This window comes from Lygodium microphyllum, chromosome 1 (genome assembly GCF_053477565.2).
Source record: "Lygodium microphyllum isolate KBCC chromosome 1, Lygodium_microphyllum_v1.1.10, whole genome shotgun sequence".
Classification (NCBI taxonomy): Eukaryota; Viridiplantae; Streptophyta; class Polypodiopsida; order Schizaeales; family Lygodiaceae; genus Lygodium; species Lygodium microphyllum.
This window is the reverse complement of record NC_141135.1, coordinates 112,580,157-112,652,245: the sequence shown is the minus strand read 5'-3', so window position 1 is coordinate 112,652,245 and position 72,089 is coordinate 112,580,157. Positions and strand designations below refer to the sequence as shown.

Here is a 72,089-nt window from a genome sequence, read left to right as displayed (position 1 = left end):
CCCCTTTCACAATATCAAATGTCCTGATCTAGTTTCATCTCTTGACTATTCACACTAAAGAAGGATTGAATTGGATACTTCACCAACTATGTGTCAAGATTGTGGGAGAGAAGGAAGGAGTCTCACTTGTAGCTTTCTTGCTTGCACAATGGGGGAATACACACAAGGGTGGAGGCTGAAAACAGTTTTCCTCTTCTTAGTTGTGGAAGCCAAAAGAACTCTAGTACAAAGAAATAGAAGAACCCTAGATATGGGTCTCAAACCAAACTCAACTAACTAAGGTGGCATACTAACTGAGCCACGAACTAGAGTAGATAAGGATAGCTATCATGTAGCTATTATTCAGGGGTGGTGTACCAACCGCATCTGCAACTGACAAGTCGGTGACATAAATACACAACGGTCACCCTGGCGTATCACGAGTGGAGCTCGATATGTCAACACTCCCCCTCGAGCTCAATCCCAATTCCTGCACACCAAGCAGGTCTCTGAAACTTGCGCAGCTTCTCTGCGCCCAATGCCTTCGTGAATATGTCAGCTACTTGATCCTCTGTGCTGACATAAACTAGATCAATAAGACCTAGTAAAACCCTCTCTCACACATAGTGATAATGCACCTCAATGTGCTTTGTTCTAGTATGATAGACTGGGTTATTTGCCAAGTGTATACTACTCATGTTGTCACAATAAATGACAACTGGCCCATCTGTAGACTGATGCATATCATAAAGTAGCTTATGCAACCAAGCCACCTCACATGCAGCCATTGCTGCACCCCTGTACTCAGCCTCTGTGCTCGACAAGGCAACTGTAGGCTGTTTCTTGCTACTCCAAGTGACTGCAGCACTCCCAAAAGAGAACACATATCCACTGGTAGATCGTCTATCAGAAATACTACCAGCCCAATCAGCATCAGTGTATCCATGCAACTGTATCTGAACCCCAGTCTCATAAAATAGTCCATACTGCAATGTGGACTTCACATACCTGAGTATGCATCTAGCCGCATCCAAATGTGGTTTCCTTGGAGCCTGCATAAACTGACTTACCAATCCTACAGCATAGCTCAAATCTGGCCTGATAATAGTCATATAAATCAAACTTCCTACTATGCGTCTGTACATAGTAGGGTCTTCTAGAAGCTCACTTCCATCTGTGCTCAGCTTCACATTCTGCTCCAAAGGAACTGAAATAGGCTTACAGCCTGTCATCCCATATTTGGACAGCATGTCCAATCCATACTGCCTCTGCAAGAGCTGTATCTCACTTGGTGATCTAATCACCTCAATGCCCAAGAAATAACGCAGCTCTCCCAAATCCTTCATCTCAAACTTCTGCTTCAATAGCATTTTCACATGAAGGATATCTTCATCACTGTCACCTGTCATAATCAAATCATCAACATAAATGACAAGTAGCATAATACCTTTCTCTGTTTTTCTCACATAAAGTGAGAAATCTGCCTTGGAAATCTGAAAGCCAATAGTGACAAGATATTGTCCTATCTTGTCAGACCATGCTCTAGGTGCTTGCTTCAAGCCATACAAGGCTTTCTTCAACCTGCAAACAAACTCAGGATGAACAGCATGCACATAACCTGGTGGCTGCTCCATATAGACCTCTTCTTGCAAATCACCATGCAAGAAGGCATTCTTTAAATCCATCTGATGTAAAGACCATCCCTTTGATGCAGCAACCGGACTGAATGTTTCTTCATAGTCAATGCCATATGTTTGTGCATACCCCTTAACTACTAATCTTGCCTTGTATCTATTCACAGAACCATCTGCATTGTGCTTCACCTTATAAACCCACTTACAGCCAATTGCATTCTTACCTTTAGGCAAAGGTACTAACTCCCATGTAGCATTTGCTTCCAAGGCATCCATTTCTTCATCCATGGCTTTCTCCCATTTTTCTTTTCCCATGGCTTGCTCAAAAGAAGTGGGTTCTGGTTCCTGTATCACTTTGACTATATATGCATAGTGAATGGCTGTAAATCCATCATATTTCAGCCTATCCACAGGATATCTAGCTCTCGTAGACCTGCGCAAAGTAGGTTCACTCCCAGGTGCTCTCAAAACATCCCTGGTCTTCCTTACTCTAGGTGTAACAATAGAAGGAATACCCAACTCATCATCAATGCTCTGTTCTGAGCCACTGGATTCACCATCCACATAAGAGTGACCTGCATTCACATCAAACATGGGCTGATCAACCTTCTCTTTTCCTTTTCGTGATACCTGCATACCACTATCTGCATTACTTTGAGAAGATTCTCCTGATCTCAATCTGCCTGTCCATGGCGAAGAATGTGAACCACTGCTAGAGGACGCTCCAGGTCCACTAATATTTTGTGACTGTTGCTGTGAATTCTGTGCAGCATTACCATTTTGTACATCTACATCATCAATCACATTTACTGGTTTATACCAGCTACTCATCTCATCAAAAACAACATCTCTGCTCACTGTAAACTTACGAGTAGAAGGGTTATAGCATCTATACCCTTTTTGCTGCAGAGAGTAACCAATAAAGATGCACTTCTCAGCTTTTGGATCCAACTTGAATCTCAACTCATCTGGCACATGTACATAGGCAATGCAACCAAAAATTTTCAAATGAGAAATATCTGGTTTCCTACCAGTATACCTCTCCTCTGGAGTCATTCCATGCATTGCTGCAGTGGGAGTCCTGTTCATTATGTAGACTGCTGTAGCAACTGCTTCAGCCCAATAAAAATCTAGCAAGTCTTTTTCATTGAGCATGGCACGAGATACCTCTCCAATATGCCTGTTTTTCCTTTCTGCAATTCCATTTTGTTGTGGGGTATAACTGCATGAATATTGCTGCTTTATGCCATGCTCCTGCAAGAACTTTGCAAACTCATTTGAGAGGTACTCTCCCCCTCCATTTGACCTTAGGCATTTTATCTGCAGGCCTGTTTCTTTTTCAACCATAGCTTTAAGAGTTTTGAAATGCCCAAAAACTTCACTTTTCTTTTTCATAAAATACACCCAAACTTTTCTGCTATAGTCATCAATAAAAGTGACAAAATAATGACAGTCTCCAAGAGATGCAGCTTTAGTAGTCCACACATCAGAGTGGATTAATTCCAATGGCTTTTCACTCTCTTGAACATGTCTAGGAAATGGTTTCCTTGCCTGTTTTCCAAACTGACAGGCTTCACATACCTTATGCATTTCTGCAACCTTGAATTTTGGCAATCCTGCAACAATATTTTGGGCCTGCATTGATTTAAGTCGCTGTACATTAACATGACCAATGCGTTTATGCCAGATATCAATATCTGCAACTACGCCGGTCCCATGTGCAAACATTGCTGCACTCAATTCAGACATGTCTGCATCCAATGTAAACATTCTGCCCTTCTTCTTCCCTTTTGCTATCAAGCGACCTTTATTTTTCATATCCTCAACAAAGCATCCATGAGGATTAAATCTGACCTGCAAGCCCTGCTCAACCATTTGACCAACAGAAACCAGATTCTTGGTGATATTCGGGACATGAAATACATCGGACAGGTATTTCTTTTTCCCATCCTGCATAGACAAAGGAATTTTTCCAATCTGTACAATAGGATGTGCAGTATCATCACCAGTCTCCACAAATCCTGGTTTTTCCATTTTCCTTGCATCCTCCATCCATTCTGCATGACCTGTCATGTGGTTTGATGCACCTGAGTCAACATACCATACATCATTGCTTTCTTCTGCACTTGTCACAGAATTGTTCATGTGCTGCACCATGAACAAATGCTCATTTCTGTCATCACCCTGTCTACTAGAAGATGCATAATTCCCTTGTTGCAGTTTTCCATTCATAATGTCATTCTGCTTTTTATAGCAGTCTTTAGCCATATGACCCATTTTACCACAGTAGTAGCATTCAACATTACTGTTTGCATTTTGACCTCTTTGCCATCCACCACGACCTCTTTGGCTCCCCCTGCCTATAGAGTTACCACGTCCTCCTCCATAGGACTGGTTTTCTTGAGTTTGCTGCATATTCTGATTTCTACCACGGCCTCCAAATCGGCCTCCTCTACCTCTGCCTCTGCCTCTTCCAGCATTTGAGTAGAAGACAGCTTCTTTTGAAGTTCCTCCTGAAGAAGATGCACCACCATTTCTCTGCTCCTCAGAAATTAGAAGAGCAATCAACTCCTCAAAATCAGGAAATCTTTCACGGACGGAAATGGATGTCCGAAACTGCGCATAATCCTTTCCTAAACCATTCAAGGTCACAGAAACGAAATCATCATCTTCCACTGGTGACCCAATGGAAGCAACTGCATCTGCAATCTTCTTCACCTTCATGTGGTAGTCGTTGATGCTCATACTTTCTCTTTGCACATTGTGCAACTCTTGCTTAAGCTGCATTTTCCTGGCTTGCGTATTTGTGCTATACATTTTTGACAAAGTATCCCATGCCTCCTTTGGCATACTTGCATCCTGAATATGCACAATCATAGAGTCTGAAATGCTGATAGACAGCCAATACATAACTTTCCTGGCTCTCTCATGCCATGCTTTAAATGCCTGCATTTGCTATTGATGGGGAACATCAGGAAGAACTGGTTCTTCTTCATTTCCTGGAACAAATTTCCAATATCCTTTTCCCATAAGGAAATTCGTCATTCTAAACTTCCATGCTTAGAAGTTGTTCTTGTCAAGCTCTTCATTGACAATCTGTGAAATAGAATCAGATGCCATTACAGAAGACTACAAAAAATTCTGTCACTGCAAAAAACACAGCTTCACCCTCACAAGGGAAAATCTGTAAAACTGGCGAAAGTGGTATTTGACCACACAGTCACTTCCTAGTGACGATTTTGCATCAACAGGTAACAGGGATGATTCTGTAACTCCCAATGTCTCTGCGCACAAGCATACGATGCAATTTTTACAGTAACTATTCACCGACCTGTAGAACAGTGGCTGCACAGCATAAAACTGGGCCTTTTCCTGAGTGCGTGCAGAAAACTTCCGCCTCCAAAACAGGCCCCGAAATGGCCTCAAATCAAAAAAATAGGGTCGTCGAGGGCTAAAGCCTAATCCCGCAACATATACTGCCCTCTTGCTTCACCGCGAAGGGCGTCTCAACCTGAGACAATGCACTCCTGCAATTTCCGGCTGTGCTACCTGCAGAGATCTGCTCCCAAAACAGAAAATGAGAGCAACACTGCTCCTCTTACCAGAACACCGCGAGCTTGGCTTGCTTTCTTGAGCTCCTTACCACGAACAAGGCTCTGATACCATGTCAAGATTGTGGGAGAGAAGGAAGGAGTCTCACTTGTAGCTTTCTTGCTTGCACAATGGGGGAATACACACAAGGGTGGAGGCTGAAAACAGTTTTCCTCTTCTTAGTTGTGGAAGCCAAAAGAACTCTAGTACAAAGAAATAGAAGAACCCTAGATATGGGTCTCAAACCAAACTCAACTAACTAAGGTGGCATACTAACTGAGCCACGAACTAGAGTAGATAAGGATAGCTATCATGTAGCTATTATTCAAGGGTGGTGTACCAACCGCATCTGCAACTGACAAGTCGGTGACATAAATACACAACGGTCACCCTGGCGTATCACGAGTGGAGCTCGATATGTCAACACTATGTTCACACTGGCAAAGATTGAACTAGGAGTTTTGAAAATCGATTCAATGTTGGTCTATTCACATTGCATACAAGAGAACTAGCTATTTTAAAGCACAAATGGCAAGTTTCTATGTTAGTTTCGAGTGGTTGTTTGGAGCCCAAAATTTTGTCAAAATTTTCCCAAACATTTTTGGTAGTTTAACTTGGTTTGGACTTTATGTCTAGCACCAAAAAAATTAAAAATTGTAGGAAAATTGGTTAATTTTAGACTCATATTTTAATGCTTTTTGGGCCATACAAGCACTATTTGAGCCATGTTTTCAGTATTTCTTGCTTGACAGCCAATTTTTGACATATGGGCATGATGTATCGGTGCATATGATAGTAATTGGACACATGTATGATGGCCATTGCATTACAACTCAATTTGTATGTATTTTATTGGGCATCTTGAATGCTTTTTTGTCTCGATTTTGAGCAGTTTATGTTCAATCTTGTCCACATGCTTAGATATTGATCTGGCACATTAATACAACTAGTTTTATTGAATTTCTAGCCATAATAATGTCAAAAAATGCACAAATTACGCAAATTGTTGGTGACAAGTTGACTAAGGACAACTAGTGTATGGTCCTACCATATGGAGAATTTTTTGATGGGAGAAGTCTATGGGATCTCATTATAGGTGAAGATGCATGCTAAGAACTACTTGATGAGCCCATTAAAGAACCAAAAAAGACATCCAAAGATTGGATAGGTAAAAACAGGAAAGTCTTGCATTGGATATCTATATGTATCTTAGAGACATTGATTACGCACATTAAAAAGATAAGTACATGCAAAGATGCTTGGGAAATTATTGAGAACATGTACGATACTTGCACAGAGGCCAAGAAGATATAACTAAAGTAGAGATTGCATGGTGCATGGCGAGGAAATGGAAGAATCAATGACTATGTGGTAGAAATAAAATAGGTTGCAAAAGATGTTACTTCAATAAATGCACTAGTTGACGATGATGATGATTTGGTATCTATCACTCTAAATGGGCTTGGACCTACATATAACTCCCTTGATACCTCCATTTCTATGACAGGAAGCTCTATACCTATTTTTGAAGTGTTGATTGCTTTACTACTTACAGGAGAGATTAAATTGGGCTTCAATGCATCTAACAATGGAAAGAATACAAATCAAGATAGTGTGTTTTATCATTAGAGAGGCCATGGTAGCTCATCTAGAGCTAGAGGATCGTCTTATGGTCATGAAGATAGATTTGGACGTTGTGATTTTATGCCTAGAGTTAGGGGGAGGTCCTACTTTAGAGGTAGAGAATGCTTTAGTCCACAGAGAGATGGTACATGACATTATTATGGACAATTATATTGCTTTGAGAGAGTGTGCTTTCATAAGAAAAATGATATGTTTAAGGGTCAAGGAAGGAACTAGTTTGGGCATTATGCAAGTAGATATACTGGTGGTGGCTATGATTCTAGAGGTGGTTCATCACCACTTAGAGGTCGCCTCTTCACCACAGAGCATCTACTTGGTAGTTTGATGCATCCTCCTAGAGAGGATGATTGGTTTTTGGATTCACATGCTACAAACTATATGACACACCATGCAAAGTGGTTTGATGGAAAGTAAACCAAATGCAAACTGAAGAATATGTGGCTACATGAGATGACACATTGCATAAGATAACTCATATTGGGGGTATACCTTTGATGACTAGAGACTCAATAGAAAATAAGCTTTAGGATGTTCTATATATGCCTATTGTCACGAATCGTGTGGTGGAGGGACTTGTTTGAGCTATTCCATTAAATACACTTCATATACACAAGAGTAAGCTCCCTCAAGAACACAATAAGTGAGGTGGAGACCAAAACATTTCTTACTATTTTCTTCTTCTTCTTCTTCTTCTTTTCACACAACATAATGTACACAAAGTATAGATAAAATACAACATAAAGGAAAGTGGTCTACTAAGTTAAATTGTACATGAATGACTATACTAATCGACTGGTGCTATAACTATACCATCTATAGGTAGGTGCAACAACACAATAATAATAAGTGATAAGTCGGTAACCATGTGAGGATCATAATGACCACCAACATGCCAAGTGTAGATATGCAGTTGATCATCAATATCCACATATATTGAGCTTGTCATCTCAACACTCCCCCTCAAGCTCAACTATATATTTGTAACTCCAAGTAAGCTATTAAATTTTTCGAAGCTTCTCTATACCCAATGCCTTTGTAAAAATGTCACCTATCTAATCCTTTGTGCTGACATATTTCAAGTCAATCTCTTGCAAGTACCTTCTCTATCAAAAAGTAATAATGTACCCTAATGTGTTTCATCTTAGCATGGAACACTGGGTTCCTAGCTAACTATATGCTACTTGTGTTGTCCCAATGAATGACAATTAAACTATCTCCCTACATATCCAAATCACCCAATAACTTTGCAACCATACCATCTCACATGTTGCCATAGCAACACCTCTGTACTTAGCCTCTATACTTGATAAAGTAATTGTAAGTTGTTTTTTGCTACTCCACGTAACTGCTGCACTACTAAGGTAAAATATGAATCCACCAATTGATTTTTTGTCTAACATGCTACTAGCCCGATCTATATCTTTGTATCCAAACACATGTATATCCTTACTTGCCTCATTGAAAAGTCCATAATACAAAGTGGACTTTACATATCTCAATATGTATCTAATTGTATCCAAATGAACTATCCTCCTAAATATAATAGGATCTTCTATCTTATCTTTAATATTAACACTCAACTTCACATTTTGCCCCAATAGTACTGAAAGAAGCTTATATGTTGTCATACCATACTTGGACAACATATCCGAGCCATATTACCTTTGGAATAGCCATATACCATCATCATATCTGATCACCTTAGTACCAAGAAAGTATCTTAGCTCACCCAAATCCTTTATCTCAAATTTATTCTTCAAAATATCCTTAACTTCACAACAATCCCGCTATCGTTGTCACTTGTAATAATCAAGTAATCCACATAGATGACTATGATGACCAAACCTACACCTCCCTTTCTCATAAGTGAGTAATCAACATCAGAAACATAAAAAGCCAATATTGACAAGATGCTCTCTGATCTTGTTAAACCATGCTCTGAGTGCTTGCTTCAACCCATAGAGTGGCTTCTTTAACATGCACACATATGTGGGATGCTCTAAATTCTCATAACCTATTGGTTGCTCTATATATACATCTTCTTACAAGTCACTATGCAAGAAGGCCTTCTTTACATCCATTTGCTACAAACACCAATCTTTGGTTGTTGCCAAAGCAATTACACATTTAACAGTAACCATCCTAGCAACTGGGTTGAATATCTCTTCATAATATATGCCATATATTTGAGCATACCATTTTGCAACCATTATAGCCTTATACTTGCTAATAGAACCATCTATATTATGCTTCATTTTGTAAACCTACTTACAACTAAAAGCTTTCTTGCCCTTAAGCAATGGTATTAGATCCAAAGTCTTATTAACCTCTAATGTAGCCATCTCCTCATCCATTGCTACATCCCAATGAGCACGACCAACAGCATCCCAAAACAAGTGGGTCCAATACCCTGAACCATCTTTACCATATAAGCCTAATGGTGAATTGCATAACCTTCAAAACCAAATTATTAAATAGGGTATTTGACCCTGCTAGACTTATGTACCACTGCATCACTAAGTGAAGCCTTTACTTTACCATATGCTCTCTGTACACCTAGTGTCTTGATTGAAGGAATACCAAGCTCATCATCCAAACTCTCTAAACCATTGAAATCTACATTATACCCTAAATAACTAGCATACGTGTCATTACCATCTAACACTTTCTTCTTCTCTTTGTCTTTACCTATAACACTTGTAGATGCACCTGAAGATATGGGGATGCTCCTTAGTCTCCTAGACCAATGCCTAATTGTATTTGTAGTACCAAATGATGTTTTTGGTCCACTAAGGATATGTGATTCTTGATTTTCTTTCTACACATAACTATCATCATCATCATCATCATCATCACTATGCAATGCATCACTGCTAGATGCGTATCATCTCATCAAGAATAACATCTTTGCTCACTCTAAACTCACCTATAGTAGAGTTATAGCAGTGATACCCTTTCTGTTCTAAACAGTATCCAATGAAAATACATTTTTTAGCCATTGGATCAAGCTTCTTTCATAGTTATTTAGCACGTGAACATATGCAATACAACCAAACACTTTTAAGTCTGAATACATTAGGCTTATTACCTGCAAAGCATTCTTTGAAGGTTAGTTCATGAATTGCAAATGTGGGAGTTCTGTTCATAATATAGACAATAGTATGAATAGCTTCAGACAAAAAATATTTTAGCAATTTCTTTTCAACCCCATCACTACTTATGCAAGTTCTACAATATGCCTATTTTTTCCTTCTGTAATCCCACTTTGTTGTGGGATATATCTTTAAGCGAACTATCCCTTTATCCCATGAGACCTCAAAATTTTGCTAAACTCATTAGAGAGGTAGTCTTCCCCTTCATCTGACCTACACTTAGCTTTCAAGCCTATTTCTATTTCAACAACAGCCTTGAATGTTTTGAAGTGCTCGAATACATCACTCTTTTCCTTCATAAAACACACACATAGTTTTATTGAACAATCATTAATAGATATGACTATATATTTAGCACCACCAAGAGATATGTTTTGTGTAGACTTCCAAATATTTGTATACATAGCATCAAGTATACTCTTGCTCGTATCTCTATCATGCGAAAAAGATTGTCTTGCATGCTTACCAAACTAACATGCTTCACACACTTTATGAAATTTTGTAACTCTTAAAGTAAGCATACCTTGTAACTAACCCTTTGGACTGCACTAATTTCAATCTTTGCACATTTGCATGTCCAATACATTTGTATTATATTTCAATGTATGCGACCTTAGAACTTACAAATTCGAAATCTATAATTTGTACGTCCACTTTTGGTTAACACAATCAAAATCATAGTATACTTTGAAATTGTTGTCCATAACCTTGTGGGTCTAAAATGGGGCCCAAAACAATCCAAGATTGCCAAAAAAGCAACAAGATAGCCCTAAAGATCAAAATATACAATGCTTTGCTTGTACACCAAATCTCATAGCAACCTAAGATTTTTGCTATGCCTTGCTTCATGTGCCTCCCAAAGCACTATCCAAGAGAAAGAGTCGAAGAATGGAAGAGCTTCTTAACCATTGCTTACTTGCTCAAATCCTTGCTTCTTCTACTTCACTTCAGCTTTAAAACCAGTCTCTCTTAGTGGCACTGCTCTAATACCATGTCATGAATCATGTGTTGGGGGGACTTGCTTGAGCTGCTCTCCAAACACACATCGTACACATAAGAGGAAAGTCACTCAATAACACACAAAGAGAGATGGAGACCAATTTTTTTTATTGATGGTTTCTTCTTCTTTTCACACAATATAATGTACACAAAGTATAAATAATATATAATAGAAAGGAAAGTGGGCTATTAAGTCAAACAATATATAACTAATTGTACTAATCAACTGGCGCTATAACTATGCCAGGTGTAGGTAGGTGCAATAAACCAAATATAATAAGTGATAAGTCAATGGGTGGCCATGTAATAAGTGATTATAATGACCACTAACATGCTAAGTGTAGATGTGTAGACCCTTCTAACCAAGCAGTCCATCATCAATATCCACATGTATTGAGCTTGCCATCTCAATACCTACTATCACTAAAAATTTGGCTTCAATTGGTCAAATGGATGATCAAGGGTTACAAGTAAGGTTTAACAAGTATACTTGTTTCATTAAGGAGTTTAGGAATGGAAAAACTAGCAAGCTTATAGCATGTGGTGCAGGTTATTTGCTTTGGATGTAGGAACTCCCATCATATAGAGCTCTATGGATGTTGAGATAGGGCATAGACAAGATAAAGGTGTAAAACTATGGCATAATAGAATTAGACATGTGAATTTATAGAGGCTTAGACAAATGCAATCTAGATAGGTTATTCATGGGCTTCTGCAATTTGGATATGTGAATTATGACAATGTATGTGAAGCTTGTCAAATTGGCAAGTTGTCTAAGCTCCCATTCCAAAGAGGGGGAGAGCGAGCAGTTATCCTTTGGAAATGGTACATTCTAATATATGGGGTCCATATCAAAATGTCTCTTTAAGAGGGAAATGCAAGTTCTATATGACTTTCATTTATAACTTTAGCTGGATGACATGGGTGTACTTTTTGCAACATAAAAGTGAAGCATTTGAAAAGTTTTTCGAGTTTAAAGCCGTGGTGAAAAAATAGTTTTGGGGCTACATAAAATGCTTGAGATCAAATAATGATGGAGAATATATGTTCTCCTACTATTTGAGAGACCATGGGATCAAAAGATAGGTTATATGTAGGCATACACCACATCTGAATGGTGTGATAGAATAGGATCATTGCAAAAGTAGCAAGGACAATGATGAATCGGATGCACATGCCCTTGACTTACTGGGTTGAAGTAGTACATACTATAGCCCATATCATGAACATGACACCTACAACTTTGACTCATCACATGTCTCCATATGAGAAGATTTATGGAAGGACACCTACAGTTGTATACCTTTGGGTATTTGGTTGTGTGTGTTATGTATATATCCTTGATGATTTGAAGAAAAAGATGGAACCAATGGCTTTTAAATGCACATTTCTTAGGTATCCAAATAAGAAGAATGGATACAAATGTTATGATCATGTCACTAAAGAGGTTCACATAAGCATGGATATGAGATTTAGTGAGTATGAGTCTTAATATCAACTAAAAGCTACAATTGATATGGATGTTTATGAGAGTAGTGATGATGATGGGTATGCTAAGAAAATTATAGCAAATAATAGTCAAAGAAATCAACATGTTAAGGATATGTTTGGACCTCAAGGCTATGAAGATAGAAATGGTAGTTATAGTCCATGGAGTGGCAAGTTGAGGAGTGCTAAAAATAGGGCAAAAATTACATAAAGAATATGGGTGAAAGTTCTAAGGATGAGTCTATGGATGATGAGTTTGGCATACCACATGTAAGAGCTCCAAGGATAAGGAGTGCAGAAAAGTATATTCCACCACATGCAAGAACAATTGAGACACTGTCTAGTGCACCTTAATTGAGGAGATCATATATGGTGAGACATCCAATGGATAGATTGACATACAATGCCTTAATGAAGATGCATTATGCATACATGGTATGGTAAATCTAGCATGTTGAGCCTACTTGTTTTGAATAGAAAATTGGAAACAAAGATTCAAAAAATGCTATGGATGAGGAAATGGATGCATTGTCAAAGAATAAGACATGGGATCTAGTTGAGTTTCCTCATGGCAAGAAGGAAATTGGTTACAAGTGGGTGTATAAATTCAAGTGCAAATCAAATGGCACAGCGGAGAGATAAAAGGCAATGTTAGTTGCAAAAGGTTATGCTCGAACATATGGTTTGGATTATGGAGAGACATTTAGTCCAATGGTTAAGATGACCACACTTAGATTGGTGATTGCATTAGCTTCTATCTATGGCTAGAAATTATACAAAATGGATGTGAAGGATGCTTTCTTGAATGGTGCATTAGAAGAAGAGGTATATATGGATGAGCTTGAAGGGTATGTACATTCAAAATATCCACATTATGTGTGCAAGTTAAGGAATTCTATGGATTGAAGCAAGCACCAAGAGCTTGATGTGAGAGGATCAACAAGTTGTTATGTAGCATGGGATTTTAGCAAAGCATGGCTGATTGTTCACTTTATGTCAGACATACAGAATATGGTATGGTTGTTGTGGTCATCTATGTTGATGATCTCATCATTACATGTACTCTAGAGAGAGAGATTGCTAAAGTAAAGCATGGGTTGCATAAGGGGTTTAACATCAATGGCCTTGGTTTACCGAGATACTTTATTGGCATTGAGGTGATTGACACTCCATGTGGAGTTTGGTTAGTGCAAAGGCAATACTCGTTGGATATGCTAGAGAAGTATGGAAAGATAGCATGTAAGCTAGTGGATATACCATTGGATCAAAACGTTAAGATAGTGGATAATGGATAGTATGTGGAGGATGTTACTATGTTCAAAAAGATGGTTAGTAGCCTAATCTACCTAACCATAACTAGACTTGAGTTATTCAATGGAAGATGCAAAAACCATGCATGTCGCATCTACATGTAGTAAGAAGAGTCTTGAGATATGTGAAGAACACAGTTAGCTTTGGCTTGTTCTATGAGAAAGGGATCAAGCCTACATTATTTGGCTACATAGATGCACACTGGGCAAGAAATATCATGGATAGGAGATCCATCGATGGCTATGTATTTTCATTTGGTTCAACCACGGTGAGTTGGAGAAACAAGAAGCAACCCACAGTTGCTTGATCTAGTATAGAAGCAGAGTATAGAGGTATTGCATTGGTAGCATGTGAGTAAATATGGCAAATATTACTATTATGTGATATGGGGATAGAGATAAATGGTGGATTTATCGTGTATTGTGATAGCATTAGCGTCGTCGTGTTGGCAATGAACCCATCTACAATGCAAGGATAAAGCATATTGAAGTGCACTACCATTTCATTAGAGAAAAGGTTATGGATAGAGAGATAGACTTGATATGTGTCAAAACCAATGACTAAGTGGTGGTTGTTATTGAAGCCCTCGCCTCTCGTGCACTCCTCACTTTTTAGAGCCCCTTTGACTCTAATACCATGTAAAAATTTACACTATAGCAAGCATAACCTTAGCAAGAAATAAAGAGTATATAACAAATATGAGAAGAACAAAAACTTATTTGATTCCAAACAAACTAATACAAATATGCTTGTCCATCCATGCACTTTTACAAAGAAGCTTAGATAGTAATCTAGGGAAATGATGCAACCTCAAATCAATGTTGCCACCTTCGTCCGGATGAGATTGATGCTCTTTTCCCCATCATTGTAAAGGTGGCTAATCATGCCTCAAAAGCAATGGGGAGAGAGAGAGAGAGAGAGAGGTAGGATTATAATTATATATATATGAGAAAAGAAAGAAAGAAAGTTATATTAACGTCTTCTAAAGACCAAAACTGGCCTATGAGACAAACTGTGATACAACTAATGAGGTCCAGCTATCCAAAATAAAAGTGCTGAATGAAAAGCTAAAAACTGGAAATTGAAAATACGGTGCTGTGAGTGTGATAAGTGTCATGTATGTGTATGTGCGTATGTAGCTCTGGTACTCCAGATAATGGCTACAAAAGGGGAACAAATGTCGGCTGTGATAGGGGAACAATTGTCGGCTGTGATAAAGTGGTGCGATGTGTATATGTAACAGATGCAGGGAGATATACTATCCTGGGATATAGTAGCAGTCGTCGAAGTCGCTAATAGCAGGTGATCCCTCCTGGATGCAGGATGTGGTACATCGGCAGTGGAGAAAGAGCAAACTGGAGATCTGAGATCCAATGTGTCGAGTGTCGTCGGATCTCAGTCTGCTGTCGATGTAGATCAAGAATCCTCCGGATCTCCTGTCGGTGTGGCTGTGGGGTCCGAAACCCACGGATCCTCGTGCGGCATCGGGTACGCTGGTCCTCAGCCTGCTGTAGTGTGAGCCCGGAGGTCTGGCTGGAGGCTGGTACAATAGCTCTCACTCTGTCTGTCTGAACGAACTATGTAATAGTCGTCTGGGTGGGCCCCTCTCTGACTGGGACCCGCTGTGTGCTCTGCTCTCTGATGTGCCATGCCTCTCCCAGAAAATGGCCAAATGATCTCTGATCCATATCAGTCATACATCCCTGAAGTGAGCTGCTCAATGTGTATCTAGATCTCAACTCTGAGTATGCCGGGCATCTGAGAACAAAATGCTCCTCACTCTCCACCTCTGATCTGCAAAGGGGGCATATCCTCTCCTCCCGTGGGATGCCATTGGCACTGCCACTCTCAATCATAAGCTGATGTGATGATACCCTGAGCTATCCAATAAGAACTCTCAATCGATGTGGCATATAGATCTGCATATATCTCGGAATCTCTATGAATCCCTGCTCTGATATGCTCAAGAACTATGTATAATAATGTGCCATCTTTGATGGCAGTGGCTGTGCAGGGCTGACCCATGTCCTCTGTATATAAATATGCCATATCTCCTGTTTGATGACTCTGTTCCTCTCAGAGAGAGAGAGGGTGTAAGTGGGAGCCTGAGTATCATATAGAAGAGGTGGGAGTCTATCAATGTCCAGCCCATGTCTGTCAAACCAAGCTCTAGTCTGTGCATACCATGATGTGGTATCCCCCGCTCGAGCCATCTCCTGAGATGCCATATATGCTCTGTATGCAATGCGATCTCTGTCCATATCCTGAAATCTGTGTAGGAAGCAGACTGTCTGAAATAATGCCTCGGCTAGCATGGGCGGTGTGGCAAGCTCTGCTTGCACAATGTCATGTGGGACTGAGGCCTTGCTGCGAATCAATCTAGATATCATGATCGCCTGAGGTCTCTCCATCAATGTCCATACATAATCGGCAAGGCCTGGCCCCCATATAGCTGCTCCATACATCAGTGCTAGAGTGACTAGAGTATCAAAGAGCCACCCCTTGGTGCAGGGCTCCTGGAAATGTGCCTGATGACACTGTCGCTCCATAAGAGCCACTTGTATTACCTAATACTGGTATTATTGATTTCAAATTGATCAAGTTGTGAAAGGAAAAGGGGTTAAGATCAAACTATACTATACTAACCAAGTCAGCATTAATAGAAAAAAACCATGAGATTAGACCTTAGTCTATTTTCTTGTTAATAGAACATAGTCATCAAGGTTAGAATTTTTTAAAAAAAGGGATAAAACCTATAAGGGACTTGGTGATCCCTCGAATGAATCACATGTAAAGGTAGATGCATCATGTCATTAGAAGAAAGAGGCTATGCTTATTAAGGTTACACATTCGAAAGGCAAAAGATTTGTGTGATATGAAGAGGCTTGAAATGCATTATCTTGACTTGCAACTTAAGTCATATTGGTAAGTTTATTGACCTTGTGGGATACCAAGAGTGTTGTTTAATTGCATTTCAACTTGAAGAGATGTCATTCTTGTTAAAGGAAAATATTGCCTTTATTAGTTAGTGATAGGCTGATTGCCTCGGTCATATATTTGCACAAAAGTTCTTGTGCCCTCATGGTGGGTGGATTTCTAGTTATGCACTAAACCTCTCCTAAGGTTAGTGGCAGGAGCCCTTCATTAAGGAGCTAGTGTAACTGTGTAGGAGACTAAGATCGTCTTGAATGCGAGAGGTCTCTCTATAGGGCCGATGTTAGGTTAGAAGGTGATAAGGGTGGTAGGGGAGCTTTGGTCGTAACTCCCTTGGGTCTGGTCTAACCCCTATGAGCCCATGATGGACTTTTTGAAAGACCCTAATGCTAGATAAGGGTGGATTGGTAATTCATGTGCCATGAGATTTGGACATGAGGGACGAAATGTCGAGTTGGCATTGTACCTTGGAGAAGGTGCAAATAAAAATTCATTTTTTGCAATTGTTTTCAAAAGGATTGTTTGACATTGTCTTTGTATCGTGTGACAATAAATTACATGAAGGAACCTAGTATTTTAAAAGCTTAATTAAAGAAGCTAGTTTTATATGTTGATCATAATAAGTGCAATAGGTAATTAGATAATTAAAGCTAACCATTGATGAGAGTGGAAGGGCAAGATCCCTGAATAGATCAATCCTAAGATAGGGGGTCTTGGTGAGTTGAGAGCTTTTTTGAAATACTGTGCTAATTAGATAATAATGATGATGAACTAGAAGATTAACTAGAACCCTAACTCCATGTCATGTTAGGGGACCAGAGGAGGACTATGCTCTATGGGAAAGGGGGTTGATGTACAACCCCCCCTCGTTTCTCACTCTCCTTGAACCAAGTGTGACACACATTGACTTCAGTTCGAGTGATCTAGCACAAGCACACACCCAAAGACCAATGCTAGATGAGTTTACAATCAGAACCTTTTGTTGTGAAGTGGACTTGAGAGAGCCTAGGCAACAAAATCGATGTTATTCTAAGGAATATCGAGCAACATCACTTAGAAAAAATCTCTCAATTGACCTCTAAATCGTGCTATTGATGGCTCCTCAATCAGGCACGTTACATGTGGTATCAAAGCAAAACATTATGAGTAGAGGAATAACTCATTTTTCATATGTTTGTCTAATGATTTTATTTACAATAAAGGGAGCTAAAGACACATTAAAAAGATATCCTAAATACTATGATATTGATTGGTAGGCACCTTCTATAAACAGGATGGTAAGTTTTAAGAAAAAAAATCCCACTTGAAGCAAATCAAATTGCCTAAGTTCATGGGAAAAAGATCCAATGTTGAGACTGACAGTGAAGTCTAGATCAAAACCCTTGAAGATTATTTTGGTGTGGTTAGAATCAATGTAGGTAATAAGGCTATGATTGCCAAGTTGAAGCTGATAAAGGTAAGACACGCTTATGGTGAAAGTAGTTGTGCCAAGACAATGCTACCACCGAAACCCTTGTGGGCTAGGAAGATATCAAGAAAGCCATAAGGCAAAGATACTTGTTGTCTTCCTATCATACCATCAAGTTGAACAAGTTCTTTTTCTTGTGCCAACTAGGATTATACTTGTAGGATTATTACTCTAAGTTTATGACACTTCAAAAATATGCACCTTCTATGAATATTACCCAACAAGTGGCAAAATTTTACTATAGATTGAATCAATCATTGGACACTCGTATAGAGTCGTTAAGGCTGACTAACTTATGAGATGCTCTTATACAACCTAAAGCCTTAATCGAGCCTAATGGAGATCAACTTCTTGAAGATAACTACCCCATAGCAAACACCGAAGAAGACTAGGATGACTCAAAGGACCATGGAATGAAGTATCATGAGTGTGGTGAGATAGGACACATCCAAAAGAGATACATTGATCATTGATGCTTCCTTTGCAATGAGCCAAGACATATCCAAGCTAATTGCCATGAATATCAAGAAGAGGAAGGACTGATAATAAAGAGAAGATGCACAAGTTCAATATTTAACTTTCCTCAATAATCAAATAATGATGAAGGCTTAGAGTCCAATGGAATCTTTGAAGATGATTAGAGGTGTATTGTTGCCCTAATCTATACAGAATGCATAATAGGACATGCAATGCCTCATACAAAAAATACCAAATCCTGTATGCTCATAGGAATCTCAAATATAACCACATAGAAATATGAGAACACATGCTTCATCACTAATACTTAGAGTTTTAGAAATAGAACATAAAGAACATGTTCGAAATAGACCAGAGACATAATGAATGATGGTGCCAATTGTCTGATCTGATATATCATGATAAGAATCCACCATACATAGGCCGTGAACATTAGAGATAATCCAAAAATGAGAATGACACCAGTTGAATCTTCAAGTCACATTTTTACAACTACCTATAAACTACACTTCATGAGGCATTTAAAGACTACTTTACACATGAAATAGTAAAGACTAAGGCTCTAAACCATGCTAGCCTCGTGGATGGATGGTACAGCCAACATGACTCGAACCCTTGCATAAATCATGGTGTCAAATGCATTATCAAAAAGTGACTTACCAAATGAGAAAAATTATGTGTTACTTACAGCCTTGCACCATGAAGTAAGCCAAACGATAAGTAGAGCCTCTCTAGTAGGATACTTATAGCCCTCCACTATAGTTGCATAATCCACTCAAAAGACAATCAAGACAAAATAAAGACATGCATAATAAGTATGACAAAAAAAAAGAAACAAAATCTAATAGTGGAACAAGAGAGTGTCTCATGAGTTGTGAGGCTCATGAGCATCATGAGAGTTTGTGATATAGGCTGCTCCTGTGTATGTTGCTCATGAGATACAAGAGACAAAACATTTATGTCATAAATCGTGTCAACTATAAGCTCCCTAATCTTTACATGTTTACTGATATCATGCAATACATCATTGATATCAGTATTGACAACATCAACATCAAAAATTTGATTTTCAACATGGTCAGTCTACTTAACACACCTAGTAATCATGCCCAAAAGTTTATCATATTGCATCCCATCAAGCTTCTTTTTTAGCATATCATGTGTTCATGAATCAATGCTTCTACATTTTCAAAAACAAAGGACTGTTGCAACACTGCATAAGGCTAAGAAATAACCTGAGACATCCTCCCAATGATAGAAGCCCATTGATAATACGTAACCTTAATCAATGCATTCTTCATCATGGTAACAACAATCAGCATAAACACTGATCTATTATGATCTTCATTCAAATCCAGTAACATTTGAACCTCTTTATCAATATATTGACTTTTTTGCATGGTATTAATGGTTACTTGGTCAAAATAGTTACTTTCTTGCATCAAGTCACCACTTTCCTGTATCGGGTTAATTGTCACATTCAGTGGTGAGCTTGCTGCCTACTGCAGTGAATCTATTGCCTACAATGGTAACCTTATTTTATGCTACAATAACCTTGTTTCTTGCAGTAGTAATCCTATTTCATGCAATGGTGCTACGGTCTCTCGTAGCAAGGTTGCAATCACCTTTGTCACAAGATTGTAGTTTCCTGTAACATGAATGTCAAAGTTTGAGAACTATTTATCTCAAAAAACTGACAAATAACCGTAATATCCATAGAATTTGGCACTATTGTTGCTTCAGGCAGCAGTACAACAGTGACTTGTATAAAATTGATTCCAGCTACTCACTGAACTTGTGAATCCTTTATGACTCATTATAATCAACTTGAATTAGTATTTGGAGCCTAAATCCATTAATTGCAAGTTTAACAATATCCCCTTGCATTATAGCCAGAATGAAAGTATCTACAACAATTGTTGGTGACAATAATTAGCCATAGTTCTATAGTACAACCATTTCAATTAAATATACAAGGGGACCAAGAACTCATCATATATAATGACATCCATAATATATCATAGAGAATGAAGATATAGAACCATAACAAAATAAGTAGATTATTGCTCCAACTGCAAAGAATAATTGCATTGACTTGAAAAGATACCAATGATGCTCTAGCATTTTCATCATAATAGATGTATGGCAATGTACCACCCAATTTGGATCTTGAATAAGACATTGCATCTTGAACAAAAAATGTAAGATAATCCACAACAACTTGTAACTACTGATTTTCAAGTACTTGGAACCAGTAATCATCATGTGGTTGTCGTATTCAATATTTTTGAGGTTGTTGTAGCACTTCTGATTGTTTTTTAGCTTGTTGTAGTACATTTTGCTGTTATAGGAAGTGTAGGAACTCAGCTTGTTGTTGTAAGCATTTTGGTTGCTGTTATAGGAAGTGAAGATATTGTTGCAAGAATTCAGAGTTCAACAGTAGAAATTGCCTCATACAACATCAGTACTTTCATGCTTAAAAACCAATCAATATGAATAACATCAACCATTCCTACAGCAATATAAACTGCATAGATATCCATTGTAGGAACTCGCATACTTCCAGATGCTACAACTTCAATGATAGACTAATCAAAGCCCTCAAGAACTTCAAAAATAGCAGTTTGAATTGAAACATCAACAACCTAATCATTCAATGCATAGAGATCCTCAAGAATAACATATTGACTTGGATCATGAGAAAATACCAATTGTATATACAAATCAACAATTTCATAATCCTTCTGTAGAACTTCCTCAAGAGCATTAATGACTTCAAAACAATGAGAAACTTGGAAACCTCGTGCTGTAGTAATGCTTTATCCTCTTGAAGCCAATTGATAACAAACAGAGCTTCAATTGCTGTAACATTGGTTGCATTTCTCTCCTTTTCAAGCTTAACATAAAACCAATGAATCATCTCAGTTGGAGATTGAATCATAGAGTGTACCTCATCTGAAACTTTAGAAAAACCATACAAACTGACTGCATTCTACAATGCTTCATATTCAACCAACTCTTGTAAACGAAATGTAGTGCAAATCTTGCAATCCTATTCTTCATGTAAAGGAATTACAGTGCTTATTCTTGCGATTCCGCAATCCCTATAGTGAAACACTGACTCGTTCTTCAGATCGCGAGCAATGCAATGACCTGAAATATTATCTTGCATGTTGGAAACATCGATATCTTGAACAAATACATCCAAAGATGGTGCATTTTGCACCATGAGTAGTGGCACTTCTTCAAGTTCGTGCAAAGTTCCTTCATCGAAATCCAACTTAGTAGCTACATTATCTTCCTTAGCATCAATGAGAGAACCAATAAAATTATGCACAATGATATCCTCATTGCAACAACCATAATCCTCAAACTTATCATCCATAACAGCATCATCTTCTTGAATACATATCTGATATTCTTGATCACCAATCTGATTATCTTCATTGTTCATAACTGATGCTCTACTTTCTTCTTAATTATAGCTGACTGGAGATAAATTATGACAGTTTGCAAAATACAAAAATATGGAAAATACCTTGAGATTATTGATGCAAAGTGTGTGATTATCCATTCTCCCATTGCAAGTTGCTTTGTTGGATTTGGGACACTCAAGGATTCTTGGCTTCTTTGGCTCTTGTCCTCTCTCGCTCTTTACCTCAATCTTTGGCATGACCATGGGTAAAGAGCACCAATAATCATCATCACTTAAACTTGAATCATAATCTGAATTGGAATCCAAAACATATTCGTATCTTTCCTCGAGCATTTCAACTATTGTAATCAATCTCCCAATATGCTTAACACTTGAATAACACCTAACTTTCTTGCCTTCTTCATGAAGAATGTCCTCAAAAGAATCCAACTTCTCCCATGCTTTATCCATCTTTGAACTTGAATCCTTCTTTGTTGTGCTGCTGATGAAAACCTCTTGCAGATACCATCAAACTCATTGCATAAATCAAACATGGAAAATACTTTCAAGATTTTCCTTCTTCACAAGACCCATGAACATAAGAACAATGCTTTGAAGTATGTCCAAACTCAATGCAAACTTTGCACCACTTTTTCTTCTCCTTTGATTTACCCATTGCAATTAATCTGATTGAAATTTGAAACCTGAATGCTCTCTCGTTAATTCTCCATAGGCTTCTTGTTAGAGGCAAAAGACATTGCTTCCTCTTTCTCACTAGATTTAGCTAGAGTTTGTTATAGAGAGGGTATTCCTACAATAGTGCTTACATTTTGAAATATATTTGTGAACAATCTGTCTCTGTTTTCATCCAAGATTGAAAATCTTCATGCTTCTCCTCCTTGTGAAATGTATCATCTTGCTACACATAATATATCACTACTTCAGGCAATTGCCATTGCTTCATGTAGTTGTTACTACTTCAAGCAATTGTCATTGCTTCAGCAGCAGGTAGTTGTCATTCTAGATATATATTATGACTTCACACAGGACATTCTACTTCATATAGAAACTTTGCTTTATGCATGAATTTTGCTTCATACATGAACTCTGCTTCATTCAGGAAATTTGAATTTCTGCCATCAAACAAAGTCGTTTTGGTTGGTGTTTTAAACTAGAGATACATATAATCAATGGCAGGGTATACAAATAGAAAAACCATTGAACTCCATATAGCAAATTCATTTTTTGTCCATAAAATAAAGTTATTTTTTAGAAATCTCAGTTATTGCTTCAAGACTTTGCACAAATTTTGCACCTAAACCTTTCAAACTGCATACATGAAATTAGGTTTTCTTTCCCAAAATAGGATTGTTTTTTTATATAACTTCAATTTTTTGTCATCAATTGAAGTCATTTTGTTGTTAAACTTCCACACTAGAGATTCAAAAAAGCATAGTAGGATCGCCAAAGTGTTGCTACCCTAATCTATATAGAATGCATAATAGGATAGGTAGTGCCTCATACATGGAAAATACCAAAGTCTGTATCAGGCATCTCATAGGAAAGTCAAATATAACCACACTGAAATATGAGAACACATACTTCATCACTAATACTCAGAGAATAAAAAATAGAACATAAAGAACATGCTAAAAATAGAGTAGAGTCATAATGAATTATGGCACCAACTATCATTTCAGATATATCATGAAGATAAGAATCCACCATACATAGGTCGTGAACATCAAAGATAATCTAAAAATGAGAATGAAACCACTTGCCTCTTTAGGTCACGTTTTTACAATTGCCTATAAACTGCACTTCATGAGGCATACAACTTCATAAAGACTGCTTTACACATGAAATAGTAAAGACTAAGGCTCTAAACCATGCTAAGGGCAAACATAGTGCGTTAGGTCAACAACTAACAAAGTCCTAGAAATCTCTTCTTGAGATGTAATCGGCTCTATATTTGTAATGGTCCCCTATTATTACAATAACAATTAACTTATGATATGTTGTAATAAATTTGTATTTGTCTTCATTGAGTTATCTTGGAGTTTGAGTGCTTCTACATAATCAAAGTAGCTTAGTGAAAGTGTGGTTGTCCTAACCCATAGGTCCCATGATACAACTTATCCTACTGAACAATAACCCTTAGGTTTCTTTTTTAGATGAGCACATCCATGTTCCGATAGGTTGAAGAGGATGTAACATTTTGCATTCTTCTTCCCCCCACCTGTGTGACTTGGGGCTTTTGGGGGGGGGGGGGGGGGGGAGAGAGGAAGGGAGGACAGGAGTTTAAAGGATTAAAACCTTTATAAAAAAAGGAAATTGAGCTACATTTGCAATCAATGTCACCACTGTCCACAAGTGCCACCCTCCTCTTCACGAGAAACCTCGAATCAATGTTGCTTCCTCAATCCAATGATTGATACTCTTTTCCCCATCATCGTGTGGGTGGCTAATCATGGGTAGCCTCAAAAGCAATGTAGAGAGAGAGGGGGGTAGGAACAGATAGAAGGGATATATATAGACACACACAAAGAGAGAGAGAGAGAGAGAGAGAGAGAGAGAGAGAGAGAGAGAGGGAGGGAGGGAGGGAGGGAGGGAGGGAGGGAGGGAGGGAGGGAGGGAGGGAGGGAGGGAGGGAGGGAGGGAGGGAGGGAGGGAGGGAGAGAGAGAGAGAGAGAGAGAGAGAGAGAGAGAGAGAGAGAGAGAGAGAGAGAGAGAGAGAGAGAGAGAGAAGCAGAGAGATAGAGAAAGAGGTAGAGGGAGAAAGGGAGAGAGAAGTTAAGGAGTTGGAAGAAAAGATGGGTTCATGAATGAAAAACATGGCCCCGTGATGAAGCTTCTACTCTACCCTTTTGGCTTGAAAGATCACATCAATCTATTACCTGCAAAGGACTCCACATGTTTCCTAACCCTCACCTTGTGATTTATTAGGTTGACTAGTCATAATAAGTTTTACTATATAAAATTTCAGACTATGATTGTCCTTGGTTCTTTCCTAAGAATCTCTTTATGTCATAAGTCATGGCTTCAATTCGTCAATACCTATACTGGTTTATTACTACAATAATCACTCATTGAATGTAATGGTTGTGATCCTGAGGTTAGAATGAAGAGAATTATGCATGGATTCATCTTATAAGGTAGAGACTCTCATTACCTATAATTTTAGTATTGTTGGTTTCAAACTAATCATGTTGTAAAAGGAGAAGGGCTCAAAATCATTCCATACTATACTAATTGAGTCAGTATTATCCATTGAAGAAAACCAAGAGATTAGTAACCTTAGTCTCCCTTCTTGTTAATAAAACATAGTCATCAAGGTTAGAATTTAAAAAAAAAGGATAAAACCTACAAGGGACTTGGTGATCCCTAAGATGAATTAGATGTAAAAATAGATGCATTGTGCCATCATAACAAAGAGGCTATGCTTGTTAAGGTTACACATCCTGAGGGAAAAAGATTTCATGTGTCATGTGAAGAGGCTTGAAATGCATTATCTTGACTTGTAACTTAAGTCATATTGGTAAGTTTATTGACCTCATGGATACCTAGGGTGTTATTTTAATTGCATTTTCAACTCCAAGAGATATCATTATCATTAAATAAAAATATTGCCTTTATTAGTTAGTGATAGGCTGATTGCCTTGGTTGTGTATTTGCACAATAAGTTGTGCCCTCGTGGGTGGATTTTTTGTTACATGCTAAACCACCCCCGAGGATAATGTTAGGAGCCCTTCATCGAGGGGTTGGTTTGACTATGCTAGAGGCTATGACTAGCCCCAAATATGAGAAGTCTATCTGTAGGGAGGACACTAGGCTAGGACCAACCTAATCCCTACCAGCCCAAGATGGACTTCTTGGAAAGCCCTAATGCTAGATAAGGAAAGATTGGTGGATTGTGTGCCATGAGATTTGGACATGAGTCTTAGATTAAGGGACGGAATGCCAAGTTGACATTGTGCCTTAGAGAAGATGCAAACAAATATTATTGTTTGGCAACTATTTTCAAAAGGATTGTTTGACATTGTCTTTGTGTCGATGATAATAAAAGAAAATCTTGATTAGTTTAATTACTAACAATATCATTTGGCAATTGCATTTAAAGGTCTCTTATATACTGAGGATTAGCATTTGTGATTCATGCACAACAAGAATATTCATAATACCATGCTTAATTTGGTTCTCTCAATAAACCTAGCCCTTCAAAGAGAGGAGGAGTTTGTTCTCATGGACAACCTCTTAATGCCATGATAGGGGTATACATGAATGCCAATGCTTACCATAGATTTCAGAAGATCAATGAGGTAGAGTTTCCCCCTTGCCTAGTCTCTTATTTATTTTCATTAATCCATTACTCAAAATACTTGATTTAAGGATGAAACATGGAATCCTTACATGTTTACCATTGCATAATGACTCTCCCTTTTGTGCTCAAATGTCCATGGATGACAACTCCAACATCCTAGTTCCTAAAAAGAATAGTGTTTACTATTTATTGATAACATATGAGACCTTATCCTTGGTGTCATGTTATATTATCAAAAATTGGAATGCTAAGATACCCCCACTAACCTTTTGATAATGATAAGGAGTGGATCATGTAGTATGGATCTGTGATGATTGAGCTAGGGCAGGTATTCAAATACCTTGAGTTCTCGTTGGGAATTGCCTTAATGTCAAAGCAAAGGTTTCAAAGTGTATTGGATAAGGTAGATGGCTAAATGGAAAGAATTTAAGAGCATCTCTATTGCCTTGAGTGGTAAGATCATGATACTCAACTCTATTATTAGCCCCCTTTCAACCTTTGTAGTTGTAGTGTGCCCCTTTATTAAAGCCAATTGGATTGTGGCAAATAAGGAATTTAGAGACTTTGTAGTGGGGTTTGTGGGGAAAAACGATTAACATTTAATCATGTGGGATATTGTAAGTGCAAGAAGTTTGTCTATGTTCCTTTACATATGGAGTGCAAAATTGCAAAATTGGAGGCCAAGAACAATTTGAACCAATAGAAAGCAACATTATAAATGGACTAAGGACATGCCAAGAAGAGGGGATTCCTCCCTTGCAATGAGCAAATGGCAAACTCAGCTAATTGCCCAAGATTAAACAACCCATACTTGAGTAATTGAGGGTTGACTTGATGTATGGGATGCCTAGAAGGCTAAATGGAAAGAGGTGTAGTCAATCATTGTTAGCCATAGGCTAATTGAAGAGGAAGATAGATGGTTATAAATGGTGATGCAAGAATGCCCTAATCATTGGCCCATGCCAATTGTCATAAGTATAACAAAGCCTTTAAGGTCTATTGTCAACTTAAAGGGTAAAAGAGCTTTAACTTTGAAAGGCCACAAGGATTTTGAAGGGAAGAAAATGTGGATATTCAATAAGCTCAAAGAAAGTGTGATTCTCGACATTCCAACACACAAATGAAAATGTGGAAGCATAGACTCGAGAGAACTTGGTGAAGCACCCCTTATTCGAAGCTAGTTTAATGTTTTGGGTAAAATGCCTAGTACATCCTAAGAGATGTTTGTAAATATTATTGATATTGGTTCTATTTCATTCAAAATAAACACTACCTTGCACTTACGGAACAAGTATGGCCTTGCCGTATATAAAAAGAGTGTAACAAATAGGAGATGTTATTATATGGACAAGTGCTATGTTTCTTTCAAGAGATGGAAGTAATAGGTAATGCAAGCATAGTATGAAAGGAAATTTAATTTGAAAATTTGAATAGAAAAAGAGGCAACTAAGAAGACAAAACAAGATCTCTAAATACAAGAGCATTCAATGCCTTTCATCTAAAAGTAATGATTGCTATGTTATAAAAATAATAATCAAATTACATGTTAAAACCCATGAGAGAAGGTTGCACATGCTTTTCTAAATCTCAAAACATTAAAAAGTTTCAACTTTCAAAAGAAACTCAAGGATATTAGGTAATCTTGAAGCTTATAATTGTGACAATGAAGATGTGAAGTAGTCTTATAAGACTATGAAGTGCTAAATTTACGAAATGCTAAGAGATTATGCTTTTGACCTCACAAAATCTCTGTTCTTCATCTTTTACAAATATAACTTTGGAAGAATGCGTGAATTCATTATTGGAAAGAGTGTTGAATGATAGCCTATTAATCTCTTTTGGATCAAATTTGACTTGAACCTAGCCTCCAACTCACAACATTCATCACTATTTCTAGAAAAATACATAAACTTTTGCACAAGCCTCCTAGAGTTTTGAATTGTAAGGTAGCAAATATTATGAGGTCTATAGAATAAAGCATTTTGCCATGCATTTTGTACTCGGAGAGTATGATACAGGTTTTCCAAGTATGTCATGGTAGCAACACCTTTAGTCATCTCCGTGAATTCATTCCTTTCTCATAGAAGCCTCATATGACAAAGTTTTCACACAAGTGTGGATTTTGCAGAGCATACAAGATCTCACACTACTCTTAACATAACAAGTTTAAATGAGCTCAAAAGTCATGCAAGGCAAAGTTAACACGATAAGTTAAATGCACACCATATTACGTGTTTAAATCCATTGAGCTTTGCTTGTAAGTATGTCAAATAAGCCTCTAGAAGGCACGCATATTAATGGTGGTTTAAGGGATATCTTTTGATTTTGGTGATCCACTCTTTAAGCAAAGGTTGGGAATCAAAGCAATAACTTTTGTGTGTAGACTTTTTCTATAATTTGACATTTAAAGAGAAAAATGAGTGGACATGTAAGGGGCACTAATTTATGAGAGTATTAGACAATATTGTGGATTATACAAAAAGTATGCCTCTAACCATTGCAACAATTAAAACTTAAAACCCATCCACTAAATACATCACTAGCTTCAAGGAGAAGCACACGTTATGTCATGAAAGAGGTTGGTACATACCATTTCTTAAGAAGGTTGATTTGAACAAACTAATCATGGCAAGCACGGTGTGTTAATATTGAGATTCATATTTGAACAATAATTGCCAATAAAATTTTAATCACAGTAATAATAATGAAATTATAACTTAGCTTATATATGTTTGTGATGATCATATTGAGTGGAGTCATAAAAGCTCTCTAACAATCTCTTAGTTAAAACTCTTATCTACAATAAGGATGACAAATATTTTGTTTGTCTTTGTGTAGTTCGATAACCTCATTTTGTTTGAGTTATAATGCTAGTTTCCAACTGTTTCTTGTGTTCACAACTCCAACAATGTTTTTTTCACTTGATGCACTTGATTGCACAAGTTTTGAGTTGCATGAACAACTCAGTGTTGGATTTAATCATTTTTGAATTACCTGCATAAACATCTCACCTCACCTAGATGTTGGATTTCACATGGTTTCTAATGATGACACATAGGTAAAGTTCTAGTGCTAAATATGTACTTTATTGTTTATATTATAAAAGAAAATTATTCATAAATTCAATGAAAGAAAACAAAAAGGAAAGAAGAAAGTTGATGCTTTTGTTGTATCTTGTCATGAAATCATACTTACTCAATGGTCACAAGCTCCTTGCCACTTTTGACTGCTTTTTGGTAACCACTTATGTGATCAAATAATAAACATTGTGAATTATGATAAAAATATGCACTGTGAACTATACTTTCCTTTCTATTGTGGAACTTAGAAAGATCTACTCTTTGGTGACACAAGATTTACCCTATGCTCACGACATCATTCATATGATGAAAAAAGAGACACGAGTGAGAAATCTCAAAACATGTCATTGCTTTTTACACGCTCTCTCAAATATTGTGGAATTAGTTAAGTTCCTTTGAAAACAAGGATGGGATCTTTTGTTGAAGCAAAGATTCTTGTTCTTTCTCGTTTTGGCTGTGCTAATGCGGCAAATGGAAAAGCACAAACTAGCAATGTACTCGACCAAGTCACTAAGTTCTACTATTTATTTCTCATTCAACTCTCTCTTGAACTAGTTTGTGGGCTGCCCTCATGCTTGGCTCCACCATCAAGCTTGATGGTAGCTAGGCCACTCTCAACCACATGCAAGAAAGAGAGAGAAAATACTAATGTTATCCATTTTGTAGCCAACATATTAACCACTTTTCTAAGCTAAAAAACCTCAACATTTAACTACGCTCTTCCTTCTCTATCATAGTTTCATCATTCTTATGATATCTCATTTTGTTGTGCATAGAAATAAGATAAGACTTGTTCATTTTGCCTACCATTAGGCCTAGAAGTATCTTTCAAAGAGGTTGGTTAGTGTGACACATCTTGGCTCATTGCAAACTTTAGATATTATCATGTTTTGTCTAACAACTCAGTCTCAAGATTCCAAATAGAGTTTTAATGCTATTGGGACTCAATTTAGTCAATATAACAAGTATAGTTTCAATGTAATTGAGATAGCAACCTAATACTTATCTAGGGATGGACGCATAAGTGCATAAAGGTTACAAACATGTGGATTAGTCAAAATAGATAGCCTGTTGGTTATATTGTCTTCAACATGCTAGAAATTAGTTAATGTTCATTTGAATTGGCAAAATAGAGCTAATAGTAGTCAGCATATGCAAAGATTTGATGCACGAGAGTTCAAATGATTGGTTCTTGCAATAATCTGTATCGATTATGTTAGATGCAAAGATGCAATGAATTTTGAACCACTTGACATGTCAATTCGAGCATTTGGATTTAAGACCATGATGTAACAAAATAAAGTGAGAAGCGCATTCAATTTAAAAGTGGAGATTGCACATAAACAATGCTTGAGATGCTATGCTCTCATCCTAGGTGAATAAACAAGCACATGCTTCCACAACTTTGTTTGTCAAAAGATGTATGCACAAACATCACATAATGAAAGTACAAACGATAATGTGTTCACAAACATGAAAGTACACATGGTTGCATTCCACACGCATATACATGCATGTGTGTGTGAGCACACGCACACACACATGCACACAGAGAGAGAGAGAGAGAGAGAGAGAGAGAGAGAGAGAGAGAGAGAGAGAGAGAGAGAGAGAGAGAGAGAGAGAGAGAGAGAGAGAGAGAGAGAGAGAGAGAGAGAGAGAGAGAGAGAGAGAGAGAGTGTGTGTGTGTGTGTGTGTGTGTGTGTGTGTTGTGATCCACTTGGCAAGGGTGGCTCACATCCCTAGGGTGAATGCATGTTCATTTGAAGGTCTTAGAATTAGCAAGTGAGCATCCCATTGGCATATTGTTGGGCTATGCACAAAACCAAAAAGAAAACAAAAAACAAACAACATTATAATCCATTTTGAAACTTTGTAATGATAATTGCCTCCATTTTGGAAAGAAAGAAGGAGCTTTGACTCTCATTATATTTAATTATCTCATATGGGAAACAAAATTGTATGCTAGGCTTCACATGCAAAATTCATTGATATCCCATTAGTATGAGCCTAAATAAGTATGCTATATTGAAAAGTACAAAGCATTGATTACCCTACAAGAGAAGGCATCAAAATGATTGTTCGAAAAGGCCATTACATGTATTAAGATGGTTTGTGGTAAATAGAGATGTTATGTTGTCATGTACTAACAAGGTGATAGCTAATCTCTTATACAATTTAAAGAGAATAATCTCTTATATGATTTAAAGAGAATGAAACTTAGGTAAACACTGGACCATTGATTGGGTTCAAATGGAATGGTTTAAACATGAAGTAAAATCTCAAACGATGTTACGTAAATCCTATGGATGAGATAGATAACACGAACTAGATGTTGTATCTTGTCCAATATACTATCTCATTGCATTTTGAATCAGATAAATCTATACTAGACATTGCCTTTTTTTTTTTTTTTTGAAACATAAATTTTTTTAGATGGCACATTATAATAGATATACATGGCCAAATAATGTAATGGAGCTAGACCATGCTGGATAAACCTTAGGCATGCTACACATTGATAGAGATTGGCCGGGGCAATGTGAAAAGTGTGGGTGATGTCATTTACACATAGTCCACAACCGATGTTAACATAAAAAGGCAGTTGGCCAAGTGGTTTAATCTTAGGAGTGCGAGGGGATTGCATTTGGTCAATCAAACATTTACACCGTCTATATATGAGCCTTGTCACTTTGTGTCTTAGGGCACGGATGCAAGCCTCAGGTGAAGGATCTCCCCTGCCCAATCATGTTTATCACCTGAAAAATGTGGGCCCAATCTAGCGTTGACAAAGTGGGGTAATGGTCCGGTTTTTTTTTTTTTTTTGGCACTGGCTTGACAATCAAGGGTAGTGTGCAACCGGCTTCAATGTGTATGGTCCGGCGTGGATGCAAAGTCACAATGATGGTGGAGATGCATGCAAGGAGATGTACAATATGGGAACGCCCTCTTAGGTGGCCATGGGTGGGAACGCCTTCTTAGGCCTCAGTGGGGGTGTCACTTTGATGCGCCTACATGTGGGGGGGGCCCGGAGACCCGAGAGAGAGAAAGGAGAGAGAATATCCTGGTAGGAGAGAGAAAATAAAAAATTGCGTGTAACTGGGGAAGTGCCGAGTTTTCCCGCGCTCAGAATTAAACAACAGCAATAAAATAAAATACCTCGAACATTTTTAAAAAGCGGAGGGCGTCATCTAAACCCACTAAGTTTGAAAAGGCTGGCTGACGTGGACGACAGGAGGCAAAACCGAGGGTTTGACACGTCAGCAGCTGCGAAGCATTCCAAACACCTCGTCCGTCAGACAGAGGAGGTAGCGACTCTGTTAGGGGGCCAGGTAGGACGACACGCCAGCGGACGCTCCTGGTCTGAAGGGCGAGGACCTGCCGAGGGTGCCAGGCGGGATCGACACGTCGGCCTGCGCCTCTGTAATCAGAGGGCGACGCATTTTTTCTCGCGCAAACAGCTAGTCTGTCAGCTTTCGTCCCAAAAGGCCCTCCTTCCCGCAAGCTGTGGCTATGGCGGACCTCCATCCGGCCCCCCCTTACCTGTGCTTGCTAACTCCCTTCTACCTGTCATAGCGTCGACACCCTACCTCCCCCCTTCCCTCCGTCCGTCTTCCCGGCCTCCCTCCCCCCCTTCCTTTCCCCCCCCCTTTCCTTCCCTGTCTCGCATCTTCTTCTGACACTCTCCCTTCCTATCATCCCTCCTGTCCTCCCTTTTTCCTTTCCCCAATCCGCAGTTGTCATGTCTCCCTAGTCGTCGAGCTCGCGGTTGGCGGCTACCTTCCTGCAGCTCGATCTCATGGATTCACACACCATGTATGACTCTCCGATCGATGAGCTTCACTCGAATCAGTTCCAATCTAGAATCGACAAGGTACCGCAGGACGAGCATCATCACCACGGCGACGAGGGCGAGGGCGAGGAGGGACTAAATGAGGAGAATGCAGGTGGTTTCATGGAATCAGATGTAGCTGGAAACAATGGATATGGCGACGCCAACGATGATGTCGATGATGATGAGCATTTCGGCAGTGAGGATGGCGAAGAGCACGAGAATGACCGTAATTATGATGAAGACACACCGGTGAATGATGCACGTAGTGGCGATCAAGGCAACACGGCCATGGATGTAGGGGCGATCCCATCCTCAGAGAAGGCAGGTGAAGAAGTGCCTGCCGATACAACCTCGTCCATGTTTAACAAGAGTAATAGCGCAGCTGCGAAGCGTAAGCAGCTTGCCATCAACAAGACACTCATCATCCATCCTGTTGTCGTTCGCTCACCGAAGCCTTCCATCAGCGCTAAGCTCGCATCTGCACCTGCCAACAAGCATGTGTCACCCTGCTCTCTAGATCCATATCACAGCCATCATCATGGCCACCATCGGCAGGCCTCTCCCAAGCCCGTGCATCGTTCCTTCCTCAAGTCATCCTCTCCCGCGGCTCTCGCTAGACGGACAGAAACTGATAATGGTGACGGCTCTTCTCCCAGCAATTTGAACGCAAAACGGCGACATAGTATGGGTTCTGCAGGAACCTCGACAGCATCTTCGTCTACCCCTTCCACCAATCGGCGCGTGTCCTTGGATTCAAAACATTTGCCTTCTTCCAACCTTGCTAAAGCCTCCTCACCTCGCACTGTCAATACAAGGCGAGCCTCTCTCTCTGGACCCGTCTCCTCCAGGTCGAGTTCATCTCCCTCATCCACCAAGGGTTTGTTATTTGGAAGGTCATCCCTCCCCTCTCCGAGATCCTCATCATCGAGACCTGCAACTCCTGACAGTGCGAAGCGCAGTAGTCCTTCCACTACAACCACGCGTGCTTTCTCAAAACCTTCATCACCCAGGACCCCAGGTGCCTCCTCACCCGGCACATATTCATCTCCTTCCAACGGAACAATTGGAACAGCTGCTAGCAGAAAGAAAGTCAGCCCTGTTTTTACATCCAGTAACAAACAGAATAATAAGCAGCTCTCAAGCTCTGTGGACAGCCCCAATAGCACAGCTAACCGGCAGTCACCAAGTTCTGCCAACTCTGCAAGCAGCAATGCTAGGCGTTCATCTTCACCTTTATCAGTTGATCGAGGTACCAACAACCTTGTGCGAAGGAAGTCCCTAACGCCAGACCGTCGGGATTCGAGATTCATTGCTCTTCCCTCTGTTGATGTGAAAGCAGGAGATGATGTGGTGCGATATTCCTCTGCATTATTGTGTTTCTAAATGCTGTAGCTACATGGCCTGTCTCTTAAACCTGGCAATGACTGATCAGGATCAGTCATTGAGTTGCAGTGAGTAACTTGGCTGTGATTTTGCAGAGGCTAGACTTGCGGGGCCAGAAAGTTCGTAGCTTGGATTGCAATCTTGTCAACTTGACACCAAAGCTAGAGGTTTGTCTCTATCTTTTGTTATTATACCTTTCTCCTAGAGAAGATGCAAGATGTCAGGTTGAAAAATTCTATGCGAGTCTTCAGGGATGTTTGCTCGTGATGGTTTGATGGCTATAAAGGATTTGCTTTACATCACATTCACAAATCCCTTCTTCTACCACAAAAGAAATACTGAAGGAGAGGGCATATTTGTGGCATGGCTCTATACATGTCGTGTATACATCTCACCCTTTGTTTCGGTTAAAGCAAAAACGGTGGATACCTAGTGAGAACATTTACTTACTATTTTGGGTGGGTATTGCCTTGAAAAAAGAGGGTGACATTGGTTTCCTAAATATCTACACGGCAATGCATACATGAAAATGTCAAAATTGGGAACACTCTGAATCGGGCTGCTATTTAGAAGCTTAGGAACATTCTTGACTAAGTAGCCTTTTTTACCTGCCTTGTTTCTATTCCATTGTCTGAATCATTGGTGATTGCATGTCAACAACCTAGGTATCAGTAACTAGGGCTAGATTATTTCTTGGGATTGCACATTCATATAATTAAAAAGGATAATGCTTGAGAACAGTCAAAGCTTTTGAATTTCTTGATTGATGACCTTTACTTATGATGTTTAGTGGGTAAGAGGATAACCGCACTCTGTGTGGCAATCGTTGAACATTCATAAGTGTTGATTTTTAAAGCCATTTATTTAAGTGTTTGAAATACCCCCATCAAAACTTAACATTATTAGGAAACCTGCTCCTAGCTATAGATAGATGTACATGAAAATGCCTCAAGTCTAAGAATCAAGCACAAATATATTCCTAGTACAACTTCAAGAGTGGCAATGTCTAGAACTATTGCAAGCTCAAAATGCCCTTAGGGTTTAAATCGACTTTATTTAGAAACATGTAGATTAAGGGTCATTCTAGACAAGCCTTCACAAAGTGCGATTCTTCTCTCATATTGTACCTTCAAACTAGAATAAAAAGCAAGTGTGTTGGTTGCACAATAACCATCAAGGGTTATAATTGAGTAATTGGGTAAGTTGCGATGAATGCCATAGTAGCCATGTTATACCATGTATTTTAATCTTCAATCTTAGCATAACATTCACAAAAACTTGAAAAACACAAGTGTATGTGTAATGCTTACTTTTGCTAATGTAGAATAAATACACAATGCAAACCCTAAGGTTTCTAACCTACATCCAAAGTGGATGTGTGAAACCTACACCCAAAGTGGATATTCACAAAGGTGAAAAAAGCCCTTCCATGCAAGAGAATAAAAAGTGTCTAGTTATAAGGTGTGGTTATGCCAAAGTGGCTCTGAGGAACATAACATATTAATAAAATTATTTTGAAGTGAATGTGAATATAAAAAAAGGATTTAGTAGATCAATGCCCAAATGGTATTAGGCACAAGGGCTTGCAAAATACTTTGAACCTTGGTATAGATGGAGCTTATATGAATGTTTGTTAGGATTTCTTGTATATAGGCACATAAACCAAGTCAATCTCCAATGCATAAAGTCTTTTCTTGACATACTTATTGTGCTTCTTGGTATAAAACACTTGATTACTCGTAGTTGCCAATCCAATTTGATTGTTAGTAAAGGTGCATGTTGCATCACGAAAAGTCGTTTGAGCTAAGCATATTTTGCTATGGTTGCAAATGTTGCTATGTATTCAACTTCACAGCTCAAGGTGGCCATTATTGACGGTGGCTTTTGTTTAGCCATGATACATGTGTCACTAAGAAACCATTGTTAGTGATAGACACATGCAACGCCATTAAACTCTAGAGGTGGTTTGTAGATAAAAATTCCCATCAGATGGGCTTTGAGAAGAGTGATTTGCTTGTTGTGAACCTTATCTTGATTTGTGTCACTCTTAGAATGAATGATTAAATTGTAGAAGTCACCCTGAAGCAAATATTTTGCAATTGATTGTAGGGGATAATAGCTCTCATGGTCAACAGAACCTTGTACACAAGTTAGAGCTTCTCCCATACCTTTGGAGATGTCATGCAAGAGACGATCTTTGGTAGGACTTCCTTAGAGATGCATTGAAGAAGCACCGAATATGCTTTTGCATTGTTGCTGTCCCTATGTAGGATCGCTTTCTCAAAGTTGTCTTCTTCCCAATTCGATGGAAGAGGAGAGGGTTTTTGGGGACACAAGGCAAAACGTGAAACAATGTACTAGAGCTTGTGCACAAACCATGTTGTCATTATTACACTCTAGTCTAGGCCAGATAGTCAGGGCCTTTAAGCTTGTCATTGGTGTTGCAAAGAGGAGCCATTGATAGACGATTTGTAGAGAAGATAAGGGTTCTAGAGAGATTACTTGGGGCACTTGCAAGTAACAAGCCCAATACGAAGAGTTGAGCAACTCATGGTAAAGAACCTAGTTCATATTCGAGACGAGAGGGGAATAATATGTGAAGTGAGTTTAGTGTATAGAGGCATAACAACCAACATGTTTGAACCTCCATGTGATGTGTAAATCAGGCTAAAAGCAAAAAAAGAGGTACGGGCGAGCATGAAGATGTTGGTATGTGTGAAAAAAAGTGGAAAACAATTGTAAAATGATGAAAAAGTTAGGGAGCTGATGCTGGGTGATCAAAACACAGGCTGTAGCAGTAAAGCGTAGGGTACAACATGAAAATGTAAGGTAAAGAGGTTGCCTAATAGTTGGAAATTGCTACCTAGTTGTTGAATGAGGTGCACGGGCCAGCCGAATGTTATAGCAGCAAAATGCAAAGCTTGCAGCAATCACAAAGAGAGATCAAACCCAAAACAGAACTCAGAAATAGAGGATGGCACCAGAACCAAGTTGATTGGGCTTTGATACCATGTGAGATGAATGTGGAGAAACAAAAGCAAAAAGATGAAGCTGTTGTAAACACAGAGAACTAAACAAAAGAACAAGAAGTTCAAGAACACACGAACTTTGAAGTAATGGACTTAGGAAACACAATCCATAGACCAAAGCATAAGAGTGTGTACAAAAGCACGGGTTGTAGGCAATTGATAGAGTGCTTCTAGTCTTCCTCTCTCTAGTAGGATGCACTATGCATGTATCAAATGCTAATGAGATGGACAAGAAGTGGCCCAAAAAAGGGGGAAATAAAAGAAAATGATTAAGTCAATTGGCATCTAATGAGACCAAAAGATATAAGTCAGCTAGCCATAAACATGTTGCATTCTAAGAAACGAAATTCACTCAAGTAGATTGCCCATACAACCATGATATGTACATTGCTAATACAATGTTGGATTTATATCGCACAAATATATAAAACATCCAATTGTGGGTGATAGATTGAAGCGTCAAAGGAATCTCCAACATCCTCGATGGGAAAGTGAGAATCGATTTCCATAGGTGTAAAAATAAGTTTGTTGTCCTCAAATTGAAATTATTGAAGCAATGGCCAATATACTTGGGTTGTCACACAATAGTCCCTTGTCAATAGTAGCAAAATAAATGCCAAGTTAGCAATACAAAGTGAGAAAGTTGTGCCATAGTAAAAGTGTATTGTAAATCACGTTGAATAGTTGCAAATTTTGGTCACTTTCCCCTTAATAACATATTATCAATGTACAAGATAAGAATGACAAGATCTTGTCCATTGGCTTTGGTGTGGAGAGTGTTCTTTGTGGAACTATTTTGGGAACCATGGTTAATAGAGCAAGAATTTATATTTTCATACCAGCTCTAAGGGCTTTGCTTTAGGCCATATAAGGGGTTTTGCAAATGGTATACTTTTCATTCTTGAACAAAACCAACTAGTTGAATGGACATATACTTCTTAATCCAAGCTTCCATTTAAACATGCCATTTTATTGTGCACTTGCTATCTATAATGTAAAGCTAGAGCTTTTGATTATGGTCGTCATACATGAATGGGGGGCAAAGATTTCTTTGTAGTCATTTCAATGCTATAACTAGTCACACCTTGTAGCAATCTATGCTATGATTGGTTGTAAGTTTCAGCTTGAAATGCCACTTTGTGCCTATGGCATGCTTGCCTTGTGGAAAATCATGTAACTCCCAATAGCATTGCCATGAATGTTGTCTAGCTTTGACTTGATTGTGGCCAACCAATTTGCATTCTCCAATGTATATGTTGTGGCGAATATTGTAATGTCTACAAAATTCCTTGATGCATGATAAGTTGTTGCACTTGTTCTTTTGCAACTGGTGGTTGACTTGCAAAGTATCTAACAATTGTTCGGGTATTGTTTTTGCTTCTCAAATGGCAACCCTCTCTTCCATCTCTGTATGATGATGTTTGGCTTGATTAGTAATGAAAAATTAGGTTGTGAATTAGCTTTGATTGAGTTTCAATGTGAGATTGAGCGGAAACATGCCCAATAATCTTAGGGGTTGAATGGAACTAATGTATTTTATGTGAAATACATATTTAGGGCAGGGTTCATAAACCCAATGATTGCAAATGGCTAGAAAAGGGATGCCATGTATGGAACTAATAGCAAACTTGACCTAGGGGAATTTTCTTTAAAATGCCAAATCTTTTGTGATTTGATGTCTTATGGGTTGTTGTCCTTGAAACAAGAATTGCCATGAACCTACATCAGCCTTGTTTTTCAGCTTGTTACTTGTCTTTGAAAGTTTCAGCCTTGTGATGCTTCAATCCTTGCCACTTGGTATTTGGTGGCAAATGTTTAATTTAACATCAAGGTGACAAATCTACAGCCTTTTAATGCTTATGCTTTGTAATTGGTTCATATAGGATATATGTTTGCCATGCTTAAGTAGTGAAAAATTTTAGGGCCATTAGTGGTTCACTTGGGGGTTGTGAACCATATTTATACCGTCCTCTTGTAATTGAAGGCATGTGTCATATTGAAACTTATGGATAAAACTATGCTAGCAAGGACATTTTAGTAATATCAGCAAAGAAGACATATCTATTGACAATAACTTTGTGTTTAACAGGCTGATTGGTGTTGTTTTGCTTTTTGAATTGTATTCAATGGATATGCATTCTATTGCCTTGTCTTGAAGGGTATGTTGGCAGCGTGATAGTATATATGTATAAGCAAACATACAAGAATTTGCTCATGAGAGGTAGTAGGCGTTTAGTCATTCCATGTGTAATCATCTTCAATGTCCATTGGATGATCAATTCAACACATAACAGGTTATGGAGTCTCACTAACCAAAATCTATTTGACAAAGACTTTCCTTTGAGCACACATCTAGCCATCTCCATGAGTGATTGATTCTTGTGCCCAAGAATCCCATTTTATTGTGGTTTATAAGCTGTGATGCATTGATGTATAACTTTGTAGGATGAGAGAAACGCAACAATTATTTTGATGTGTACTTCTCCCCTCTATCTATATGAAGGGTGGCCAACTTGCAAATATTGCTATGTTTGGCCATGGCAAGGAAACATTGAGAATATTGAAATGCATACAGACCATGCATGTGGGTATAGTCATCAATGAAATTTAGTGTCCATTTATTGTATGGTAATTGTAGACTTTCAAGTCTAATTGAGATTTGATTGCTTCATGCATTTTGTTCTTGGTCAAGATGGTCTGTTGTGTTGAAAGGAGTCTTACAACTGCTTTAGACTAGGAGCCTATGTTTTCGTCTAGGTATTTTGTACCTCCTTGAAATTTAATTCTATTAGAGCAAAGGGTGGGCTTGTGGGAAAGGGGGTATTTTTGCAAGGTGTATGGATGGCTTTCTAATGACCTTTAACATGGCTAGATAGAGGTTGGGACTTTTTCAAGGTTTAGGAATCTTTGGATTATAATTAGAAAGGAGATTCATGGCACACTTATCGCTGTTTAAGGCTATCCTTATAGCATCCTTAAGAATTTGCTTATTAAACATATGACAATTAGTAAGTTGAGTACTCATGTTTGTCATCATTAATTGTTGTTATAAGGATGGCTAATAGCGAGAACTAGTAGATGCTTGTTAGTGAGAGCAAATAAGCTATCGGTCATTGCATTACTTGAAGGAAAATAGGTTTTGTTGCTAAAGGATATTTGCAAAGCTTATTTGCTCAGTTGAAGATTTTCATGCGGAGGATGTTGATCAGGCAGTCCCTTGCCTTCTAGGGCGATGCTTTCTAAGAGGAGTATAGTTTTTGCAATTTGTTGTCATTGTTTCATTGGTGCTTGAATACCTAGGAAATACATCTTGAAGCGGCTAGAATAGTAATGCACTATGAAGAATACTTTGATTGGTGCCTTGCCTTCTAGGGTGATGCTTTTTAAGAGGGGCATATTTTTTGCAATTTGTTGTCATTGTTTCATTGGTGCTTGAATACCTAGGACTTTCATTTTGAAGTGGCTAGAATAGTAATGCTCTATGGAGAAATACTTTGATTCTTGCCTCTAAATTTTTAGGGGCTTATGATGGGCTGTAGGGTAGAAGCATTCTCTCTAATTTTGCTCAGCCTTTGGAGTGGGAAGGGGAGAATGACCAATTTGTAATGATCACAATTGTATAGCTTGTCATCAATGGAAGTTGTTTCTCAAATGGTGCTGATGGTAAATAAAGCACTGTACAGGGAGGCTGGATACAAGCTTTTGAGAAGAAACACACTTGCTGAAGGAGTGCCATTGGGGTGTGCTTATGGTGCCATCCCAAGTAAAGAATTCATGTACTTGGGAAGCATTCACCATGCAGACTTCAAAATGAGAGTAATGGGAACCCCAACCATTTCTGTGAAAGCATCACCTGCTGCTCTGAATTCATGTGGTTAGTGAATTAGACTGGGGAGTAGCGTTGAGAGTTTAGAGTGTGAGGTTGTTAAATTGAACATGCTAATAACTCTCAGAAAGTGGGCGCAGGAAAAATTGATTAGAGGTCTAGAGGAAGGTGCTTGAACAGGGTGAATTATGCCAGGAAAAAAAGGTCGATATCAGTCTGAGAGAGAAGGATAGAACCGAGCAAGAGGATGAAACCTGGTTGATGATTTGCAATAAGTTGTCTACTGTGGTGTTTGGGTGTGAAGATATGAATGGAAAGGAAGCTAGATAGATGGGAGGGAGATGGAATGATAGAACAAGGGGCAAATGCTCTAGCGGGAAAAGCAGTTGGTGGCAAGGGCAGCAGCACCATATCTATGTTGTAGTTTTAAATCTATCTCAGTCAAAGTTTTTCCTTGCTGGACAGGCCGTGACGATTATTGATTAAGTCCTCAGATTGACAAGTATAATGTCTTTTGTCAGTCATTGATTGACTAGGTGCAATTGCATTCCCACTGTTTTAGTTTGTAAATATGGTCTTTCATGTTTAGTGATAACAATTATGATAATACAAAAGGAGCCATGTGCTTTGATATACACAAACAATATTATGTGTATGCATGCTTGCTGTTTCACACTGATGTGCCACATGCAGCTGAGAGCTCTTTAGGATGGCTTTGAACAGTCAATTGAACAAGATATTCGTGCAAAACTTTCTCAAGGTGGATCACATTTTCTTTTCCTGCAGTTTTTGTACCTTAGGGACAATAAGCTGTCAAATCTAGCTGGTATAGAAATTCTGAGGCGTGTAAAAGTAAGTTTTTTCATTTGGAAGGCTAATTTCATCTTTTATTGTTATTCAATGGTTAAGATATCTTTGATGAACTCTCTTGGCAGGTGTTGGATCTCAGTTTCAATGAATTTAAAGGACCTGGTTTTGAGCCTTTGGCAAATTGTAAAGCCCTTCAGGTCAATCTGTTACATTTTTCTCAAAGAGATCAATATACGTGTGTGTGGCTAGAGATTTGAAGCTCGTCATGACATTGCTCCATTAGGAACATGCTATCAGTGTATTTATCTGGCATTTTTGAAAGTTTTGACATGCCCTTTCTTATTTTCAGCAACTTTATCTTGCTGGTAATCAGATCACCTCATTAAATGGACTCCCACAATTGCCAAATTTGGAGGTTTGTTGAATTCTCATTTTGTCTTTGTTTTTTGTCCTCTTAACTTTGTCACATTCACTTGAATGTTTCTGTGATTGTTATTGCTAAAGCATAAAAACAGCAGTGCTTGCAGCTAACTAGCAATGGAAAGTTGCTTAGTCTACTTGTATGCAATGCTATTTTTGGCTTATTTTGGAAGTGAACTAGAGTGTCGTGACATTTTTTTGTTAGCCTCTTTTGGCATTTACTGTGTTTCAGTTTTTACATGCTTGTGTTTGTTATCCAGTTTTTATCTGTTGCTCAGAACAAGTTGAAGTCATTAGCAATGGCAACACAGCCCAGGTTGCAGGTATTATGACCATCAAGAAGATAGTTTTGACCCAGTTTGTAACATCCTGTGCAGTATTTCACCTACTATTTTCTCATTGTTCAAAGGTCCTGGCTGCAAGCAAGAACAAAATCTCAACATTCAAAGGGTTTCCTCACCTCCCAATGCTTGAGGTAGTGATGCTTATTTATCAGTTTTTGCAGTTTATTGCTATTCTATCATAATGCCAATCATAGTTAATTCATGGGTGTCTTCTGTGCAGCATTTGCGGCTGGAAGAGAATCCGATTCTTGAGATGCGGCATGTTGAAGCAGCTGCAATCTTGCTGTGTGGGCCAACTTTGAAGAAGTTCAATGATAAGGGTATGGAAGTAATATGCATCTTTATATCACTTGACCTCCAACTTGGCATATGGTTCTTGTTTGGATCTTTTGGAACTGTTGCCTGTTATCTAAGATACTTCACTGACTTGGTAAATAAGGCTTTTCTCAAAGTTATGAAATAAAATTTGTTTTTGCATATGGCCACATTTCCCACTTCCTTTCCTCTAAGATAGAGTAGGCTATAAGAATTCATTTCGCTTGATAGATGCAGGGGCTTCACATAGTTTTCGTTGTGTTGAATTTGATTGTGACACAAATATTACACCCAGTCAGATGGATTGGGACGGGTATTATGCCCAGTCAGATGCGACTCAAATGACTGCTGATGCTGCTTTTAAGTGATTACAAACTCATGAAATCTGACAGCTAGACAAGTCATGATGAGTATTCAAGTGCCAAGTGCTTAGATGGACTTTTAGGTTGTGCATTTTATGGCTTTGATGAGCTATTGGGAATGCCTTGGCACTATGACTTGTAGCCTATTTTTGATTGATAGCTGGTGCTCAAGCCTCAAGGTGACACAACCCCTTGTATCTCATACGGAGAAAATAAAGAGATTTGATATTGCTTAATTGGCATGTCTGAATGGATAAAATGATCATTTGAGTCCTGATGCAGAAGTGGATTGCCCTTTTGTTCACCATCATCAATGGCTGTTTATATGAGGGGTCTTACTATTTAGAGTCATGTTTTGCCCTTTGTTGGTTGTAGGCATGGACTAAAGAGCAGCCTGTAGAAGACATGCAGATGTGGGATGGATGGTGTAATCCCATGGTTGCATTTTATTTGCTCTTTAGATCTTGCTTTGATTCTATAGCACTCACAAGGGGTTGTTGGCTGGTCATTTGCAACCAGTTTGGTGTTGGGGCTGGCCTTCAGGTCACTGCTTTTTGGTTCATTGCTATGGATTCTTTTGATGTTATGGGTGTGATTGCTGTAGGTAAGCTGTGAAATCAGTGATATACATGCTAGGCCATGTGGCCGACAGGCCTTCTTAATAGGCTATTGCACTTGTCCAATCATTGTCTGATCTTCCATTTGCCTTTTGCCTGCCAACTGAACTGCCTTGTGGCACTGTGCTACCCATCAGCCCTGCCATGGCTTGCTTGGTGCTACCAAGGTTAAATATCTCCTTTGTGCTCAGTTGTCATATGTTTTTTCTCAATTACGTGCATTATCTGTGTATGTAGGCTGTCCTACAAATTACTTTGTATCAGTTTGATTGGTCATAAAGTTTGCTTTGGCGGCACAAAATTTAGAGGTTGAGATCTCAACATCAGTCTTTTGGGTCAGAGTTCCATAAACACCTCAGAAATGACCCCTGACGTAAAATACAGATACAAAATGGCCCTCTAAGGGACTCCCATGGTACATGAAAAGGAAGTATGATTTCCAAGAGGAGGAGGTTGGAGAAGAGAGCAACTAGGGAGATGTGGGAGGAAAGAGTGTTGTGAAGCTGTAACAAAATTCCAAACAGGTGAAAGAGGGAATGCAACTAGAGTTTTGCCCAGTAAGCAGCTTGAGCAGGAAACCTGAAATTGAGTGGAGTGGCTGGACACAATTAGGAGTGAGAAGAGTATATACTCCAACTTGATTTGGGTTTATGCGTGTCTGTCACTCCCACATTTACATTGTGCTAGTTTTCTCTCCTTTTGGAGGCACATTTATGTTCTTTCTGGTTGCAGGGATTTCGCTATGTATGTAGCATATGGGATTGTGCATGCTAATGTTTACATTATTGTAGCTAAAGTTTCTTTGAAAGCCTCTCTTATTAGTCACTGGCTTCTGTTGCTATTTTGTTGTTTCTAGAATGTTTGTTCATTGCTTTTACTGTCCTACATTTACATATCGGTAGTTATTGTGGTAGTGCATATTGACCTTTTCATGGTCATTTGCTTGGCTGGCTAAATGGCTCTGCCAGTCACTTATTCTGCATGTTTGAACAATTTGTAAGACAAGACTGGTTCCTAAACTCTCAAGGATGCATTCATAACCTTTTTTTCTAGCTGAAAGGTTCTTTATGACGTTCTCTTTAGCAATTTTTGAAAATTTTTGCTGTAATAAATGCAATTCCACATTACAATCTTGAATCTGTAGCACATTTGTTTTGATTGACTGCAATTTTGGGGAATGTGCAGATTTACCTATTGAGGAACAGGAGCTTGCATGCATGTATCCTGCACACACTGCAGTTTGTATCAGAGATGGTTGGGAGTTTTGTGATGTTCATGAAGCTTATGGTAAGTTGTTAAATCCGACTTGGCCACAAACTTCAAAGTCATTACTTGGAGTAAGACTGTCAAGGTCATATCAGCTTGGCTTTGGAAAAAATTAAAATTTATGACACTGCATTGAAACTGTAAGCTTGTAGATCAAAGGATTGCTCAAATTGGAAATGACGAAGACCAAGGGGTGTTTTGACGGTCTTGCATACTTTAGAAAGCATGGAGTTGCACGAATGCTTTCAAGAAAGTGAAATAGGAGAAATTGATTAGTTTTCATCAGCATTACTGATATTGACATGGCACATTTGCTTCATACAATTGATGCATGGTTTTTGTTTAGTTTCATTGTAATTGTGTTCATAATATCAAGCATGTGCCATGTGCACATTACTTGTTATAGCATGAAAAACATACTTCGTCAATATGCTAGGCTTCAGAGACATATGGAGATTCGGTACCATGCTTATATTGACCCTCCATCTGTAAGATCGTGGCTATTTTAATAGCTTTGTCAATGTTACCAACAAAGCAAAAAGCTTACAGGGAAGATTTTAACGAGCATCTAGGGATCTGTTGATGGAAAAAAATAAGTTGAGACTTTTTGGGTCCTATGCTCTGATGCTTATTACCCTTAACACGTTCTTTGTTTATCTTATCATTGTTTCTGGTTGCAATCTTTGAATGCTGCAAGAGAAGTACATTTGTCCTCTTAGGGGGTGAGCGTATATTGCTCAACTCATATATCACTATATAGAAATTCTAGTCTCATATATTGAATAAAGGGGTTTCAATTTACTTAGTAAACCTTTGTTTTGCATAAACAACACATGACATATATTGTTATAGGGAATGACTGTAGTGGGAAAGCTGCACACTGGAACCTTCAGATTGTGTACACATAAGAAATTCAAGGAGGAGAAATAGAAGGGTTGAAAGTTAGGTACACTTTTTCCCGTTTTAGGGAATGAGCACCCTTGGGGGAAAGCTGCACACTGAAACCTTCAAATGGTGCACATTCAAGAAATGTGAGGAGTAACAGAAGAGTTTGAAAAGAGTAGACTTTTACATGTTAGACATGCAACTGGAAAACTAAACATTTTTTACACGAAATGAGCATGGCTTGCCATTGCATAGGCAACTTGTATAATTATGCATCTAAAGTATGTGGGTTAAAGTTGCATCTAGTAGATTTGGGTAAACTGCTATGATGCTCAAAAGCTTTGCAATAAATGCTTGTCTGTGTATTCTTATCTTCTCATACATTCAGATAGGGTCTTAGATTTGCATCTGAATGCTGTATCTTCAAATTGCAGATTTCTAGACAACTCCATTGATGTTACGGAGCTCATTTTGTTCCATGTGATTGTGCTGCTTAATTTTGATGAAAATATGTGCATTGATTTTTGAAAACAGATTCAAGTTTCAAGTTTTTACAAGCACAATGGGCTGAAAAGATTCCACCGGGCTTCAGTGTCGAAGAGGCAGTGATCAATCAACCTTCCGAGGAAGATCTTTGTAGTTGTCATTTTTCTTTCAGAAGGGAGAATGATGGGGATGAGGAAGAACAGATAGCTTTGAAATATCAGTGGTTTATTGGAGGGAAAACTCCAACAAATTTTACCCCCATTGAAGGTGCCACAAAAGCGGTTAGTGAGAGACATTTTAAGTTATGCATGCTGTTAACAAATTTGGAATGACGACCTTGACTGTGCCTTTTTTTTATTGAAAGGTACGTTTGGTTTAATGTATGCTGATGGTTTGTTAGGTCTACTGGCCAAAGCATGATGATGTTGGCCACTGCCTGAAGGTTGAGTGCACTCCCATTCTTGGATCAACAGAATACCCTCCTATTTCAACTGTTTCATTTCCTGTACTGCCAGGTATTGGTTTTGAACAGATCTGGACTTGTAGACCGTTTTATTGTGGCACATTGGCACAACTTAGGTAGCTGATTAACTTCATGTGAAACGAGTACTGAGAGTCTGGTTATTGAAAGTAACTTAAAGTGTAGTAAATGAATAGTAATAAATGAAATCTGTTTAATACATGCATATTGCACTTTTTCTTTAGGGGTGTGGGTGTGTCATTATTCCATTGTGTATTCTTGTAAAATATAACTCTATTGTTCCATATGATAGATACTGATTTTGCCTTTGCAAACGCTCCTTATAAAAGATAATTTTAAGCTTGCAAAACGTTAAATTTTGCTGTTTCATTAGTAGCAACTAGGTTAAGAGCAGCTTTATGATTTGTGATGTTTTGTCAGAGTATGAAGTCGAAAGGGATTTCTAGTGTGCCATTTTTGAAGGTTGAAAGTTTTATGCAGGAGAGAATGCTCTCATCTTGCACATGAATTGTGACATCTTAGCACAGTTTGTCCTCGTAGCAGCATCCTTGTACACTCTGCTATAAGATTACTGCTGTATAGATATTTTGTTTTTAAGGCATAGCTCATAGTTAATGGGAAATGTTAACACAACAGCTGGTTTAACTTACTAGTTCTTTTACTCAAAAAGTTCACCTGTTGATGATGAAGATAATATGCTGTGTCATTTGAGCTGTATGCAAAGGATCCCGTATGGAAATTTTTTGTTGAAGTTTTGGAATCATGTATAGCTAATCATAATGTACTGAATGATCGAGCTTTAGTGTCACACTTCTGAAGTCAAACTGCAGTATTGTATTTGCTGTAGCAGATGTAAAGTTTTCCTGTTTCTGCTAGTGCATCCTTGATAGTTTAAAACAGAAAATGAAGTGTCAACACAAAAAAGTTCAAACTAGGAAAAGGTTTGGGTTAGTGAACACCATTGTGCTAGAATTGTGCTTCTCAGGAGTTGTTCTTTTCTTTTTCTTATTCATGGTCTATTTTGTGCCACATTTGTTTTCTGATGTGATAGTCTGTGTATAGGTACCAAATGCCCGAAAGTTATGAGCCTCAGAGTGGATGGTGATCTACAGGAGGGTAACACGATTCAGGGACAGGCAGAGATAGCTTGGTGTGGTGGGACTCCTGGCAAGGGTATTGTAAGGTTGGTTCTCAATCGAAATAAGATGCCATTTATCCCAGCTGATATGATATAATATGCCATAAGGCTCTCTCTCCCCTAGTACCTATGGTGTGCTTGAGTTGAACTTCTAGTGTCTGATAGATCAGCATGCAGTTAGTGGTTGTATGTTGCTATTTGAAGAGGTTAGTGAAAATTTTTATCCAGACTTGGAGATCTCATAAGCTTTAATTCTGTTGTCAGCTGGCTACGAAGATACGAGAATTGTAGCCCAGTTGTAATCCCCAGTGCAGAAGATTTGGAGTACTTGCTGTCAATTGACGATGTTGGAGCCAATTTATTGTTAATGTACACACCTGTGACTCAAGAAGGTGTAAAAGGAGAACCTCATTTTGCAACTACGGGTGTAATACATGCAGGTAAAGTTGAGCAGATTTGGATTTTAAATCTGGTAAACTTAAAGAAATAGGCTAGTTTCTTGACAACGCTTTATCTACAAGGCTATGTTTACCATCTCTATACTCTTTTCATGATCCAAGCAACTGAATGGAAGTAAAATTTTCAGCTAGAACCATATGTTGCAAATGTAAGGGGTTCATTTCTGATTCTTTCTTCCTTTCTCCTGGTCTCAGCTCTTCCATGTGTTAGAAGTGTTCATGTACTTGGCAATCTTGTGGAGGGAAACACTCTACAGGGTGTTGGAACTTACTTTGGAGGCAGAGAGGGTGCTAGCAAATTTGAGTGGCTTCGTGAAGATCCTGATTCTGGGTAAGTCACCTGAAACTCAATCTGGGCAAGCATTCTATCCAGGATGTGAGGCAAAGTTGACTAACTCTGTTACTTGTGATGATAATTATTCCATGGAAGCGCAAAAGAAACAAACTCTTGTTACAGATCTTTCATATACTGAAATTTCTTGGTTGGTTCTTTCTCACTTGCCATGGTTTCTGTGTGCATGTAGCTAACTGTTGGGTTAGTTCTTAATTGTTGATAGTAAAGGTACTATTGCACACGTTTTCTAACAAGAAAGGTTTATAAAGATTAAAGAAAGATTCACTAACACAAATCGCAAGTACTAATCTTTGTTGTACTGTCTTGTAAGAAAAGCTGTAGGGTCCACTTTGGATACATGCTTATTTCTACTATGAGTATGCAAGCTTCACATTCACAGTATGAAGAATATACCTAAGGCATCTAAGCAATTGTATCTCTTATGTATTGGCAATGGCTACAGTAATTTGAACAAGAGAACGTTCTTAGCAAACAATCATAGAAACCTGTCTTCTGATCAGCTGTTTTGTAATAATCGAATCTTGCAGGATGCTCTCAACATGAATTTTTTGGTGAACAAGCTACTATAGTATGCATCCACCTTTTTATATTCCAGGCACTATGTTTTTCTGTTTCACAGAGTTCACACATCTCACATGTATGTGCCATGGTTCATGACAAGCTTTTAATCCTTTATAGCATGCAGTATGGTCTATTGTTTTTAAGGAGGTGAGCAAAACTTGGACCAGCTAGTCATAGATGAACGTAAACCTGCTAATCTTACAGTGTAATTTACAGCTGAGTTGGATGCGCTAGCTTATGAGAAGCTTTCTGATCATACATTGTTCTGAAAATTTTCTAGCTAAATGGGACCAACTATACATGCTAACTTTTCTTGGGCAATATTATGTGAGGTTTAAATGAACCTTAGTCTCGAAGGCCATTTAGGACCATGCTATGGTCAATAATAGGGCTGTTTAGGACTTTACAAATGGTCAGTAATAGGGCACGCACAAATCTCAAATTCAAGCACCGTTCAGTTCCGAAATGAACTTCTAGTTTTAGCAGCCCTAAGAAATGCCACACTCATTGTTGACAGGGAATTCAAGCTCGTTTCCAGGGGAGCATCTGAGTACACCCTGTCAGAGGAAGACATTGGGTTACGGATGATGTTCATTTATACACCTGTAAATTCTGAAGGTTGTTTAGAAGAGATTTAGTTTCCATTCTACTCTATTTCTACTTCAAGCAGATATTTACATCAGAGGTCATTCTGGCTCTGCTATTGAACATTAAGCAGGCTAAAGCTTTATCACCATGTGTAGGGCTTCAAGGGGATCCTGTCTCTTCCATTACAACAAAAGTAATGCTTGGTATGACTGACAGCTCAAGTTAGTACTTGCTGCAAATTCATCCATTGCACAGTTTGCAAAAACATTGACTATGGGGTAAATATTTGCAGCTCCTCCAAAAGCCACTCAACTAAAGATTGTTGGAGACATACGTGAAGGTAACAAAGTTGCGATCAGTGCAACTATCTCTGGGGGTGTTGAAGGAGCTAGTCGTGTGCAGTGGTTCAAAACAAGTATTCCTGACGAGTCTCTAGGAGATGCAAACCTTGAAGCAATCAGTACCTCCAAAATTTCTAAGGTTCCTTGTTTCTTGGGTCTGCCTTACTGCTGTTTAACTGCTTGCTTCATCTATTGATTCTAAACTTCTAGCTTTTGCTGTCCCTTGATGCTCTAAACTCTTTGCTTGTCTGTGTTATAAACATCCTTTTTGTTGTGTATATTCTTTGAGACTTACTTATCTAAAGAAGAGCTCAGCAAAAGGTCTCTTGGTTCTTTGCTGATCCTCTGATTTGGGTTTTTGTTCAGGCTTTTCGTATTCCTCTTGGTGCGGTTGGATTTTATCTGGCAGCAAAATACATTCCTGTCCGTTCAGATGGTGAAACTGGAGATCCTGCCTTGGTCTTTTCCGACATTCCTGTTGAAAGTAAGTCATATAAACTTCTTGTTTCCTCAATCATGATACAACAAAAAATTCTGTTCAGGATACAAACATCTCATTCTAGAAGCCTACTACACTGTTTTGTGGAATAACATATGAGGTAGACATACCTTGGACCACTTTTTCTGCATACAGGCATGGGGCATGCACACCTTGTTGGATGATTGCTTTGCACATATGGGAGAGAGGAGACTTGGGCTCATTCTCTGTGGCATCTTGTATGCGCTTGTTGTATCTCATTGATCATTGCTGGTGGATTCCTTTAACTGGCTTATTGTATGTCTTATTTTTCTTTGCATTTATCAATTATCATGTTCTTTTGCTTCCATTGTTTTGTGCTATTTTGACGCAGTATCAGATGTGGAGGCTTTTGCTGATCTGGTTGCTGTTCTTTCATTGTGGACTGCCTGTGTTGAATTGTTGACGTTGCTGCTTTGCTGCTCACATTGGCCACTGCTATACATCTGCACTGTCTTATATGTTGCCATGCATTTGCTTGTGAGCGCCATGTCCTATGTCAACCTTGTGCGTGGCTGTTAGGCAACCCTTGTGCTGTTGTGATGTATTGCTACTTGCAGGCTGCAGCACCTTTGTGCTTTCTTGACACACGTGGTGGTGTTTGTTACCATGTATGATGATGTGTGTGGGCATTTGGCTGTGTTTGTTGCGATGATGCCGTGAAATTGTTGTTAGTTGTTCACGTGGAGTATGGGACTATGTTGCTGTCATTTGTGACTGTGTGCTTTTCTTTGCTTATCTCTTCTTGTGCAAGGTAAGGTGCACTTATTTCAGTTCATTCATGATCTTGCTATGCTCTTGTGATTGAGAGGCTCAACGTTTGGTGGTTGAGTGCCATGGTGCTTACTAGTGCTTTCAAGAGAGGGTGTTGGATTACTTCGGCCTTTGGAGGAGTCTCTACTTCTATCACCATGTTGTTAAATGGTGGTTGCGCACATGAAGCTGATGAGATGATATTGTGTGACTTGTTGTAACTTCAAAAGACAACCAAGATGTGTACGATCTCTTGTAGCTGCAATTGGTAGCAATGGTGGTTCTATGGGTTACCAAAGTTTGAGATCACAGGGTGGTCTCTATCTCAGTTCACTTTGGGTCTACCAATGGCAAGGGTTCTTAAATTCTAGTGGTGCTGCAAGCACACCTCCTATTGCTTCCACTAAAGAGCAACATGTGAGAGGGCAAGCCGATGCTCTCATGCTTTGGTGTGGTTGACCATGTGGATTTGTTCATAGTGGTCACATTCACACTATCTTTGGCGCCTATGGTCTTCTATTGCAGGAGATCATTGAGATCATTGAGTCAAGCGAAAATGCATAATATACATCTATTACCTTTAGGTTTATGGTGGATATTGACTTTGCAGAGTTCCAAGGTCATTTCTACATGGGAGGCATCTTAGGGAATGCATGTTGCTGCAATTTGTAGCAATGGTGATTCTATACATAGTCGGAGTTTGTGATGACACAACGATTTTTATATTAGGTCACTCTAGGCCTAGTAGGCTCTAGTCTAGTGATGTTGCAATCACACCTCACATTGCTTCCACTTAGAGGTGTGAGAGGGCATGTTGATGCTCTCATATTTTAGTTTGGTGGACTATGTGGATTTGTTTACTTTTGTTCACATTCACACTATCTTTGGCGCCTATGTCTCCTATTGTAAAGAAGGTCATGCAGTCTTCAGGCACATTGCCTACATGTAAGTAAAAGTCAATGTTGTGCATGTATAACCTTTAGCTCTATGGTGGTTATCGACATGGCATAGTTTTATTGTCCTTTCTATGTGGGGGCATTGTGAGGCTTGGTGATGCTCTTGTTTGAGGAGTCTGGACTCTGGTTGCATGCCTAACTTACTAGTGTAGGTGATGGTTGTATCTCTCTCTTCCATTGCTTCCTCTTATTTTCATTAAGAGCACTATCTTAGTTTTTTGGTGCTCAACAAGATTACTACTGCATTACTCATGGTGCTTTACAATTGAGGTGCATGTAGTAGTGTATGCCGTCGGAGTATTCATGTTGCATCTACGTTTTCTACCTTGTAGTTCTCATTCAACACATGATCACCTATGTGTCAGAGTGAAGCAATGCGGAAGCGAATGATCGTGACAAGAACAGAGAGAGGAGAGAGAGAGAAAGAGAGTGAGATGTAGAAAATCTGCAGTGAAGAATGCTGTATAAGGATGCAGAATTATACATGGGTGCAGAGAGAATATCTGCGTATGTCTCCACCTTGAGGATCTCGATCTCTGTCAGTTCCGAGAGCAATCTCTGCAGTCTGCAGGCCGAAAACTGTGAGACAATATGCCAAGATTGCTGGAAACTCAGCCTATTTAGAGGCTGGAAATAATGCCCATAATTGTTCAGGTCAATTGCATTAAATGCAGCCGACTGATGCAGTCCGATTGCTGCCACATGGCAGCCTGCCATGTGGCTCTTGCTTGCCAGTCTAGGGAATGACTCTTAACAACCCCTCTCAGATCTTGGGAGGTATTCGGAATGTCGGTGAAGTAATAAAGCTTGGGGAAGTGCCTTCGTAAACAAATATGCAAGATTGTCTTCGGTCTTATTGTATTCCACATCGATGGTCTCATCCAGAAGCTTCTCCATGATGAAGTGGTACTAGATCTCTATGTACTTCGTCCGAGCATGGAATATAGGATTTTGTACCAAGGCAATGTAACTCTCATTGTCACACCGCAAAATAGTAGGACGAGTTTGGGGGCAGCCAAGCTTCTCCAACAAACGCCAAAGCCACACAGTCTCACATGTGGTAGAAGACGTAGCTCGATACTCAGCCTCAGTCAAAGATAGGGCTATCGTGGGTTGCTTCTTGCTATTCTAAGAGATAGCACCAGCACCCAAGGTAAAACAATAACCTGTAATAGACTGCCTTTCGCCCACATTGCCAGCCCAATCCGAATCACTCCAACTGCAAAAACAAGATCAGAAGCACCTATACATGCTCGATAGGAAATCTCAAGGTCGGAGGTTCCCCTCAGAAACCAAAGTATCCTTTGAGCAACTTGCCAATGCACCTGCTGAGGTGCATTCATGAACCCAACCAAGAGACCTACAACAAAACATAGATCAACTTGTCTATCGAGGAGAAAAATCAATGATCCAATCAGTTGACGGTAGCAGGTAGTATCCACCAAAGGAGAATCTACATGTGAAGTGGCCTTTCAGTTCGGATCCATAGGAGTAGAAATGGATCGACAATCCTCCATTTCAAAAGTCACCAAGAGCTCTTGTACATATCTCTGTTGAGAGATGAAGATCCCCCTCTGAGTCTGATAAATCTCGTGACCCAAAAATAAATGGAGAAGTCCTAAATCCGTCATCTCAAACTTTTGATGTAGGGCTGTCTTCGTCTCTTCGACCTTTTGGGCATGATCACCTGTAACAATCAAGTCATCAACATACAAAACAAACAACACACAACCACCCTGGGAAGTGTGCACATAAAGCTGCGGATTGGCCCTAGAGTGCCAATATCCCAACTTGGCTCGGAGAAACGAATCAATCTTCTCCTTCCAAGCACGTGGAGCTTGCTTCAGGCCATACAAGGCCTTCTTCAACCTGTAAATCTTCCCATTTGAGGAATCAAAGCTAGGAGGTTGCTCTACATAGATCTCCTATTTCAAATCACCATTCAAGAAGGTCGACTTCACATCGAATTGAAAGACATGCCATCTCCTATGACCAGCCAAGGCAAGAACAACACGAATAGTTTCCATGCAAGCGGTAGGGGCAAAAGTATCATGGAAATCAATACTTGGGCGCAGTGCAAAACCTTTAGCAACAAGGCAAGCCTTGTGCTTGTCCAAAGAGCCATCACTATTGAAGATCCATTTGACACCAATCACCTTCTTATGAGAGGGACAAGACACAAGGTACCAAGTGCCATTCTGCTCAATAGCCTCCAACTCGGCTTTCATTGCTTTTCGTCAATGATCAGACTGCAAAGCCTCCTTCAGTCATGTAGGCTCTCTATCTTGCATAACACAGGACATCAAACAGTAGTTAGATCAAACAAGCTCCATAGTATGTGCCTTGTGCCGCTGTGACCTCCGCAGTCCATCTTGCGGTTGCCACTCCTCAGGGACCCCTTGATCCCTAAATCTCGGAGCGTGTCATGGGCCCAACGAGGAGGCCAAATCTCATCTCGGTGCTCTCCATCTGTTGAAGTTTTTGAAAGGTCCATTGTCAACAGAGGACCAATTGGTGAATCTGGTGGTTGGGAAGTAGACTCGTCATCTGAAGAAGAGTCCTCAAGAGACACAGGCTCGAGAGGAACAGTCATTGGGGCCCTGCCACCGGGATCTCCAAGTATAGGGTGATCCTCACTTCCCTCTGGGGTTAGAACCTCCACGAACCGAACATCACGGCTTGTGTAGACATCTTGCTTAACAGGATCATATAATTGGTAGCCTTGAGATTGCGAGCTATAGCCCACAAACACCTGTCTTCTAGAAGCCGCTTCAAATTTGTCACGCATGTCTTCGGGATGTGAACATAAGCATTACACCAAAAACCGTGGAATAAGAAACATCGGGCTTTGATCCAAAGTACGGCTCTAAAGGAGTCATACCAACAATAATGGAAGTAGGGGAACGATTAAGGATGTGAACTGAAGTAGCCATAGCCTCAGCCCATAGACACTGAGGTGTCTGACGATACTCCATCATGGTATGGGCCATCTCAATGACATTGCAATTATTTTGCTCCAAAATGCCATTCTCCTGAGGGGTGTTTGTATTGGCAAACTCCTAGTGTATGCCATGATCTACACAAAACCGAGCAAACTCATTAGAAACAAATTCTTTGCCCTTATCCGATCATAAGGTCTTCAGCTTCCGCCTTGATCGGTTCTCCTCAAAGAGCAACCAATCCTTGAAGTTGGAGAAAGCCTTCGACTTCAGTTTTAAGAAATAGGCCCATGTCATCTTGTTGTAATCATCTACAATGAGCACGAAATACAAACTCCCTCGAAGGGATTCCGTTCTCATCAATCCACAAAGATCGGTGGAAACAAGCTCCAAGGTGTTGAAGACTGCCTCGAAGCCTTGCTGGGAACAACATCACGAGTTTGCTTCCCACGGATGCAGGATATACAAGGCTGTTGACTCACCACAATATCCGGCAAACCTCGAACAAACTGGTCCTTAGACGCCTTTTAAAGGTATTCATAATTGAGGTGACCAAATTGAGCATGCCAAAGCTCGGACTGAGTTTGAGAGGTAAAAAGAAGAGAAGTCAAGGTAGAAGAAGACCGCAACTTGTAGACTCCATTCTCCTCGTAACTTGAAGAAATAGCCGCTCTCAATCCTTGATCAAGAATCCGAAATGAATCCACATCAAATTTGACCAAGAGGCCGAGTGCACAATTCTTGTGCACTGAGAGAAGATGATACCCCAAGCTGGCACATAAAGTACCTCAGATGCATGGGCACCACCACGCCCATCTGGAATAAGATGCATGTTGTCCCGTCCTTGAATAGGAATAGATGAACTATCTCCAATAAGAATACGACCATGAGAAGGCTGCAAACGAGTACACCTGCTGAAGATGGAGTCATGTGCCTAGAGGCACCACGGTCAACAATCCACTCCCGAGTGAATGGGGCCGTCAACGCAGCATGAGAAGTCGGCAGGGTCGAATCCTCAACCACCTCCAAATGGAGGAAAGCAGCTGATGAGGGAGCAGCCACTGCTCTGGAATCCTTTGAGGATTTCTCCTTCTTCTCCTTCTCTTTCTTCTCCTTGTCGGGATAATCCTTCTTCCAGTGACTTGTTTTGCCACAAATGTGACAGGTAGACTCCTTGTCTTTGTCCTTAGATTTGTCTTCCTTCTTCTTCTTTTGGTCCTTGGCGGGAGTACACGTAGCAGGGGAAATGTCTGCAGCCTTGCATTGTATTCAGATCAAAGTGTTCTCTCTTTGCTTCTTTTGTATTTCATTTGCTCTTCTTTTCTCTCTGCATTCCTTTCCTGGCATTGCTCACTCACATATTTTTTTGCATTTGTCCTACTGCCAAACAAAAAGCCTGTTTAATGAATACAAATTTTTTGGGGCTGTTTTTGTGGAGCTGAAATAGAACTTAATGCACAATAATCTTGTGTTAATGCTGCCCTTAATTTTGGTGCCTCAACAAGAGGTAAAGAAACATTTTGTGGCATTACAGATCATACAATGGCTCTTTATTCCATACCTTGCTGTATCCCAACCATGATCTATCCTGCAGAACAGCTAGCTAAGATCACCAAGGGATCCTCACACATTTATTTATACTCAGTCTTCTTGTTTTTGTAAACCTTCCCGGTGTGCGCTAATCAGGGTACAGTGATTTTTGCAACAAACTTGGGGGAATGCAATATCATGTGTAATGTGGACATTTTGGATGCATGTTGATAGGAGTACTTGTCCTGCAGAAAGTATGCGTATCAGGCATTAAGTTTTTTCACTGCATAATTCCACATTTTTCTGTTTGATGGCACATTTAGTTATTGTATTACATCCCTTTGTGGCAGTGTTGCCTCCAAGTCTCAGTTTCCTTTCCATAACTGGCGAGTATATAGAAGGGGAAACTTTAACAGCTTCATATGGATATGTTGGAGGTCATGAAGGAAACAGTCAATACAGCTGGTACCTCCACGAGGTATTAATGGATCTTCATATCTGTTAGAAATGTGAATCCAGTTATGTGCTCATAGCTTTTAACTTCATTTTTTTTTCCAGAATGAAATTGAGCCTGGCACGCCAATATTGGAATCGACAGGGCTTCTACAATATCACATCACAAAGGAGGCTGTGAACAAATTTGTATCATTCAAGTGCATACCTGTTCGCGATGATGGAACAGTTGGAGAAGCAAGAATTGTAATGGGACACGAATGCATTCGACCAGGTACTTTCCTTTTTCTCCCTTCGTTTGGAAGAGGGGTGCAGGGTTTGTGTTTGAATAGAGGTCATCATCATTGTCCAAGCCGTTCTTTCTGAGGCTTCACTATTAACAGGAAGCATGCTTTGTTTTCATTTAAATTTTACCTCTGGCCAGCTCCACCAAAGGTTTTGTCTCTAGAAATCCGAGGGGATCCTGTTGAGGGAGTTCAGCTGCTAGTAGAGAAGACATATTGGGGTGGAAATGAAGGTTCTTCTGTGCTTCAATGGTTTCAGGTAAATGACATTCTTTCAAAATGTCTGTCTGTTTGGGATGATGGAGTTGGATTGCTACTTGTATGATTAATTCTCTTTTAAAGTGTGAGAATTCCAAACCACCACATTCAAATGTGTCATGCAGAATGTCGGCCCTTTTGAATATCAAGGAGTCGTTTGAGATCCAGTTTATTTTCTGGTTAGAAAGTCCAAATGATTATATTTGGGTTGCCTGCTCAACTTCCTTCTAGGTTACATTTGCACACCTAACTTGTCCTCCAAATCTAAGGTGATCAAGGGCATCTGGCTAGATGGGTTGCTCAATCGGGAGTTTCTTTCCTAGTCTGTGGAAGCATTGAACATATTTAACAAATGTCTTGTTTCCTTTCATATTTTGAATGAGCTACTGCTAGTGCTTTTACGGTTGAGGCTAAGCTTCCGATCAGCAGTTTATCAATTTCAGTCTCAAAAAGACTGTTAAGCATTGTAGTGAATTCTGATAATCGCTGTTGGCTCTTTTTTTCTCAAAAACCAGTCATAATCTTCTCAAAAACCAGTCATAATCTTTTCTTTCTTGCAGATACTACCTGATGGAACACAGTGGGAAATCAAAGGGGCTACAAGTCACACATATACTGTCTGTATGGAAGATATAGACAGCTGTCTTTGTGTTTCATGCGAGCCTATCCGATCAGATGGTGCCAAGGGGCCAGTTGCTGTTTCTCGGCCCATTGGACCCATAATATCTGGTAGGACTCCATAAATTTATCAATTGCTATTTTTGGATCAAGCAAAGGTCCATGCCAATAGTGGAGTATGGGTTCATTTTTGCTTTGCTCCCTCCCTTTTTTTTTTTGCTAATGTATTTATAAGGGCACTTTTTGTGCTGTCTTCTTTCAGTTGCTTGTCAGCTTCTACTGTGTCTTGTGTTTCATTTAGAAAGCTATCTTTTGCATGGTTCAGATTGATGTTTCTAGATCTATGTATGGACTGTATGCAAAGAGTCTTCTGGTCTGTACGGAAGGATAATAGAACTGACATTCACTGCTTTAATTTTATGGCTTTTATCCTAGCCTACTGCATCCACATTAGCTATTGTTATTCTCATAAGGATGCAGAACTGCTATTGCATTTGGAGTTTTGTTTGATGTGGCATAAAATATTGTAATAGTATGTTGTTGAAGTTAGATAATAAGCTGAGAAACTTTTGGTTGGTTCATTTGGGTGAACTAAAGTAACACTATTTTGTTTGGGTTCGAATGATTGTGCAGCTCTACCTGCTTGTGAGTCCTTAGAGTTGCTGGGTGAGCCTATTGAAGGTGGAGCACTCAGATATCTTGCAGTTTACAGAGGAGGGTATGTGCCTATTCCTCACTAGAACCAGCTTTTCCTACGACTATGGTGTATTGCGGCCGTAAATTTTGTAGCCCCGATTTGAGCTTTCATATCATATTCTGCATCTGAGAGGTTATGGCTGCTTGTCTACAACAGTACTCTAATGTTGCCCACTAAACTGACAAGGTACATGGATTATAATCCTACCTATTGTTCAATCTTCACAGGTCCTTACCTTATTTCTGGCTTTGATGTTTCATGCTACATTCTTCTTCTGATGTTTTAATCCCCCCAGCTATGCTCTAGCTTCTTATTTTTGTGGTGGCTATGGCCTAACTAGCCCGTATGATAGTTAAGTGATCTGCTGTATGGCTGCATTAGAATATATTGGGCTGTTGACTTGGCAAAAGTCTGGAGACTTCCCATGACTAGGAGGCCTGTTGTTTTATCCATTGCAATGTAAATATCTTCAGTTGCAAATCAACTCTCCAGGAAGGTCTTCTTATTGAAAACATAACTCTTCATTGTCTCATTATATGTAGGTGTACGTTTCTGCAAGATTGTGCATCGCTTTTTGTTTATTCTCCTCTAGGGTTTACGATTGTTTCCAACAGGGTGCAAGGAGCTTGCAAAGCTGTATGGAGTCAGGTGACACCTGATGGGCTAGAAAAGCAGCTGGGGACTGATGGTACTTTTCAATATAATGGAACACGCATGAGATACGTAGGAATGGATTTTCTTCTTGCAATTTCTAAGGCATTCTATTCTTATGTAGATACTATGGTCTTGACAACTGAAGATATTGGTTGTCGCATCAAACTTGTGTATACACCTGTTCGGAGGGATGGTGTAACTGGCATTCCCAAAACAGTTACTTCTGATTTTGTTCGGGATGGTATGTCACATGTACCACACCTCATTATAGTAAGAAATTTATCTTACCACTACATTCACTTCAGATTCTTATGTTTATCGGTACCTGTACAGGGGATCCCACCGGCATCAGCTTAAGCATTCCAGATTGCTTGCAAGATGTGGAAGTGATACCTGAAAGATCATACTTTGGTGGGACTGAGGGCAGTGTTGACTTTTCTTGGTTTCGCTCACATGAAAGATTGCAAGGAGATGAAATTCCGGAGGAAGTTGAATTTCTTGGGGCAGCCGAGTGGGTTATCTTTCTCATTGCAAACTTATTTCAAATAATCATATGCCAATTCAAAGATGTGTACTGCTACAGTGCCATGAAATCTGAGTATTCATTCAGTGATTGAGGCCTTCAAATCAGTACATGTTTGCTAATCTTGTTTGCACTTTAGATCAATAAGCACCACAAGCCAAGTGCCATAGATTGTTCTCAGGTATAAACTATCTGAGCTGGGCACTAAGCAGGGTTTCTGAAAGCCTATGCTTGTAGGGATTATTCCTTTTGATTGCACCTTTCTTAGATCAATATGCAAAAGTCATCATAAACTTGTTGTCAAGGCGTAATCTACTTGAGCTGGATCTTAAGCAGGGATTCTGAAAGCCTAAGCAGGTAGTGTTGAAATATATTTTTTGAAAACATCATTTTCTATTATTGTTCACGTGTTTGCATGTCCCTTTAGGAGTTCATTTTCAAGTTTTTGTCATTCTGGTTAAAGAAAGAGTTCCAACAATCAATGCATACATATCGTATATCTTAAAGCTAAATCTGGTTTTAATGATGCTTGTGGTATGATCTGATTTTCGAAAGCATATGTTAAGCATGCCTGTTTCAGCACCTTTATTCCTCTAGGATTTAACAGATTCTTTGGGGCTAGACTATACTTTTTAGTGTCGTGGAAGAGGAAGTCTTTCCTGGGAAGTATGAGCGACTTCATATTTTGTAATCGTGGTCAAAATGTTTGAATAAATCCAAGGTATGTGGTTTACATGAACACTTATATATTTTAGTTTTTCTGGTTTTGTTCCAGGACATATACTCCAACACTGGAAGATGTGGGAACATATTTGGTTCTTTGTTGGATCCCAGCACGGAAAGATGGAAAGAAGGGAACTCCTTGTTTTGCATGCAGCAATCGCATGGTTGCACCAGGTTCGACAGTTTACAAGCCTTCAAAAGATTGCATGTTCCCTTTTTTGGAACTGGCTCATGAAATGACATATCTGATTATTCAAGTGTTCCATGGCAGTTTGTGCCCTTGGATGAACATGCATTTAGTTGCCAATCACCAACTATGTTTGATATTTGTATTCAGCTCTGCCATCAGTGCATCATGTTGCTCTCAAAGAAGCATCGCCAGGAACCTATGTTGGAGAAGGCATTTACTATGGAGGGCTGCAAGGGGAAAGTCAAATGTGCTGGTATAGGCAGGCATCTGATGGTACTATGGCGTTGATTCCAGGAGCTACCTCTGTGTCATATACCGTTGGAGATGATGACTATACATGCTCTTTGGTTTTTGGGTATGGTCACAACCTGATTTTTCTGTGATGTTGCATACTTGTATTCTTGTTTTGTATCGAAGTTGTGCGTTGTTCTGTCCATTTTTAGGGTAACTTTGTGCAGTCACTTCTCTGTCCTGTTCCAAAGCTTATTGGATTGCAATTGTCTGTCTTGTCTAGCTGTAAGCCATATAACTGCAGCTATTTGGCTATTAAGATTTGAATTTATCAATTTCAACACAGGTATCTTCCTGTAAGGCAGGATGGTGTCAGTGGAGAACTTGTGTTGTCAGAACCAAGTGGTGTAATCTTACCCGGTGAGGTTCTTTGATTATTTGACAAAGAAGAGCATTTTCTGTTTATTATCAGCTCTTTCTCTTGTGAGTTGTATCTACAGAACCACCGTGACTTGTTTAGTGTCTCTCTAGTGAGTCATTTTTAATCTCTCTTGTGGCTTGTTTTACAGAATCGCCAAGAGTGCAGAAGCTGGTTCTGACAGGAAAAGCTGTTGAAGGAGAAGTTCTGACTGCTTTGGAAGTGATGCCAAAAAGTGAAAGCCAACAACACATCTGGGAAAAATTCAAGAAGGAAGTCAGATATCAATGGTCAGTTCTTGTATTTTGTTGCATTTGCAAGAATCCAGATAGCGATTCCCTTCATCAATTTTTAGCTGAACATCTTTGGAACTTGATCGGATCTAGGTCACGGTCCCCTGATCCAAGTTTGGTAGACTCCTTTGAGGGTCTGCCACTTCAGCGAGGTTGTTCATACAAAGTTCGCTTTGAGGACATTGGGTATGCAATTCGATGTGAGTGTGTCATGTACGACGTTTTTGGTAGATCGTCAGCACCTGTTTCAGCAGTCTCTGCAACAATAAGCCCAGGCAAGGATCCTGTAAACACTTGTGAATACTGGTTTTTGATATTGATAGCAGAGTTCAGACATTGTTTCAATTAGATGTTCTGACATTGCAGAGCCTTGTTATTACATTACATTTGCAGGCCTGCCAAAAATAAATAAACTAGAAATTGAAGGCCAGGGCTATCACACAAATGTATATGCTGTCCGGGGTATCTACAGTGGAGGCAAGGAAGGTAAAAGCACAATACAATGGTTTCGAGCTATGGCTGGTAGCCCTGACCTCATTCCCATCCCAGGTAATACAACTGCTTTTTCTGCCTCGATTTTTGTGTTTCAAAGTGTTAGACTATAAGAAACATAACAAGAACATGCTGGATTCCGGCTGGCTGTATAATGAGTAGCCATCCAGGCCCTGAAAAGGCCTTTCTATAAGAGGACACTATAAATTGAACAGAAGGGTAAGCAAAGGAGCATAATGAATAGAAAAGAAAGTAAACAATTGCACCACATTGCTGGCTACCATGACTAGGATATGCAGAAGTGTCTGAAGGCACTGAAACAGAGGCAAGACCCTTGGTCTATAAAACCACCAAATCTCTCCTTAAAAACTACCGAATCCCTTGGGTCATGCCTCCGAAAGTTTTTAAGCTTTTTGGGCATATGCTAAGGTGTGTGGTCAAGGGCCAGTTAAAAATATGGTTTGAATGCTGAGGCCTCTTGGATATCCCAAAACATGCAGCATTATCCATCCATGCTTGAGAAGTGCATCTGGAGTCTCTGCCCAGCCTCTTGTGAGAGGAGGTAATGCCACATGCAGATTCCATGGTCTCTCTATGCGACCTCTTCTTGGACCTTTGGGTTGAAGGTGAAATTGTGTTTAGCATGTGGCATGGCCTCAAAGCGGTGGCATATCATGGCTAAGGAGAACTTTGATATGGGTCTTTTGAACCCTCTGTGTGATATTTATGTATCCTTCATCGACGTTCCTCAACTTTGTGTGAGCTATGAGCTGCCTTCAATCTTGTTTCCCCTCCGCCCATACTTGCCACTATCTTTTATTCTCAGTCCATTCATGTTTCTTGTGGCATCCCTCCATATCTGTCCACTGATGGGTACATTTCAGTGGAGTTCAGTATGACGAGAATATGAATGCAAATTGCATTCTCTAAATCACATTTACCATCCCACTTGCTGACCCTGCTCACTGCATCTTGTCGTTCTACATTCCCTTTATCTCCCCTATATCATATTTTTATGGCCAAAGTCTGTCAAGCACTTTCTGATTCTCTCTCCTTTTGAAAGAAGAGCAATGCAGATGACACTTAGGGGAAGGGGATGGCCCTGCTTGCTCCATCTTGCCATTCCACATTCCCTTTATTCCCCCTATATCATATTTCTATGGCCAAAGTCTGTCAAGTACTTTCTGATTCTCTCTCCTCTTGAAAGAAGAGACTTGGATAATGCAAATGACACTTAGGGGAAGTGATACCAGGGTATACTGTTTTTATCTTGGCTGAACTTATCTCAGGATTATTTTTCCTGTCCTTGACAAACTTGGTAAAAAGAATGAATGTCCTTCCATCTTCAAAGATGATTCTTGAAACATGCAGGTGTATCGAAAGTAATCTACGGTTTCTTTTTTGAAACTCTCCAGGTGAAGTTGGTAGAATGTACGAGGCAAATGTTGATGATGTGGGTTACAGACTTGTGGCAGTGTACACTCCAGTTCGCGATGATGGTGTTGAGGGAGCACCTGTCTCAGCTTCCACGGAGCCGATAGCTGTTGGTGAGTTCTTCTTCTCTTGGCCCATTCTTAACTTACACGAGAGTACAGGGAGCTGTGTCTAAATTATTTGCTGTCACTTCTTGCTCAAGATCGTGGATTATGTTTGGATTCTTATGACATTGTTTTGCAGAGCCTGAAATCGCCAAAGAGGTCAAACAAAAGCTGGAGTTAGGTGCTGTAAAGTTTGAGGTTAGTTTTGATGTTTTTCTGGCTTGATGGCTAACATAACAGCTTCTCCATGTTCACTAACCTGTCCATGTCATTGTAGGCTTTGCGGGATCGAGATCGCTCTCCAATGAAGGTAAGGCAGTAGTTTCACAAGAAGTCATGATGTGTACTGAGTCGTTTCACAAGTGGTCATAATGTGTACTCTCTGTTTACCTTTTCATCCATTTGTTGCTGAGTCGATGCTATACTGATAGGTGCAGCAGCAACCGAATCTTGGAAATTTGGAAAGACGCGTTTTAGACATCAACAAGAAAAGGGTAAAAGTAATAAAGCCTGGCTCAAAGACATCATTTCCCAGCACAGAAATCAGGGGCACATATGAGCCACCATTTCATGTAAGTCTCTTTTATGATGCATGTAAGCTTGTTTGTTGCTTGCAGAGTTTTCCAAAGCTAATTTGATGGTGCATTGTTTTATTTAATTGCAGATGGAAGTCTTCCGCAATGAACAACATCGATTCAAAATTGTCATTGACAGTGAAAATGAGGTAGATCTAATGGTACAAACAAGGTACATGCGTGATGTCATTGTTCTTGTTATCAGAGGTCTGGCACAACGATTTAACAGCACTCCTTTGAACTTGTTATTGAAGATGTGAATCCCAAGGTGATTTGTTTCGGAATCCTGATTTGTACTATAGTATTGATGCTCTTCCTAAGGGTCATCCAGATAGGATTTTTCTGGACCCTTCTATACAAGAGAAGCCATTTGCCATAGTTTTTCCATACCAAGAGAGTCACTATTAGTTTATTCAACTTCTCTGCTGAGTTTTGTAGTCTGCCGCAAGCAAGTGCACCGTTGTATTTCCAATGTACATTATGAGCTCTGTCAATATTTGTATGAAAGAACATTTCGCTCTGTGGTAGCAGAGCTTACCTGAACCACAATGTGTCCTATGTATAGTCCTCATGCATTGAGGGAGCATTTGATGGCTTCCCAAGCTGATGATAGTTGAACTGAAATAGATTCTTTACAACCTCTGGTTTGAGAAGGGGTTTCACACCAGATTTTTGGGAATTTGATTCAAAAGAATTTTGAATTCAATTCAAAGGTTGTTTTGCTAGAACAAAAATGATGTTTTCCGCATATCAGCAGTTTCTACAAAACTATTTATCACACACACACACACACACACACACACAGACACGGACAGACAGGCGAGAGGAGATGAGAAATTTGCGTGGTATCCAAATGCTAATATTGAGAGGATTGGTGTGACCACAGCTTTATATCCAAACGTTCTTGGTTTGATCGAGTGCGTTACATAAGGCATGTATCTTGTGGTGGAGAGTTGGGAATTATCTTCTTTGGAATTTCGAACGATGGGGAGGGTGATTTTCCTTTGTTTAGAAGGAAGACTCCTAGCGTTTTAACTGGAATGCTTTTCTTTTTCCCTTTCTTCTGGTTTGGGGGGTTGGTGCTAGAGCATGTTCATAATCTGCGAGTTATATTATTTGCAGCATCTTAGTAGATGTATCTTGGAATATCCATAGGACTAGTTTAAAGGTGGAACATTGGTCCTACAAAGCTTTTATAAACCATTAGGAAGGGGCTAGTTTCCTACAGCCTTTCAAAGTTACAAGTAGTTCCTCTCTACAGTTGAAGGCAAACTCCACAAGCTTTCTAGAAGCAGAACAATTTTGCAACACGATTAAGTCTGTGAACTTACGATATGGTGGATAAAACAGAACCCTTGTCAGGGTTCTAGGCCTTGAGAAAAGATAAGACGACTAGGATGAAGAAGTGGATGGGCTTTACTGACAGGATCAACATGAAGCTGTTAGAGCTTGTTGCTGTGCTAATCTTTACCTCTATCAAATCATGTACAGACGTTTTAGGCGAGAGCAATGGAAAGGTCCCAACTATTTTGATCGTAGAATATTTAGAGCATTGTGTGAGCGCTGTAATCATCAGAGGCATTTGGGAACAGCCCCAAATTTCACGAGAAAAGTAACATACCACTATCAAAAGCTCAATAATTACACACGGAAAAGTGTACTCAAAACTCAAATGTTTAATGTTGAAATACATACACTAGGCTACATGATAATAAATGGGGCATATACAACGTAGGTTGGCCTAAAGGCATGAGAATCCTATGGCTCAAGAGAAGTGAAGCACCTCATCATGTGGTAACCATCTAGTAGGACTGGATCATCAAACATTGAGAGTATATTTTGAAGCAACTTGAGTGCTGATAAAATTATAGCCTACATGGAATTGGTCCTCAAGGCATGGGTAGTATTGTATCATCTAGTCATACAACTACCTGCTTTGAAGAATGGCTTGCAAACAATGAAGTTTTGTTTGAAGGGTATCAAGGGTACCAATAAAAAGGGCAATGAGTTGCTAAACAATGAAGTTTTGTTTGAAGGGGATCAAGGGGGCCAAAAAAAAGGGCAATGAGGAGTTGCTAAACCTATCAAGGATTGTGCCACGTGTGTCATGACTGCAGCACACGCAACAGTAAAATCTATGCTGAATGAATTCCCATAGATACCAACGCATGGATATGAAGTAAAGTTCTTTTGTGACAAAGAATGATGCATGCTGGTGAAAACAAATTGCCTCGAGACTAATCCTAGAACATACATGACCAAGAACAAAAGATGTAATACTCTCAAAAGATCGAATCAAAGGGAGTTGGAACCTCCTACAAAAAGAACTAAATAAGTGAGAGACTATCTTATGATAGGACTTTTTTTGGGGGGTTTAAGTAAAGGTTTTAGGTTTTAGGGTCATATTTGGTCACATAAAGCCTCTCTTGTGTCCAAACGTTTTGATAGAAATACCTAGTACATCTCATTGATGTGTACACATGCACTTGTAGGTGCTAGAATGTAAAGTATATAACTTTTGAAGATTCCATGCTCTTCAAGAAAAAAATGTAGAGAAAATGGTTCACTTTTTCACAAATCCTAGCAAATGAGGGTGTGTAAATTGAAGGTTATGGTGCAAGGAATAGTTTGACAATAGTAGTTGAGTGTGTAATACCTATGCTAGCATGACGGAATAGCTCAAAGAGAATGAAGCAAGAGGGAAAAGAGAGAAGGAAGAAAGTATTCCAAGTTTTACAATTGCCATGCAATCCACCAAAAAGGTAGGACTTCCTTTATGTAACTCTTGAAAAAGTATGGAGCCCCAAAAAAGTTAAATGTCAAATTATTCATTGTCCTTAACAAGAATGACTAAAGTAGTATTGTGAAGGTATACTTACTTGAGTGTGGCCCTAACTATATAACCTTAACTAGTTGAAAAAGCAAGCTCTAGGAAAAGTAAAATGAAACTCTGGCTAGAACTTATCACCAAAGGACCAAGAGCCACACTCCAATAACACTTGTAATGAGTTACATGATAACTTTTATTCTAGCTTGAAGGCCAATCTAAGCAATGGACAAAGGATGTGTGCCAGCTCCCCTTAAGACCAATGCCATCTAAGGCATCATAACTAAAGCTAGCTTGTAATGTCCTTGCTAAAAAGTTTGTTCATATCAAAACTTTGGTACATAAATCAATCACATCAATTTTTGTCCCTTAATAGATAATGGCTTATTACTAAAGCATGTCATATTTTGGTAAATCAAGTGTTATATTTTGGTAAATCAATTAAATGCTTTGGACACTAGTAGGAAAAAAAAAAAAACTATTCTTTACACTCTAGTCAAGAAAGAATTTAGTTAAGAACACTTTGAAATCAAGCACAAATTTTGATATGCTGACCAATTGGAAGATCGTTGACCTTAGGAAGGTCAACTTGGAAAAATAATTTAGTACTAAGCTATATCAATTATTGCTATTTTCAAATCTAGTAGATAAAATTGAAATTACCCTAAGTAGGGCAATTTTAAGGTTCCAATCAATCAAAAAAATTATAAAAGAAAAATGACATTAGCAATTTAAGATATTGTCTACAAATACTCATTAACTTAACCAAAATATAAGCCATGTTTGAAGTTCATTTAATGGAAGGCTTCACCTTGAAGTTTTGGACTTGTCTCTTCCAAGCTATTGGAACACAACTACACTTCACTATGGCCTAACATCCTCAAACTGTTGGCCAAATAGAGAGGGTAAACCAAGTGATTGAGGTTATTGAAACCAAGAGGTGGATTGAATACCTTCCATTGGTGGAGTTTGCATACAATGCTTCTTTGCATTAGAGCATTGGAATGACTTCATTTCAAGCTTTTTACAAGCAAGATCATCTATTCCCACTCAACTTCTCAAACCATACTCTCAAGGTAGAAATGCCCAAGAAGATGCTTGAAGAAATGGATGAGTAAGTTAAAACCATTAGGCACAATATTAAGGCTTTCTAGGATGGCTAGAAAGCTTATATCGATCCCAAAATGTTTGAGTGAGGCTTCAAGGCGGGTGATATGGTCTTCTTGCGAGTTTGCCTCAATAAAAGCTCATTGTTGTTGGGCAAGTTCAAGAAACTAAGCCCAAGATACTGTGGACCTTATCAAATCAAGTGTTTGGGCAGTCATTCCAAAAAACAACTTTTGTCCCTTCTCAAGGTTTATGATGTATTATTCAATGTCAGCTTACTCAAAGCTTATATACATGCATTCGATGATAGCGAAATTGTAATGCCTATACAAGGGATATTAGAAAACAAGAGAGAACCCTTGAAACTAGGAAAAGACCCTTAAGAATAATAGAAATCTTTGAGAGTACCTCAATGAAAGGACTTCCTTCAAGAGGATGTTACATTGGTTGATTAAACTGTACTTTTCAAAGCTCACCCTAACTTCCTTTCGAGATAATGATGCCTCAATTCCTTTAAGGGGGAGATGATGTAATGTACCCATTTCTTTCTCAATAAAAATAATACCAACTTCTCAATCTCTACTCTCATATTGACTTCAAAAGTGTGATCTTAAATCCTAGCATTGAAACATCATGAAAGACATTGAATCCTTTACTGTAACACTAGAATTAAAGCATAATGCTTGGACCTTACACTTGAAAATCAAGAAGGCATTGTGCTTCTTCGGTTGAAAGGCTTACGATAAGGAAAATGCTAGAGGAGAGCGATATAATCACTAGCAACCCCAATACTATTGTTGGGATTGTATTAACAATAAGGATTATGGTAATGTTGATAGCCATAGTTGATAGTATACTAGCTCTCACTATATCCGTAAGTAAATGATAACAATGACTATGATTTTCATGGTAATGAATTTAGTAGTGGTAGTGTCATAGCTTTTCCAAGCTTTGAATATTGGACTTGATGGAATGCATATTGATTCAAGCACTTCAAGCAACATGCTATACCTACCTCTTACATGACCATTGCACACTCTCATGAATGACATAATGAGCTCACTAATTTACCTCTTCATTGTAGTTGATCCAAAAAAGCTTGTCGATGGCTCATACCAGTAATATGATGGCTCGTATTACCATAATCCAAGGTTCTATGCTTTATGCTCCAACTATTTTTTCCTAGCTATGCTCCTACTTTGATGTTTTGCTGTATTGCTCCAATATGAAGTACTTTTTGGAGTCCTTTAAGAGATGAAAGGCAAGCTGCACACGTAACTCTTGGGATCCCCATTGTTCTAGCACAAAAATCTCGCTATCTTGATTGGTAGGAATGGGTTTCCACCTTTGTGGAAAGGGTCTATGCGGAACTTGTTGGAGTGTAGCAACAAACTTCCTTTTGATCTTCTCCACTCTTTCCTTTCATCTTTGCTTGGCTTTCATTATCACTTCCAAGGAGGCAGGTGCTTCTATGTGTTCAAGCTCTAGTAGTGTTGAATCCTTGACGTTTATTGGGTCTCATTCTTTTGCCTCAAGCTTGAAGGGGAAAGTGGTTATTCTTTTGTGGCTGGGAATAGTTTGTTAACTACTACGATACCAATTACTCTTAGTTTCTCAGTGGAGAGTCTTGCTTCTCGTAGCTAGAATACATAATCCTTCTTTGTTATCCTATACTTTGATTGGGCCAAGGTTGTTGCCATACTCTATTTAAGTGCTCTCCTAACATTAGGGAACAATTGAGGTAAAAAAATGGCATTGTAAGAGAATTTGACCAAAATATTCCCTCAAAAAATGGGGGCATGGCAAGATTTTCGCAAATGAACTTTGCAAACTTGTCGAACATTGCATTTTTAGAACTTGCTCTTTGAGAGCTTTCCGTTGATATATGTTGTTGGGTTTCGGAAGTGGGACAAGAAGGTTATACTAAAGATTCCTTTTTGTCTAGGGAATATTATCAATAAACTCGTTGTCCCATTTCTAAATCTTAATAATCCATATATCAATGGAAAGCTCTTGAAGAGTAGGGTCTAACAATTGCAATTTTTGATAAGTTTGGAGTTCATCTGCAAATGTTTGACTGTGCTCCCAGCTTTTGAGGAAATATTTTGGTCAAACTCCCTTATAAGGCCATTTTTGACGTCAAAATTTCCCTAATGTAAGTTGCAACTTCCTTTCTAGGTTCTCATTTCTTTCCCCTTCACCCTTTTTTGTTAGCTCCAATAGGATATTGACGAAGCTTTTTGTTGTACTTGTATAATTTCTTCCACCAACCTCATTCTTTTTTTCTTCCCTTGATTGTGCTACCTTCATGGCTAGCTCCAGCATAGGGGTTGCATTTATCTCCTTCCACTAGTCCATTTTCTCCTTAGCCTACTTTAGGCCTCTTCTCTGCAAGGTTATTAGAAATTTTAATGTGGTGCATTGCTCCTTCCACACTTGACTCAACTCCATCCTTTGCTTTGGTTTATAAGCCAACTAAGCTTGGAGTCACATGTAATTGTGTGAGATCCTTGCCACTTCATT

The 72,089-nt window shown here is 39.2% G+C and overlaps 1 protein-coding gene across 1 annotated transcript; it reads left to right on the top strand.

Moving 5' to 3' along the window:
• The first annotated feature begins 33,004 nt into the window (after positions 1–33,004).
• Positions 33,005–66,299, top strand: LOC148041564 (187-kDa microtubule-associated protein AIR9-like). The gene is made up of 37 exons (XM_087680751.1): positions 33,005–34,675; positions 34,804–34,875; positions 42,350–42,415; positions 42,499–42,570; positions 42,723–42,788; positions 43,054–43,116; positions 43,203–43,268; positions 43,358–43,457; positions 45,617–45,718; positions 47,117–47,349; positions 47,469–47,583; positions 48,612–48,732; positions 48,952–49,127; positions 49,341–49,476; positions 50,579–50,679; positions 50,805–50,852; positions 50,942–51,129; positions 51,357–51,474; positions 58,036–58,163; positions 58,244–58,412; positions 58,563–58,681; positions 59,241–59,409; positions 59,932–60,016; positions 60,610–60,683; positions 60,771–60,890; positions 60,983–61,160; positions 61,948–62,069; positions 62,233–62,440; positions 62,663–62,736; positions 62,886–63,024; positions 63,121–63,302; positions 63,421–63,576; positions 64,935–65,066; positions 65,197–65,255; positions 65,335–65,367; positions 65,489–65,629; positions 65,722–66,299. The coding sequence occupies exons 1-37, from the start codon at positions 33,290–33,292 to the stop codon at positions 65,890–65,892; spliced, it is 5,688 nt and encodes a 1,895-aa protein (XP_087536877.1). The 5' UTR covers positions 33,005–33,289; the 3' UTR covers positions 65,893–66,299.
• Positions 66,300–72,089: the final 5,790 nt, after the last annotated feature.

Bases quoted from the DNA above. Each gene is read 5' to 3' on its own strand.
- LOC148041564 (XM_087680751.1), top strand. From the start codon at position 33,290: ATGGATTCACACACCATGTATGACTCTCCGATCGATGAGCTTCACTCG. The intron at 60,891-60,982 runs GTATGTCACATG...GTACCTGTACAG, and splicing joins TTCTGATTTTGTTCGGGATG to GGGATCCCACCGGCATCAGC. The intron at 63,025-63,120 runs GTCAGTTCTTGT...GATCGGATCTAG, and splicing joins AAGGAAGTCAGATATCAATG to GTCACGGTCCCCTGATCCAA.